Genomic DNA, 52,423 nt, shown 5'->3' on the forward strand with positions numbered 1-52,423 from the left:
AGTGTAAAGCTTCCGGAATGGTCCCTCGATATGTGTTGACTACTGTTCTGCGAATCTGTGATAAACAAACTGCTGTTCTGCGAATCTGTGATAAACAAATTTTTCCTAAATACATTGTTCTGAAATCTAAACAACTTTATTTCTGACTTGGGCATTAGTTCGATAAAACATTTTATAGTGTCAACGGGAGAGTTAAATGTGCAGGTAAACCTAAACATTCAATGACATTTTGCTATGTCCACTTGAAAGGGTATTGTAAGAATTTACCCTCAACAAAATTTAAGTTAACAGGCCGTCGTCACCGTGTCCCAGTTGCGCTGATCGATGCTCAAACTATAGGTCACTGGATTATCTAGTCCAGACTCGACATAACTGGGATAGTGCTGAGTAGGGCGTATAATTAAACTCACCCACATGGCCTAATTCGATTATAGGCAGTCTGTTGCGACATGTCATGGCTGACACTCGTTGACAAAGCAACACGCATCTCAAAGTGTGCTATGAGATGCTTATATACAGTTGTGTAAAGGTCCACATGATTACTAAAACGTACATGACAGTATTTAGGTAACTGGTTGAAAAACATTGAAATGTATCCTATAACAGCCTTTTACGAACGTGTTTATGTAAATTTAGAAGTTAAACAAGAGCATCTTTTCATACAACGTTGTTATGCCCATTTATTACCTTTTGGAATGTACTGTACGTGATTTTTCCATTTCCGTGATTTTTAATATACATATAAGTTCCTCTATTACAGCAATAATAGGAAGGAGACAGGCTGCACATCCAGAATGACTTGCACCAGGTGTGCCGCAGACTTTTTCGGCACTGAGTGGTTGCCCGTGAGAGGAAGAGGGCTTATTGTCTGTATTGCCTTCAGTATTTCACTATTGTCAAGGCTCTGGGCAATTTATAATCTCTTCTGCTTCCCCTTTTCCTCAGAACATGACAAAATATCTGTTAAGCTCTGAATAAAAATGCTTGACAACTGATATTATGTTAAACACCAGAGTTCAGGATGAGCCTTGTTATGTTTGTGGGTAGTTTAATTTTGAAACCGATGAAAAATATCACACTGAAACGCTCTTCACTTTGGGGGAAAGCTGGAAGTAAGCAGAGCGCAGCATGATCGAGGATTTTATTTGTTGTGTAAATTACGACCATTAATAAACCTTGCAGACCTCGACAAAATATTTAGTTCGGACGGTCGGTTTGGTTTGGCTGTTGTTTAAAGCCACACTCGGCAATATTCCAGCTATATGGTGGCTAAATGAGCCTGGATCAGACAACCCAGTGGTCAACATCATGAGCATTGATCTGCTCAGTTGGTATGCGATGACATGTGTCAACCGAGTTATGGAACGAGTCTGAGCACCCGATACGAATCTCCTTGGGTATGGACCGTCCAGTATAAGCCTATCTCTATAGATACAGTATCTATTGTTGTGGCGCCCCGGAACTCTGATCAGTTAGACTATTGTTTTATATAATGATACCAGGAAGACTTTATAGAGCGGAATATCATTTATTCTTTCATTCACGTATGGACTAATTTCTTTTATTCTTATTCTTTCATTCATTCACATATAATTCTTACTATAATTCATTCATTGTGAAATTCCGACTGATACAATAAACTGGCTGAACCTCTGTCACTTGCTTTCTTTACCATTTGTACTAATTAACGCGTGCCTTATCATGCTCCAACGCACACATTGACTTCGCTCGTTCCCAGCGCTACTTCAGTTGCGTTTAACAGAACTTCAGCCGGTTTATTGTATCAGTCGGAATTTTACAATGAATGAATGAATGAATGAATGAATGAATGAACGAACGAACGAACGAACGAACGAATGAATGAATTTTAGTAAGAATTAAGAGCAAGAATTATGTGAATGAATGAAAGGAAGAAACAATAAAAGAAAGAAGTAGGTGAATGAATGATTGAATAAATGATACACAGCGGCCTTCCCTCCCAAAACATGCTAAAGAACGCAAACTATCGCGAGAACATGTGTATTAACTCCAACTGTCCTTTTTTAAAAATCTACTTTGAGACATTTTTGTTTAGATTAATAATTACTTCAGATATCTTATTCTATATGGGTAATGGAATGGACATTAACAAAATGTTAACTGACACTGTCACATATGTAGTCTCCCTGGTTAAACACAGATGAAGTTGCGCTGGGAACGAGCCAAGTCTCAGTGTGCCTTTGAGCATGACGGGGTACATAATTGGTACAAAAAGCAAAAAAGAAAAAAAAAAAAGCAAGCGAGTGACCTATCCATGTTGTAGATTATCCCTGTTAGTACAAATGGTAAAGAAAGCAAGCGAGTGATCTATCCCTGTTGTAAATTATCCCTGATGATACATATATAATGCTGACAGAGAAAAAAAAATGATTCACCGTTCGTGAGAGATATCAGTGCAATCGCGGTTATCTCCACTATGGTGCGTCCACGTTCAGTGTGTGATGTAATTATCTCGCCTTATTGGTATCTTTTGAACTTAAATTCTTCGGGAAAAAATCCTTATTCTCGATGTATGGTAATCAGCAAGCGTCCGCTTGCAGTCCCACGTATTATTATTATTATTACGTATTTTCTATCCAAATATATTTTACCAAAATGGCAACAAATGCTTGAAGACGCAGTCGACCTAGGGACCGTTCATAACTTTTGACTAAATAATAATGGTGATTTTAAAGGGGGTTGGGTGCATCACCCATGCATTTTGTTCTGGGGAGGTAGGACGGATTATCAAATTGAATACAGGAACACATGTATTTGGGGAAAGTGGACAGCAGTTCTGTACATGAAGATATTAAAAATAGCGGGGAGGGGACTTATTGATTTTGTACATGACATGCAGGGGGCTGGGATCACCAACTTTGTAGATCTCTCTCTCTCTCTCTCTCTCTCTCTCTCTCTCTCTCACACACACACACACACACACACGCGCGCGCGCTAAAACTTGACATCGTCGTGTAAGTGTGTCTATGAATAGTAACATAACCAATAAAAATGTTACAAAGATCCAAATATTTAGCTTTGAAGATGCGAACACACGTACGGTTTTCATATCTAACTATCATATCGAACTATGTCGCTTATTTAGAGTAGCCTCCCTTTACCTGCCGCTTGTAGCGCTTCGGTTCCAATGTTTTCAGAATGGAGTGGAGGCGTGGTGGATTTGGATGATGCCTCTGAATATTATCTAGTTTTCTCTGTCGTGTACGTTTTGAAGTAATGAACTTTATGATATATGCTTTACAAGTGACACCAAATGTTCGAATAATTGCAACATGACTTCTCGCGGATCAACTACACTACTCAATTTCTTCATTTTCAACTCTGAATATGGGCCCCGCGAAGGGGAGGTGAGATAATTTTAGTGACATTTATGGTGATAGATCTCCCATAACAAGCAACTTATCTGTGTTAAATGTGTGTAGCAGAGCAGAATAACTTGTATGCAATATGTCCTGCTTAATACATATATCATGATATAAATGATAAACATCCGCCATGACTTGCAGAAATGCTTGCGTATTTGTATACTTGTAAAATGACATTTCGGATTTAAATCCACGTTGAGCAGCGCAGTCTTGGCATTTTTTATGCTGAAACAAATATCTCAGTAGCATTGGATGTGACCGTCTACGTTGCACAGTATGGTGAGGGTGGCACTATCTTCACAGTGTAGAGTTGTGTCCCCTGGGCCTGTGAACATGGGTTTGTGTCCCTTAGTCTCACTGATTACATCGGTCTGGTATGCAGTAGTATGAGTGAAAACATGTTCAATGCAGCATAAAACACAACAACATGTTACTGACTTTAAGAGAAGTTCTCCCCAGAGTGGAATACAAACCCCATTCAGAGGTCTGCCTGTAATCCTCGCTTGAAATATATCCTGTTTATCATGTTTATTAGGATTATTTAGAGGTTTCAGGGTTAGGGTTAGAATGTGGCTTAGGGTTTGGGTGATGGTTAGTGTTAAGGATTTTTGATAAATAAACATTTGTTCTTTATTGTAGAATGATACAATAAAACAATGCTCATGGGCAGAAATCTTTCCCAGCCCCAATTCCAGCCCCTCACTCAGCACTGTTCCAAAGTCCTGCAGTAGTATAGGGAATGATAGTTCTGGACCACTTTTCAAAAAACCCCTCTAAAAAGCCTCATTTAGTAAATGAGGCTTTGGTGGGACTATTAGCTCTTGCTATTATTGCCCCTACTACAAAGCCACGCCATCACGTTTACCGTGACTTGGCAGGCGGTAACACTGTGTCGTACGGTACGATCAATAATTCTTCTCTTACAAATCCCCTACCCGGCCCACCCCTCAAGTAGTACAAATTAGGTTCGTCGGCTTTCATATCCACTTTATCTATGTTGTAAGTTTTGACCGACCATATAGGATCGGTGGCTCGCTTACGGCTATCGCCCTCGTGTTCCCCAGGCTGGTATAAATACCTAACTAAGGCCCTATCCGGTATCTGTTTCTCCTTCCCACGCAATGGAGCGGCCGACTCTGCAACTATTGATTTTAGTTTGATAGCGTCTGCCGGTTTCTTACCGGTGAGACGGGTGACTTCATGGTTGATTGCCGACACCACCTCGGGTAACCTCGCTACCCATTCGGTCGATCGTTTTCCAGTGGTTGTCATTTCCCTAGCATATTGATGACCGAACAAGCGCTCAGCCAAAGTCCTATTAAATCTCTCAACTATGGCTTGGCTGCGATGGGCTCCGGCCGTGCCACGTCTGACCTTTGTATCGTGTTTGGCTAGCAGTTGTGAAACGACACCCATGAACTCCCGTCCGGGATCAACTTGCAGCTCTGTTGGCCACGTCAGCGGGCTGCGTTTGTATATGCGTTCTAATCCTTTGGCTACTTTGGCTGAATCTTTCGTGGTCAAGGGTTCGGCTTCCTTGTAACGACTGGCTACGTCCACTAAGGTTAAGGCATACTTGTACCTCTTATCATGAGGTAGGAACAGTAGGTCTGCCTGGTGAATGCTATTAGGTATGTTAATTCCGAAACTCCTTCTAGGTACGTAGCGTGGCGCCGGCAAATAAATCTGCCACAGGGCTTGTTTTTCAAGCCACGCTTTGGCTTTCTCTGGTGATACTCGTGCCATTTTAGATAGCTTATCTACTGCGCTAGCTCCTTTCCAATATCCACGCGGGCTGTAATAAATAGTCTCAAATTTTTTCATGTCCATACGCGTATGTGTTTATACCATCAATAGCTATCCAACGTTTCGTGTCCATAGGCGATAGGGACGTCTTGTTTATAGTCAGTCCGTATATCTTATGTCCATCACTTCTAAGCGTGTTCATCTTATGCCTAAAGGTACGGGTCTTGAACAGAGCCTCCTTGAATCTGGCGTGTTTGATGTGTTGTTTCACCACATACTTCTTAACCCCCTTAGCCTTCCGGATCTCACTATTGTCGGCTTTCAATATGGAGTACATCTTAGGTCTCAAACCTATGTACTCAGCTATTGGCGTGCCAGCACACTCGTCCTTCATCTTACCTAGGACCTTTTTATTTACCGTGCTGTGCATGGTATGGGTCTTAGGATAGTCGCTGGTGTCGTATAAATCGATGTGTTTTTTCATATCCTCGTATACATCCTTGGTTCGAATCTCCATCAGCAGGGAATCCGTGTCAGTATACAGCACTTCGCACCTGTCGCCGTACTGTTTCTTGAGCTCGTTGTAGTAAAAGTCGTACATCAGGTGTTTGGATAAATCGAGGATACTCATCCCAACGTAAACAGGTCGGTTGAATTTTATGTGACTTTTCTTCATGTGTATGGCAACTAGGTCGTCTGTGAATATTTTATTACGGTTGAATGCCGGACTGGCTATCAATTTCCTGAGCTTGTCTTCCTCACTAGATCTAACCAGTTTCACGGTTACGCGTTTCCTCAGGTTTTCCATAGTCTTACCAAACACCGAGTTGTTCATGAGTTTGTAGAGATTTTTTTCAAAATCACTGGTGGCTTTTTTTCGTAGGTCTGTGTTCATTCTGATGTAGGGCTCCATCCATGGGCTCTGGTCGAACATGAGCACCCTGTGTATTTTGGTCAGCCTCATACCCAATGACAGGTACAGCTGTAGGTTGCGATAGTGAACTATGTACTTGGTCTTATTCATTAAGTTAGGCACGAGTTTCTCAACGTCTGCCACACGACCACCTGACAAGTTATGTTGGTACTCAGACATCCAGTCTGTGTTAACCTTCATACGTTCGGGTGCAAGGGGATAGCTGTTGTGCGATGTGTGTAATTCCTTGGGATACTCTAAGTCAACTTCGAGGATATACCCTTTGTTCGAATCTGGTGCAATACTCATAATATCAATGTTTGGTACCCATTCGAATCCTCCTGTAGGTAGATACTGGCTCATGGCCCAGCCGTACAGGTTATTTGCGTCGAGGTAGAGAATGTGATTGGTTGGTTTGTTAGGATCGTAACCTTTCACGTATTGATTATTTGCTTTAGCGTATCGTTTGGATGCCATGGAAATCCCACCTCGCAAGCCTTTCTCAATGAATAGGTGCATGTCGTAATCTGTGAGCAATTCTAAATTAACTCCTGTTTTTTTAAGCAAGGCGTCCCACGACAGACCTGGGCTGGTGTAATACCATGCGGGGTCGAGTTTATACTGCTTTAAACAGGTCCGCCTGAACGTTTCAAACACGTCGGCTAACAGCAGTACATCTGTCCTCAAGTACAGGTCGTGATAATCGCCAAGGTTCTTACAACCCAGTTTATTCCATACGTTAATCGCGTGCGAGTAATCGTCTCGTGAGACGGACGCCTCATTCAGCTTGCTATAAAAACAGTCGATAGGAGGTAGTCTGGTCTCTGTGAACTTAGCCCAGCTATCCATGTACTCATATGGGTACACGCCCTTCCTCATAAGCAGGGGTCTAGTCTCGGCGTCTGTGTATCGATCTGTGATAGGGAAGGTATTGTTGGCCTTGACCAGACTGTCGAGTGACGACAGGAGGAATTGAAACGAGTCAATGAACCTAAGTCCGTTTAAGCTGAAGGAGATGTATCTCTCCATGTTGTTGGGAATGCATGATATATTACCATCGATTTTCGCGATGGCCTGCATGATCAAGTGAGAGTCGTATCCTCTCAAGTTGTGAAAGACAACGGGGATGTTTATTGTCTTAGGATTGATTTTAAGCTTGAGGTTGCACGCGTTGTGAGCGGCGCCTCTATACTTACCAGTTATGTGGTAGTGATCTCTCACCGAATCACCGTTAAGTGGTGAGTCGCACACGTGACAGTTAGTGCTACTGGCGTGAGCTAGCTTGTCGGCTCTGGTCATACGCATTGGAGCGATTTTATACAATGCATTCCTAATAATTTTTTCTTCCTCCTGCAAGCACTTTAGAAACCTTTCAGCCGCGTCAGGACCCCTATACACTACCGGAGCTTTCGTTTCCCCGTCACAACGGACGACAATGTATCCAAACGAACAGGCTTTATGCTCTTGTGTTTTTTGTGTGAAACTCCCACTAGTGGATGATTCCCCAACCACTAAGGCTTCGAAGTCGGCGTATATAATATAAGGTACAGACATTTGGTTCTTGTGGTTACTGAATTTTAGGATATTTTCACCTTCCTTAGGCATTTCGACTCGTATGGCCGTCTGCCCAACACCTTGGCAATCCTCCAGGTGGGATTCTAATAAATCGGCCCGACTGAAACAGTGTAGGCATCGTACACAAAAGTGTTTTTCCCCAACGTGTTTCGACTGGTCGTGCAACAACCGGCTGAGATGTTTTATCCACGTGTAGTGATACGTTTCACCTTTTTGAATCATGAATAAATTAATAACTTGACAATCCTTCACCGTGCTGACCCTGTGTACTATTATTGTATTACCTTCGTGCCCAAAGACATTTATAGCCAGATTATTCTGTTTTTCTACTTTAGTGATCTGGGATATTGGGGTGGGTTCATCTATACCATCCCAATTAAGCCCATCATCTTGGGGATAGCTAGAAAGCCTATCTGAATGAGTGGCAGCTGGAAATACGGCTGACCTGATAGATATCCTCAGGCAATCGTTTCCTCTATTCTTAACGTTTACTATGGCATGTTTGTTCCTATAGTAGGGAGGCAAGGCTAGGTATGACCCACCTCTGAACGGCACGTATTTAGCTATGTCTAGATAGACGTTATCGATTTTATCTACAGCCCACCCGGACCCTAAGTGTGTGTAGCGTTCTAGGTATTCTCGTATCTGCTGAAAACTTGTATCGATTGATGCGTCAATGGTCTCTGCATGTGTGACGACCTCTTGTTTGCCTCGGAAGTAAGGTTGAAAATACTCAGTGGTACTCCCAACCTGCTTATCGAGCGACATTTTCACTGTGATCTGAAACTTAATACTTCCTAGATTATTTAGTTCCTGGTTGACCTTATCAGCTATCAGAGGCTTAATATCTGTAATGTCTATGTTTCTATCAATGTGCATGCGCCAACCTCTCAAATAATTGCCTACGGCGTGCTCAGTGCGCACAAACTGTAGGTCAATAGCTCTATTCTGTCGTAATAATTCTACAAGCTGTGGTTTTCTCATACGAGAATACCCACCTAAACCCAAATCGTGTGCCTCGGCTTTCAGTTGTTTTACAGTTGGACGTGCTACTGGGGTATGTGATAACAATGCGGTTAACCCGGCTTTCCCCAATTTTGAATAACCTGTGTATCCAAGCTGTTTCGCTTGAGCTTTTAACTGTTTTACCGTAGGAGGGACTTCTAAACCTAGTAATCTCAACAATGCTGGCTTCCGCATTCTAGAATACCCGATAACACCTCTCTGTTTTGCGACCCTCTTGAGCTCGCGCACAGTAGTCATTGTGTTTACACCTAAGAGAACTAATGTCTAATTGGTTCACAGTAAGGGGAGGTAACTCCTCCACTCTTGATAAAAAATATTTTATTTCTTGTAATCACTTATTAACCAAACTCGGTTTGTTGGCCATAATTCTCGTAAGTCTTCCAACAGCTTGTGTGAATCTATGTAGGCATCGATCAGTGTTTGGTTATTTGATAACAATTCAATTAACCCGGCTCTCCCCAGGTTTGAATAACGCCGGCATCCAAGCTGTTTTGCTATAGCTTTTAATTGTTTTATCGTAAGATAGGCTTCCATATTCAAGAATGTACAGTAGACATGTTTACACCTAAGAGAACCAATCTCTAATTGGATTTTATCTTGAGCAGTCGCCTACGTTCTTTTATGTAGTCTTTTTTATTCTCGTATATGAGTTGATGTCTGACTACGTTCGCTCCGTGAGCTTTACATAAACAGTAGTGCCCTTTAACCCCGATACCACACACAGAACACGTGTAGTTAGGACTTCCCATATGGAAACAACAGAACCCCTGATTCCTGCATTTCCTACCACAGGCCTCGGTCTTCCCCATAAGTATATATTCGCATCGGTATGGAGCGGGTCTCATGTTTACTTATATAGGTGTTTTAGTTTAATTGCTTCGCAACCAACGCAGTAGCTGCTATACCCAACACTATGAAGCCCAGTTCACGATTCATTTGTCCCTTGGATGGTGTGTAGTACTGAGCGAGTGTGGGTTTATTGAGCGGTTCCAATTGTTTACCAGTTAGTAGGTAGTATTCTTTCATTCCTTCATCGACATCGTAGAATGTTTTAATGGCATGGTTTTCACGCTTGAGTTGTTCGTTAATAAAATCAATCCTCTGGAGGCGTTTTTTAGCGTACTCGGCCTGTGCTCTTTGTAATTTCTCAGTAGCGAGATCGTGTCGCTTCCTTTCTTCCTGTATTTCAGCCGCGTGATCATCTCGTAGTTTCGAGAAGAGGAAATTACTCCCGGAAAATGCCAGGGCATTCACTAACGCCCCACCGACCATCATAGCTATCGTGGCCATCCCTATATTTATTTCATTATATTATCAGGTATTATTCCTTGTTTTACTAGGATGTCTTTTGTGGCCATCGCCATACCAAGATTCATTATGAGCATACCCATATCCTGCAGGTTGAAATCTAGCTTGATAGTTGGTTGTTTAAGCACCATTTTAGTCAACCGAGCGTACCCTACTGCTAGACTGGCTACCACTGTGGCGTGGTATGCGTCGTTGACGAACGTTTTCCCCTCAGACATTATGTATATGATATAAAATATTTTAAATTATAACATGATATGCGGGTCGACGGTGGGGGTACCCCCCACACCCCCAACAGTGGGGGTTACCACCTCAGGTACCACCTCACGTCCCTCACGTGTATATAACCACGAGATAGCCAAGGCAGCAGTTACACCTACAGCCAACAACAGTCGGGTTGGGTTGGTCACTTTATGTTGGTTACACCACCGTTTTTTACCGGCAGCTACTCTCTTAGGATTCTTCTGTCTGGTTACTGTTGGAGGTACCTCCACTGAAGGGGTCTCCTCCACTGGGGTTTCCACCGTCACTGGTTCCGTCACCTCGGACATCTATACTATTATTATTATTTTTTCTCTCAAATTGGCAATGTTTTGCCGTGATAATCGCCGCCGTCACTGGAGCCAACAACATACCATATTTGTGGTACAGCCCGCAGCTGATAGAGCTCACGGCGTGTTCGATAAAAGGGTCTTTCTCGAGGTCTTCCCACAGGTAAAGTCGGCGCTCTGGTGGAATGGGAAGGAAGTGTGATACAATACCGGTGTATATCTGGGTCATAGCCGATCCTATTGTCTTTGTCATTTCTGCTCCGAGCCGGGCCTCGTATCTAGCGTATAGCTTATCGATTTCTTCGGCTGACATTTTGTTAATTTTATCTGGAGTGTAGTCTCCAAAGTAATGTTTGGCTTTGCCGCCAACAGCCAACGCCACCAGTTTCTCTCGCTTGGGGGAATCCCCAGTTGGGGAACCCTCCACAGACAATTGTTCGAGCAATTCCTCACACTCCATCTTATAATATAACAAGTAAGATTTAGTTTTAACTATATAATGCCCGATACAAACAAAACACAGAGAAATGAAAGTTAAGTTGCACACGACAAATACTTCAAATATCATAGCTATGCTTAGCTTTGCTTAGCTTTGCTTAGCTTTGCTTAGCTTTAGTATACTCTATATGCTACTGGTTGGTCGGTTTTTAGAACGAGCTTAGCGTGTTTAGTTTCAGCGAGCTGTTTCTTCACCCGTTCCCGTTCTAATTTACTCATCACATCGTTCTCTCTCAAACACTCCTCGAACGAATCCCTGTCCTTGCAGTGAAATAAGGCCACCCATCGCGTCTGCTCCCTGAGGTCTTTCAACACCGAGTTGAACTTCTGTGTTAGCACCCAGACGCTGTGATTTGCATGACGGCCGGAGAAGGCCAGGTACGATAGCATGTCTCTCTTTTTTGTTATCTCGCGATTAGCGCTGCAGTCGTCCAGTATAAACAGCGTCGGTTCCCCTTTAAATTTCTCGTGAAGAGCTTTCAACCAGTCCTGCAGGCGTGTTCCAGGGTCGATTTTGTGTACGTCCGGGTCCGTCATCACCCAAGGTCGCGCGTACGTTTTATTCATGCTCAGAGTAGGGCACATGATAACGATGTTATCGAACACATCCTTGTAGTAACTCTCCAACATGTCCAACACGAAAACGGTCTTCCCACAGCCAGTCTGCCCGCACACTATGGCGCAGTGTGGGTCAGTGGGGAGGTGGGGTAGTTTATTGTTGGGGGGTGTGGGGGGGTACCCCCCATCAGTAGATGGCTTGCACGAATCTCCCATTGTCTATATTAAGTTGCGCGTCCATAATAACGTACAGATATAATTTCAACTTACCAGCGGTTTGAGCCTTCTTAGTAATCTGGATGGTTATCCCTTCGCTGCCGTTATCTATACGACGCCCGCTACCATGCAGTTTATCATCATCCGTGGATCGCATGTCCAACCATAGGGCGTACTTGGTGGTCAGGTATTCACCGATCTGCACGGAGCCGAGGTCCAGGTCCTTTGTTATGTAATCCCCCACTGGTAGCTTTTTTATCTCATCCCACTGCTGGTGTGGTCTCATACCATGACTGAACAGCTGGTTTGGCACGCCCTCGATGGTAACTTCCACCTTTTCAATCTCGGGGTTGAAAAACTTCTCGCTGTCCCTCCGGAATGGATCGTAATCCTCCACGGGTACGACCAGGATACCTTTCATCGATCGCGCCGGCACGTTCAGGTTGATATTCCACACAGTGTCGCTCTTATCTCGCACGACTGATCTATGCCTCAGTACGCGATCGTATAGGATAGCCATCTTCCCAGAGTACTGGCTTCGAACCTGCCTGGCCAGCTCCGGGCTAGTGACCATGTCGAACTCCAGAGAGATGTTGTCTATGGCATAACTGGCCTCATCACCGTTCGGCGTACGCACTACTTTGCTATAGTCGTTAAACGTGAGCTCGTATTCGAGCCTATCACCCAGCGCGGCCTGGTAAAACGGCGCGTGTCCCGTGAGCAACTCGAAGTCGAGCGGCACGCAGAATCGATTCCCGTATGCTAGAGCGATAGCCTTTTCACCGTCCGATAGCTTGTCTTGCTGGTCTGTCGTGAAGACGTATCCTATGCGCGCCCGGGTTGATTTGCTGATACCCTGGTACACATCATTGACTCGTTCTCTCTCGCTTTTCCAGAGATCCTTGTAGCAGTGAAACACGTCGCTGTCGTCGATGCTCAGCACCTCGTTACCGCTGATCTTGACGGTCGTTTTCTTGATGATAGCTCGACCCACGTTCCGCACTAGCTCGCGTTTGTCGTTGTCGGAGGTCAACGTGATATTGAACGCCAGTCGAACAGTGCCTGGTACAATGAGGTCATTCTCACCAAGGTTTGGAAATCTAACCAGCAGAGTTTGGTTCTGGTCTATCTTGCTGGGATTGTTTGTGATGGTCACCGACTGTCGCACGGCTCTGGCACCTAATGGCTCTCTCAATCTTCTGAAAGGATCTAATTTTCTACCGTACATTGTTATATATAAATAAAATATATTTAAATACTAATGGATGAAGACATACCTATGGATGATATGCGGGGCGCTAGTGCCCAGGCATTCGATGATGAGCAGGAGACCTCATTTACTAGTTTGCCATTGAGCCAACAACTTTTAGAAACAACGGTAAATGATTATTACGAAAGTTTAAAAAGTGATAAAAACTACGTTGAACCAAATGGTATATACCATAAGAATTTTTTTGTTGATACAAAGGGTGTTCTACGTCTTAAGTCTGCCCCAGGGGTTGACCTCTTTAACAAGATCAATAAAAAACCACTGGCCTTGTCAACTCTAGCCAGCCGCAATGGTGGTGCTGAATTTATCCGTGAACATCTAAACATGCGTGATTACGGTGGTGCAATACCTAAGACCGTTAAAGAAGATCTGCAAGCTACCAGATCCCACCTCACCACTATAGATGAAATGACGCCAGAGCGTGCTACAGAAGCCTCGGACAGCATAGAAAAACTGTTGAGCACCTACTGGGACAAACCGTTACCGGGATTTGACTTTCCGGTAAGGGAACTGCGCGGCTTAGATGAAGCCGTGAAACGCGTGCGTGGAGAACTCGTGAACAACATGGGGAAACTGAACGAAATCGACGAGCACATCGCTAGGGAAAAAACCAAACTCACCGAAACTGACGACGATGATATGAAGCGTCGCATCAATGAACGAATACGTGATTTAGAAGACGAGAGACGTACACGATTGGAAGCCGCTTCCTCGAATCGTGAACATCTTCGATCCCAGATCAGTCGTATTCGGGAAACAATCGATAGAATACTGAACGAAGATACAACTTTAGCCAACAGGATTCGGATATTGTTCCGGGAGCAAGGGATCACCATCGCCAGCATTCTGACTGCATTGGGTTTTATTATATCAACCCTGGTGGTGTCACTGGTGGGGGGTGCCCCCACACCCCAAAGTGCCGGCGGGGGAACTCCAGGCGGTGGTGTTAAAGACTGGATTAAAAAACTCGGGGAAGGCCTAGCTAAACTGGCTGGTAAAGCCGCCGAAGCCCTTCCCGGCATCCTGGGTAGCATCGTCTCGTGGTTGTTGGGCGCTCTGTCTAAAACTGCCATGTGGCTCAGTCAAAACCTGTGGGCAGCCATCGTCGCCGTGGCGGGTCTGGTGTACGTAGCGGCTAAGAAATCTTTAACCAAATAAGTCCCAAAGTTACCCCACCAACCACTAGGGCCGTTTTACTATCAGTATGCTGTTGATAGGTGGTGGAAACCCCCACACCCCCAGGGGGTACCTCCACATGAATTTTAGGCTCCGGAGGTGGCGCCACTATACCCTTTTCACGTGGTGGGATGTGTGGGATATGTGGGGTGTTAATATCGGGGTTGATACCCAACTTTTGGTCCGCCGTGGCTATGACTATTTTGTTGTTATAACCCACCACTTTTTTTATTCTCAGTTGTATATCACTCGGGGCCATGTATAACCCCACGCCGAACACGTAATTGACTTTCGATCTGGCGTATTCTAACACGTTTTGGTAGCGTTCGATGGCCCTCGGGAGATCAACTGGTGAATTGATAGCATCCTCAACGTTGGAAACGAATTGTGTCTGAGCGTCGTAAGCAGTTCCCTTACCGAGGATGTTAGAACGCGTCATCGACTGCGCACCCAACAGCGCCCACACGTACGTTCGAATCGAGTCGTTCAAGCGTATTGTACCAGCACGAGTGAATTCTTTCGATGTTTTTGAGATCATTTTAGTCCAGGCTGTGGCTGCATCAGGACTGGTTTGTTTTATACAGCTGACATGGATCTTTTCATTCGTTGTGGGGCCTGTAAATGTATGACGGTTTGGGTTGTATGAACCATCTTTAGAACCGGCATAATATTTTCCGGACCTGTAGAAGTACACGAGAACTATACCGAGACCATGGTTCACACCAGGAAGGCGAAAGTCTTTATTCGTTGGAATCTCAAACTCCCCACAAATACGTTCATAAGCGCGTCTATCATAGGGGTTATTCGTCATACTCCACGCTTTATCTTGGGGAAGAGGAGCACTTATTTCCTTCAATATTCGTCTCGTTTGATAATAAATATGAAACAAAACAACCGCCTTACTCAGTTCGTCTATACCATAGTCTGGTGTCACACCCGACCCTGTCGTCGCACACCACACAGCAAAGTTGAGTTGGTTCTGCCAAAACTGCATTGGGTTTTGATTCCAGTTTACCACCGCCTGCGCGTTATTAACGGACACGACATACTTTTCAAAGATATCAATAAAGGTTGTTTTAAACCCCGTACCATCTGCATTCACCACGATTTTCAAGTGTGCTAAATCCATATTATATTATATAATTCATATATTATAATATGTACATAACACTTCCAGGAATAACGAGCGGTGAGGCCGTTCAGCTGACGCACGCGATCGATAACACGTCAGGTCAACTCGAAGTCGCACTCTGCGATATCACCTACCTACCGCAATGGACTAACATTAATATCAGCAACAATAAGCTATTCGTCAGTGGAACTCGCAGTCAGATAACTGACGGCTACTACAGCGTGTGCTCTCTAAACGACGAGGTCTTCAAACCCCTGGGAGCCGAACTCAAGATGAACGACTCAAACGGTACAGTGGTGTTAATCAACAACGGAAGAACCTCCTTGAGGCTCGGCCGACCATTAGCGAGGATACTCGGTATGTCTCCTGACGAGATAAAACCAACAACAACCGTCACAGGCACGAAGTTACCCGAACTAGTACCGTACCGAGAGCTATACATTCATCTCGGTCAGGTGAGCACAACGTATAACATTCAAGGAGGCCACCCTTCCACTATACTGAGAGCAGTGCCGGTGAAAACTGAGAAATTCAACGACGGTAGAACCGAGTCATTTTCACCACGGCAGTATAAGAGATTAACCCAGGGCAACATACCTGAGCTGACAATATCGGTGTTAGATATAAATCATAATCCTGTAAATATAGGATACCTCAGCTTAACGCTTCACGTAACATGACCAGCGCACAAGGGCCCGGAGTGAAAAAATGCGTCAATATCGGGATCTCCGACCTCGGAGACACACGCGGTTTCGACGCTCCCGGAGTAGATGGTAAATCGTATGCCTTGCAACTAAAAAACAACATTTACAAACGCGTTGAAGTCTCCTCCGGTGGAACCCTAAGTGATATGATAGATACCACAGGGGCAACAGCCAACACTAAGTACGCCCTCGTCAACACCGGTGATGACAACTGGAGAATATACCCATCATTCGGAGGTAAACTGTTCGACTTAGACGATGTTGAGAGCACTACCGTCGTCAAAAACAAACCATATATGCTCGTCTTCACCGAAGATGACAAGTGGGTGTTGTTACCCGATAACAAATGGTTTCTCAATATTAGACTCGTCTCCCCTTACGTGTTCACGGATAACAAAGACAACCACCTAAACAAAGTCGTGAACAATGGAACCCTGCTCGTGGCTTACGTCCCAACTCAGAGACGTAGCATAGTCGTCAGCCCAGTCAACACTATAGCAGCCCACATGCTATCGAGTAAACCAGCCATACAAAACGTGAAATTGCAGTTGGTGTCTGAATTTGAAGGTGTGGTCAAGATACTAGAGGATCTACCGGCAAACTCAACACTGTTCATCAAAGTCTACTTAGGTGAACCATCGGGGAATGATGTCGAGATCGTGAAGGGGATCAAACTCGGGTGGGTGAAACGACACCAGTTTCAAGTTTGCAACGTTTACGTGCGGGTGGGTGTCGACTCCAAGACCAGTCTGCAGGGGGTCAACGTGATCGTGGAAAACAAGATATCATTAATCAATATATTCCTGCCTGACAACATACACTTCATGGGTATTAAGTTAACCCCTGAATTATTATCAGAAAACCAGTTGGAAATTATATCATAATAGTATAATAATGACCAGTCATCATCCCAACACTACACTTAACGACCTGGGAGATACGGAGGGATTCGATCAGCCTGGTGAGGAAGATGAATTCTACATCCTGCACTTCAAAGACAACGTGTACAGACGGGTGCCGTTACCAGATTTTAAAAAACCTAAATGGCTGATCAACTTAACATTCACCTCACCTTATATCACATTAAATAATGGGGTTGTCTCTAAGATTAGGAACAACGGTATCTGGCCCGGGGATTTCATTCCGGAGAGGGAATTAGTACACAGACAATCTGCTGGTTACGAAAAAAATGGGTTAAGTGCTAATCCAGACAATAAATTAAAATTTAGCAGTGATCTTGATAGAATATCTTCCCCTTCCACCCTCATCATAGAAGTCTTCTTTAATTCTTTCTTTAGAACCCCCCCAATATCACACCAAATTTTACCCGGGGTGTTAATACACTGGGATAAAGAACACATACACCGATATTGTCGTATTGTTATAAAATGGGGTACCACGGGTCTTATAAACCGCTTAATAAACCTCAGGGGGGTTTCTATTACAACAGGAAATTTTATTAGCCTCTCACCTATTACCCTGACTAGTAGTCTAGAACTTGTAGACTTCAAATTCATTGATAGACTTTTAATTGAAACCCAATTAAAAAATCTTTCAAAATATATATTATAGGATGGGTCTGTACCCAGTCGTAGAGGAAGTAGCGAAGACGTTGGAAACCGTAGATGGGTTCCGCTTGAGGCAGTTATGTGATGTGAAACGTCAACTAGAACAAGACCGTGACACGCGGAAAGCACTATGTAAAAAGTATAATAGAGCTTTCAATATCGTGGACGGGGCTGACACTACCCTTATGGCAACCAGCATGGGACTAGGGGCGGCAGGCGTTGGGTTGTTAACCACCATCGTGGCTGCACCTATAGTGCTAGGTATTGAAATAACGGCTGGGGTGGCAGGGTTGGTAGGGTTGGCGCTTAAGTTAGTATCACGCAGACTTAATCGTAAGGCATTGAAACACGACGAGATCAGGGTTCTGGCCGAAGCAAAGCTGAACACAGTGAGTGAGCGAATTTCCACGGCACTCTCTGACAGTAAGATCTCAGAAGAGGAGTTTAGTTCAATCCTCTCTGAACTCAAAAAATATAACGGAATGAAACAAGATATTCGATCCAAGTCTCGTAAGTCTGCTATCAGCGAGGACGAGAAAAAAAAGTACATAGCACAGGGAATACAAAAAGCCCAGCAAGCCTTTATTATGAACACCAAAGAGATCGTAGGCGGTTCACATTAAACTGTTTCATTGATATAAACATAACATAACCGTAAGCGAGCCACCGATCCTATATGGTCAGTCAAAACTTACAACAAATTATTGATCGTACCGTACGACACAGTGTTACCGCCTGCCAAGTCACGGTAAACGTGATGGCGTGGCTTTGTAGTAGGGGCAATAATAGCAAGAGCTAATAGTCCCACCAAAGCCTCATTTACTAAATGAGGCTTTTTAGAGGGGTTTTTTGAAAAGTGGTCCAGAACTATCATTCCCTATACTACTCCTGCTTACAACAGATTAACGTTTTGTTTCTAGAGGTTTGTGGTGACTTGATAGGCAACCAGTTACTGTTGAAGACCTGTCGCAAAACCCTTCTAAAGACTACTGATAACCTGAGTTTTCATTAATTGGGTGAGATTGACTCTAGAATGTTATGATATAAATTTTAACCATGACTTATGATCATTTTATGTGCAAACTAGACACGCACCTTGCCTCGGTGTAACTAGACAGTGGGATACATACATTGTATGTAATGTAACTATATATGAAATCAATACATGCTGCACATATTGCAATGAAAGCCCTAATGAATAATCAATATTGCACAAATAGGTCACCAGTCACGGCATGCTGAAATATTTTTATCTTTGACTTAGTGCCACTTACTTGAAATAGATAATGCATACTTTTTGTGATGTTGGCAACAACATTATTGCGCAATTGGTCCAAAAATACACCAATAGCACTACTATTTATTTTAATATATTGTACGTGAACAGTTACTGAATATGAGGTAGGACATCGGAGGGCACAAGCCTGTTTGGAAATGTGTGTCTACCTTTGATGCCAGCAGTATTGTATTTTGATATAAAAAATGGTTTTCGGACCAAGGCAAGGGAAGCATGTTGCCAGCCTTTGCTAATATTTGAAAAAATGGTCATTCTTCTCTCTGTTGTGCAGCGCTGCAGTTTGACTATGCTTCAACTTAGTTGTTACCTAGTTACTAATAGCTATGTCATGCTTTTTCATCCCTGTATTATGACGTCACTGGTCATGTGTTGTTATTTAGAGGTTTATTTGTGATAATGCAGATCTGGTGAGTGATTTCCCTATATCGTTACCGGACATAACTGTACATTTGTTGAAACTATAATGACTGAAGTTGGTTGTTTACCTCTTGCAGGAAGAAAAGAAAATTATGTTCTATCATCCAAATACAACAGACATTGATACAAAGATCAAGAATATTGGGCTGAGTGAGGCCATAGTAAAATTTACAGAGTAAGCAAAATTCTCTCTTTGTGTATGATTTATGTTGTTGTCTGTGTTTGCTTTATCATTTAATAAGGAATTCTTCGAATAATTCTGATGGATAAGTAAACAAGTGTAAATAATTTTTCCTTATCCTGACTCATGCTTATTATGCTTACCTCTTGCTTCTATGTAAAGATAGTAGAACACTTGAAATCCCTTGAAGTTCCCTTCTAACTGAAGTGGATGTACAATACACTCACCCATTGGGAGCCTCCCTTTTCTGCCATTGCGGTTACTTGAGTAGCCATGCTTGTCACTCTCTCCTTCATCGCCCAACGATGATTGTTGGAGGCACACTTGGGTCCCAATATTTCGTGCTTCAGTTTTGGTCTTGTAATCTAAATTATGTCATATTCGGTTTTTGGATTGTAGTGTTTTGGACATGTTTTTTTACAATTTTAGTCAACTTGGACTTAGTGTAAGTTGATGAAATCATGCACTCAGTGTAAATTATGGCTGTCAGTGGTTCATCAGCATGTAGTATGTGCTTCATGCAAACCTGTTTGTTCTTACACTGTTTGCTGTTTTCTGTGAACTTTGCAAGAAATTATCTGATTCAGAATTTGCATTATATTTATATTCTGTTCAAAGGCATGCGAGGGGCAAACAACGTAGGCTGTCACTAGTCATGTCTAAATCGGTTGATTCTGTGTCTCGTAAACACATGTTGTTAACAGCTGACATTCATCATTTTAGTGATCAGGCAGATGTGCCCCAGGGGCATGGTCGAGATACCAGTGAATCAATGTCTAAATCTCAGAAGAGAACGTCATCAGAATCGAGATCTTCTCAAGAAGTGAAAGTCACCTTCATCAAAGACTAAGTCTTCAACTGCTAGACCTCCGCTGAAACATCACTCCATGGCAACTTAGAAGTCTTTCAGTGATGAGATTGCCCTCTCGTCAAACATCACATCTACGACGAACCTCCACTACTACTTGCCAAGGTACAGATCGTCAGGTTTTTTTTGGCTGTTAGAATTGAATGCAATGTTTTTCAGATGGACTTTGAAAAAAAAGAGAAAGAATCGGCGCCAGGGCGAGTCGCACACAAGTGTTAGCTTGAATGCAAGTGGGTGGAGCATAAGGGACCGTGCCACGAGGTACAGTCATCAACTCCTCTCTGACAAATGCTCTTGATGGGCTTTCTTTCAAGTAATACATGAGATTACAGTGGCGCAAGACCCAAACTTCCATCTGAGGCCATCTGAGATCTGGAAAAGGTCAAGACCGGACTCGACAAAATCACTGCTAGAAATGACTTGCCCCAACACATCAAAGAAACGTCGGACAGCTTCGAAAAAATATTGCAGGTGCACTGGGACAAAGCCTTGTCCAATATGGAATTCACTCTCTGGGAACTTTACGGTCTAGATGAAGCCTTGGAACAAGTGTGCTGAGAACTCGGAGAACAATGTGGGGAAACTGAACAAAATCGACGAGTACCTCACTTGCGAGAAAACAAAACTTGGTCAGCTGCAAGACGGGCCCTTAAAAATCATCATCTAGAAAAGATTGCACGATCTTGAAGATGAGAGAAGGACCTGTTTGGAAGCCACTTCCATGAACCAATAAGCCGATCGGTCTCATGGTGCACGAGGACACCATGTCGGCCGAAGGGACCCACGTTTTGTTCAGGGAGCAAGGCACTATCATTGCCAGCGTTCTGACGGCTCTAGGGTTCATCGTATCGACCCATGGTTATGTCCCTAACGAGAGGAGGAGGAACGCCACCATTGGAAACAAGATGGTGACAGGTAAGACGTGAGTGACATAGCTCCCATGTTGTGTAGCAACTTATCTTAATGCAAAGCTGAAATGGGACAACTACATACATACTATACAGCAAAAAAGTGTGTAAGCATTTTCGTGATCCAAAAATTGTGAGTTTATCGCCAAAATGCCATCCCGTGAGTGAAGAAGAAAGAAGAGTTCAGTAAGCCATGTACATACACCCATAGGCAGCAGTGAAAAGCGAAAGCCCTCCAGTTCGCCACTTGATTCAGTACCTCCAAAAACATCAAAACCCTTGGTACAGTCCACCTTGACTATGGAGTTACCTGATGTCTTCACATTTGTACTCGAATCTCGTCTTTTGCACAGGAAAAGACAAATGACAAGATGGCAGCCGACCAACCAGACAACAAGGCCATCACCTCTAACAAGTCTTTCCCATCAACGCTGTTTGATTTCATCAATGAAGTTTCAATGGATCTGATAACTGCAAAGTTGAGTGCTGTCGTAATGTTACCAGATCTACAGAGAAAATTCAAGGAGTTGTTCATTACTGTTGCCAAGGAAGCGGTAAGCGACGTTATTTAAGAAATTGTGACACCACTGAAAATGAGATCAGCCAGAGAGAATCAGCTGCAGCTCAATACTGATGAACTGGAACACTATAGCCGTTGTAACTCAGTCAGGATCACAGGAATCAAGGAACGACAGGGAGAAGAGAAAGAGAATGTTGAAGATATTGTCATTAATGTTCTTAAGGATGTGTCATCGTGTGGGTCAACCATCTCCAGATCAAAATAGGGTGATTATTGTTAAGGTTTGTCAGTTACTGGGGTTGTAACAAAGTGATTAAAAACAGGAAAAAGTTAAACACATTAGGACATCAGTTTTCATTAACGAGGATCTAACTCGATTATTCAAGATGGAGTGAGATCTGAGATGTCAGGGACGAATCTACTCGGCATGGACTCGTGATGGACGTGTCTACATATGTGAACAATGTGAAGGGAGAATCAGAGTAATCCATGCCGAGTTGCATCTGGACATCTGGTCACTAAAATATGTTGTGACTTGAAATATAATATGTGTCCTTATTAATTGTTTGGATATAAGGATAATTCAACTAGCTTTCGAATTGTTACTTATTGAATGGAAAACATGCAATGTCATTCTTGTTTCAATGAAATTTCAACAATGTAAATGCTGCGTTGATTATCCTATTTCTACTTGAGCTTGTCGGTGATATCGAGTTGAATCCTGGACCCCCCAATGTAAGCCCAGATCAATCACTGTCTATATTTCACTTAAATGTTAGAAGTTTTCGTCACAACCAAAGGTATTTGTCTGAAATGTTGTCAGATTATGATGACGTATGTTTGACTGTAACTCACCTTGATGAATCTGTTTCTGATGAAAATCTAATATGGGATAATTTTCATAACCCCATTAGAAAGGATAGAAATGCTTTCAGGGGCAGTGTTATGATTTGCGTTAGAAACAATGTCAACTTTAAAGACTTGTTGAACTAGAAAATATAAACAATGAATCAATCTGGATGGAGGTATTTCATCCCAAGAAACCATTAATTTCAAACCTTAATGATGAATGCATAGAACCTCCTAAATTTTGTCAAAGAACTGATGCATCAATTGATATGATACGTGTAACAGTGAGAGAAATCTCTGATATCAGTAATACAGTTCCTTCCAAGAATGCAACCAGGCCAGATAAAATCAATCGTTGAAGAAGACTGTCAACTCCATAAGCAGAGTTCTCTGTTTATTATTCAATCTTTTTCCTCAATCGAGTACTTTCCAAACATTTGGAAAAAGGTTCGCTATTTAAGAAAGGTGACAATTCAGTTGTATCTAATTATAGGCAAATATCACTCATCCATTGTAAAATATTTGAAAGGGATGTTTTTAAAGATCTAAATAACTTCTCTCTTGATTACAAATTATTGTACAAATATCAGTCTGGTTTTCAGCACCAAATTACCACAACGTATGTGCATCGCATGATAACAAGGAAAACTACTGTATGGTATTTTGTGATCTTTCTAAAGCTATGAATCGTGTCTGGCGTAGAGGGCTATTATTGCCATTGGATATGTATGGTGTTAAAGGTGACTTACTAACTTGGCTTGCTAGTTACATAAGCAAACGTACCCAATAAGTTTTTGTGAATGGCACATTATGTCATTCGAGAACACTACAAGACGGAGTCCCACAGGGTTCAGTCTTCGGTCCCTTTCTTTTCATTGTGTATTTGAACGAAATAGCCGATTTATTAAATCATTCAACAGGAATGTTTGCTGATGATACAACTCTCAGTGTATCTTCCAGTTACATGCAATCATTACAAATAACTATCAACGAAAACTTAAGTGCGTTAAGTGATTGGGCTAAGAACTGGTTACTCAAATGTAACCCTGATAAAACTGAAGCTGTATTGTTTTCGACAATAGCAAGTGACAAGCTAGACTATTTACATCTTGATGACTGTAACATTAAAACTGTACCTTTTCATAAACATCTTGGTGTAACATTATCTTCAAATGCATGATAAATTCCATGAGAAAGTTAAAGTTTTTGTTAAATAGAACAATGCTTAATAAGATCCATCCTTGATATCTACAGGGTATACATTCTGATAAGTCTCCACTGTTTTCATTTGTCCTCATTTTGAGTATGTCTGTGAGTTGTGGGATGGTTGCACAACTGAACAAACTAACTCTCCAGAACAGTTACAGTTAGGAGCAGCTCATATAGTGACAGGACTTCCAAAACGAACCTGGGACACAAAACGCAGAGTTGCCGGTGGTGTCTGAATTTGGTGACATGGACGTCATCCTGGCAGGCTGGGATTCCACGCCGGTCATCCAAATCTCACTGCGACTCTTCCATCAACAGCGCTCGCCACTCCTATACTATACTATAGCGCGGCAACCCCTGTGGGGACTACATTTGATTCACATTCAGACAGCTGTCCCTTGCTAGTCATCCAGCTTTGTATCATCATTATATATAGCCGAGGCACATACACACTAATACTCATACACAACGCTCACTCGTTGGAGAAACCGCTGAGACAGTAGCAAGGCTGCATTTTATTAACATTCAGACAGCTCTCACATCACGACAAAATACAAGATGGTAGCAAGGCGACTCGAGAAAACTGTCAAGACCTGCGTTTCATTCACCTTCGGGTAGCTGTCACCTTGTTTGTCAAACGACAGTGTATCATAACAGCTGAGCCAATACACACACATGTACTGATACTCGTCACTTGCTTAGAGCAAAACGAGACAGTAGTGACGTGACGACTGCCAAGACCTGTGTTTTCATTCACTTTCAAGCAGCTTGCACCCCACTACAACTACATCCTAATGAGGTGGTAGCAAAACACCTTGGGGAACTGCCGAGAACTGAATTTCATTCAGTTTAAAACACCTATTGCCTCACTCATATATAACAAGCACAACAATACGTTGGATTGTTAGCCAGTGATTACTAGTATTTCTGAAACTATTTGACCGATTTTTGTGAAATTTTGTGTGCGTCTCAGGAGATGACTACACTATAAGGAAATTAAGATTTAATTACGACAAAAGGTTGAACTTTTCCAGACCAACCACTTAAAAGTCATTATTTCAGAAACTATTTGACTGATTTTGCTAAAATTTTGCATGCACCTCTGTAGTTGTATATACGATAGCAGTACAGTTATAGGGACTCACCAAAGGCTTAATTTTTAAAATTATACTACTATTATGCATTTCCCTTTCCAGTACTATAACAGAAAATCATCAGGAAGATAAAACAGATGATGCTTGAGGAACTAAGACAATCCAACACTGCGACTACTAGAGTGGAAGAACCTACTCATCCATCCGCACACCAAACAAGCACACAGCAGTATATATGTCATTCCAATTTCACGCATGGATCGCATCAAAGTCTGCTTGAGGATATTCTACTAAAGTATAGTTATACTACAATAATGTATGCGGTTTGAAACATACGCCATAAAGAAAGGCTTTACTACAGTGAAGGCCACACATCCTCAAATAGCAGACTACTTATGTCATCTACGACATATCAGGCGACTGAAAGGTTCTACACGACTTTAAGCTCTGTTATCACTGTGAAAATTGGGATCAAGCTGACTAAATTACCTGACCTACTTGCCTAACGACACTCGTTAAGCTGGAAGAGCAACAACACAGATTTAAGGCTTCAGCTTGTGACTTTTAATGTCGTACTACAACACCTTACGAGTGATGTCTACAAGCCACTAGACCAGACATCGCTTGAATTATTGACACAGAAAATGCTTTTACTACTCGCCCTAGCTACAGTGGCATGGATGTAACAAATACATGCTCTGGACTTCAATCACTCAAGATTCAACTCCAGTCATCGTGAGATTGTACATCTAGGACTCAGCTGGGCTTTTATCGCTAAAACTCAAGTGCCTGGACAACCGGACAGACAATTCCACATCCCAGCATTATCTACAGTCCTTTGGCTACATGATACACAGGATTTATCATTATGCCCCACCAGAGCGTTGAAAGTACATCTCCAATGTATTAAGACAAGGAGACAATGTTTCAAGTGCCTGGACAACCGGACAGACAATTCCACATCCCAGCATTATCTACAGTCCTTTGGCTACATGATACACAGGATTTATCATTATGCCCCACCAGAGCGTTGAAAGTACATCTCCAATGTATTAAGACAAGGAGACATTGTTTCAAGTGCCTGGACAACCGGACAGACAATTCCACATCACAGCATTATCTACAGTCCTTTGGCTACATGATACACAGGATTTATCATTATGCCCAGTCAGAGCATTGAAAATATATATCCAATGTACTAAGACAAGGAGACAATGTTGCTGTTTATCCCAATATCTACTGAGACACCTACAGAAGCATCCAGCAACACTATTTCAGTATGGATGAGAGCTGTTATACTGAGGGCCTACAAAGCACCAGGACTCGAGCCTCTGCAAGCCTCCAATCCACTTGAAGTGAGAGCATTGGCATCAACACTGGCTCTACTTGATAACTGCTCGTTATCAACTATAATGGAGGGCTGCTCTTGGAAATCAAATACAGTGTTTGCCAATCACTAGGGCACATCATCATGGAGGACATCGCTAGCATTCACCAGTCTGGGCCACTTCTTGTTGCACAACAACTAATGGTTCCACAGAGGCACTGAGTTTCACTCACCATTTCATCACGTGACTTGTTGAGGCCAAGACGCTGTATGAAGTATTTACATATGTATATATATATCATCACATTCACATTTCAAGGGATTTCAGGTGGTTCAGGTCAGAGGAGATAAGCATAATAAGCATGAGTCAGGATAAGAATAAAATGTCAAGTTTATTCATAAAATTGCATACTTTTCATCTCTTTTCAAAATCTCCCTACTCCATCTTGACTAGATACTCTTCCATGACTTACCATTGTACTTTGTGTATTATTTTCTGTGTGTTTTACAACCATTGAACGTTTGTGTGTCTGCAGGACTTTTTCTGATATGCCATGTGAAAGTGTACATACCATGAAAACCAGGCAACTCTTTCTGGAACCAGAGCCCAACTTTTGGATGGTGTTGGTAATTATGCTTGAAACAGCTTCTGCATTCTTTTTAAGTGTGTTAGACTTCAGAAGTGTTACTTATTTCTATAGATAACTTATACCCATAACACTATTGCATGTATTTAGTCAAGTGATGTCTTTATATGTTCTAGTATTTGTTCCTAGATTCATTTCTATGATTATGAGTATCTGTGCTTGATTTCACTGGGGCGGATGCTGTAAAAAGATTTGTTGTGGATGGAACTAATTCTGTTCAGCCTGATCATTGCAGACAACCGTCCCATCCATGTTCCTGTTTTTGTAATGCTGAGGTTACTGTTTGCAGACTGTCTCCATTCCATATTCTGAGAAAACCAAAGACGGCAAATCTTACATAGAATACCGTGAAGATGACATCCAAGACTCTGTGTTTGAGGCAGTTGTGAGGCAGTCCTATCGGATGTTTCAGGTCAGCGCAGTGAAACATTTACTTCCATCACATACAGGAAGTTGCTTCAGGTTCTTCAACTTTTTGATCAGGGGGCCTGTTTCACAAAACTCTCGTAAGCCTAAGATCTCGTAACTTTTCTCGTAGGTCTTGTACCTGGCATACTGTAACATAGGAGGTGCAAATGCTAAGTGGAAAGTTACAAGATCTTAGGCTTACGAGTTTTGTGAAACGAGGCCCAGGCTGCTTGTGCACAATATCAACCATAAAATGAACTTAAACAGTCAAACGAAAAATGAAGGCAGCTGTGTACATGCTGTTGATATTCACTACACTGTTATTTTTAAGTCCCATGGTATCTCTACCCAAAAGTGGATTTTCTTTTGTTTGTGTTGAAATTGTAAAATGGAGGTGGTAGGGCTAAGGAAGGGAATAAGCTGATACATCCTTCATTCTGGTTGGGCAATGGCTTGAGCAGGTTCTGTCAGATCTTCACACTGACAGATGTCTTACAGGAGTAAATGTTAATTGGTAATCACTACTTCTGTCATTGTTGATGTTGATTTTCATGTTATGTGAATCACTTCGAAATGCCATTTATAGTTTTGATGTTTTGGGCCTGTCTCCTCTTCAGTTTTCAGACAATACTTATGTAAGAGGTATTCAGCTTTGTGAAGCAGAGGGTGGTCAAGCTATCTGTGTAGGGAGTATGGGTAGTACATTATACCAGCACACTTGGTCAGAACAACAACAGCTGGGACAGTGTTATTTTTGGTTCATCACATGCTTGCATGTATATAGTGTATTTATGACAATATATGTTACAGTTCTTTAATGGGACCTTTGAAAACATTCTTGACAGAGCAGAACGCAATGTCCAGTCTCTCATACAACGCTTGGATCATTTCTTTTCAAGGGTGAGTGTGTCTGTGCACTAAGGTCATGTTGGCAGACCATGGATTCTGTGGCCCCAAGACCTAAATTGTACCTGTCAGGGATGAACAGTAACAATGAAAATTGGAAATAATGCTGTGTTTGACTAAACATATTCCTATCCCATCATCTTTTGTTCGTCATTCTGTTTTCAGTCTGGAGTCTGTAGGAAAGTGATATATATAATCATATTCTTTTTCAGAAGAAGCCCTCCTTGGGGTACATATATAGCATTAAAATGTCCATTTAAAATGCCTACGACAGTTGTAACAATATTGAATAAATATTTTACAAAACAAAAAACTCATTTTTGTCTTGTGAGACCACCCCTACAGGGCCCCTACCCGGGCCCCTTAACAGCCAAGGGCAGGTAACTCTTGCCGTGTACCTCATTTTTCATGCTGTCGTCACAGAGGACAGTCGTCCATTCAGCAGCTCTCATATTTAGAGGAAGCTTACGAGTTGAAGAGAGAAAATGAGTGAGAAAGCTACAAGAACTGCATGTATGGTTCCTTTTTAACGCACTATTAGGAATTCATATTTCACTCTTTTTCCTGTTGTAACTTTGAGTAGTGGCCGTGGTCTTCAGCCATGTGGCTGACAAGATGGCGGTCGGCACGTACCTGGTGGTTATTTTTTCCAGCCTAATTTTAGGTGTGGTTGTAAATACAAACAGGATATTTGTATGTTTTTACCCCTCTTTTCCATGGTGGCTATTGTCTGTTTTGGTAAATAGCTTCATTATTTAACAGTTAAATATCGCCCGTGCGTAGTATTGTTTCTGTTAAATACTCATGTGTTTGTTGGATTGACAGGCCTTGTTATTAGTCATAGCGCCGTTCTGTTTTTTCCAGTTCAAGGGGTGCGCTACTTGTAGCGCAAAACTTCCCCCACAGGATAGACCTCTTGTGTGCCTTCGTTGTCTGGTGGAAGAGGCTAACGACGAGCAAGGATGTTCAATCTGTCAAGAGTTTTCCCCTAGAGCTAAAAAATCTAGACATGCGGACTTGATCTTTCATAGATCCTTGATCCAGGCGGTGGGGGGGCTGGTATTTGGGCTCAAGAGCCGCCATAAAAAACAGCAAAAATAGATCAAAAGAAGAGTGCATCTTTGGCTTCGGCAGTACCGTAATGCGACTCAATGCCTTAAAGTCACAATACACGCTGCATACACCTCGGTGTTGCAGCGTCAGCTTGTGGACGGTGGCGGTGTTGAGGAGGAGTGTGCTTCTCCTACTCTCGCACAGCAACTTCAGGAGGTGCAGTCTCATTTGGCACAGGATTCGATCAGGTCCTCGGCGTGCCAGATGATGTCGGCAGTTATGGGCCTCCGGAGGTTGTGGCTGTCTGTGGCATGCTATTCGCCGGCCACTCAACAAGCGCTCCTGTCACTGCCCTTCCGGATGGGGTCTACCCTCTTTCTTGGAGTGGCATCGGTTGTCCAGGAGGCCACGGAGGCTGTGTCTACATCCAAGGAATCCAAGCCCTTGTTAGAACAGCCTCACACTTCGCGTGCACTTCCCTCGGCGCTTACCTCCACTTACCCTTCAGCTCCGGCCAAGGAAGGGTAAGGGTAAGGGTAGGGGCAAGGCCAAGGCTGCGGCCCCCCAGCAGCCTTTTCCGAGGAAGGGGAAGTCGGCCCCGGCTTCCCAGTAAGTCATCCTGCAGAGCCCTTGCACGTGAACCCGAATCAAGCAGTCTGAGTACTGCCGACGTCGGGTATTCATTGTCTCCTGCCAAACCTCCCTCTGGGTGGCCGCCTTTCTCACTTCCTGTCGGAATAGGAAAAGGTAACCTCCAACCCCTGGGTCCTATCCACACTCAGGGACGGCCACTTACCGCAGTGGAAGAGAGACCCGCCTCCCTTTTCCAGGATCCGTTGCACTCCTGTGCCGGTAGTTCCAGAGAAAGCTGAGGTTCTCCGTGCAAGGTCCAGTCCTTTTCTCAATCTAAAAGGTCTGAACAGTATGCTGCAGGTACAGTCATTCAAGATAGAGACACTACGGTCGGTGATCTCATCTGTAGAAAGAGGCGACTGGCTTACGGCCATCGACCTCAAGGACGCGTACCTGCATGTCCTGATGCATCCCGAGTTCAGGAAGTACCTGCGGTTTTCCTTCAACGGGGTATGCTATCAGTTTCGGATGCTTGCCTTCAGCATCGCTGCGGCTCCGAGGGTATTCACCAAGCTTATGTTAATCCCAGCGCAAGTGGCCAGGTCACAGGGCAGGCGTTGCCACCCGTACCTGGACGATTGGCTTCTACGAGCACTTGTCGCTCACTTGACGCAACATTCGCGGTAATGTGTATTCTCACCAGGTTGGGCTGGATTATCAATCTCAAGAAGTCGGACCTAGTTCCTACACAGGATCTGATCTTCTTAGACGCACGGTTCGACACAGCAAGAGGCTTTGTCTCCCTGTCACCGGATCAGATGTCCAAAGTTCAGAGAGTTGTTCTGCAATTCCTCGAGTCCCCTCAGCTTCGGCTCAGGTTTGGCTCCAGTTGCTAGGCAACATGGCAGCGACAGTGGACATTGTTTGAGGATGCGACCCATTTCAGTATGCTTTGGCGCGGATGTGGTCCCATGGCCAGAGTTACGAGATGATTCTCCACACTCCGGAGTGGCCACTTCCTCATTTACGGTGGTGGACAGTGATAGGGAATCTATCCAGGGGGTTACCCCTGGACACTCCCTCACCAACTTTCTTGATTCAGACGGACGCCTCCCTCACAGGGTGGGGCTGCGTACTGGGTGCTCAGTCAGTTTCGGGTCTCTGGTTACAGCATGAAACGCGCCTGCACATCAATGTGCTAGAATTGAGAGCTGTCCGGCTAGTGTTCCAACACTTTCGGAAGACAGTTCGCGACTGTGTGCTACGTCTAGAAATGGACAACCAGACGGCAATGACCTATATCCTGAAACAGGGCAGTACGGTTTCTCCATCCCTCCTAGAGGAGGCATGGCACTTTCTACAGTGGTGCCACCGGTTCAATGTTCGGGTGTGTCCCGTGTATCTCCCCGGGGTGGACAACGTTCGAGCAGGCGCTCTCTCTCGACGTGTCCTAGCCCCAGTGTCCTAGTGGATGTTGCATCGGGAGATATTCTGGATTATCTACCGATTGTTCGGGTTGTTACAGGTGGATCTGTTTGCCTCCGGGGGGACGAACCAGATTCCGGTGTTTTACTCTCGGATACCGGATCCGAGAGCCATCGCCCAGGATGCTTTCCAGCTCGATTGGACGGACAGGGTATTGTGGGTGTTCCCACCTCTGCCACAGATTCCCAGGGTCCTCTTGCAGCTTGCCACCCAACCAGCTCGACTGTTAGTGCTTCTTGCTCCTCTTTGGTCGTCTCAGAGCTGGTTTCTGGTGATGATAAATAAGGTTTCTGGCACTGCCTCCTGTCCTTTTACCCTTTCGACCGGACTTACTATCCCAGAATGGAGCGCCGCACCCGAATCCCAGGATTCAGTGGGTGGCCTGGCCACTGTCCGGAATCACCTCCATTCCTGCAGCAGTTGCAGACACAATTCTGGCTTCACGGAGGGATTCGACAAACGTTCAATATGAGGATAGATGGGCCTGTTATGCGCGCTGGTGTGTCGACAGAGGGATTCTCGATCCCTTTTCTTCAAGTTAAGTTGAACTACTGGAATTTTTACAATCCCGGTTAGAGTCAGGTCTAGCCGTGTCTACTATCCAGGGCTATTCCACCGCCATTTCGGCGTTTCATATTCTTGTCGACGGTGCTCTCTTGGGGCAGCGCCCTCTTGTACAGCGCTTTTTAGCGGGTGTGGATAGGATCCGTCCGACTGTCCCGCGTGGGACTTGTCAGTCGTTCTTGACTTGTCCGGTCCTCTTTTTCGCGAGCTATCATCTCTTTCCAGCTGTTAACGTGGAAGGCTGCCTTTCTTGTCCGACAGGCGGGTGGGTGACATTCATGCAATGTCAGCGGATCCTGCCCTGACCGTCTTTCACAATTTCAGTATTAGTATTCTTACTGTCCTAAGATCGCAGGCGCTTTTCATGTTACAGCGCCTATCGAGCTCCCTAAGCTCACGCAGCCTCCCTCCCTCGACGTGCTCACATCTTAGATGTCCGTAAGACCCTCAGGGCTTATATCAAACAAACTGCTGATATCCGAAAAGATAACCAGTTGTTTTGTTGTTATGGCGGAGGGAGAGCTGGTCTGCCGGCGAACAAGCAAACCGTATCTAGGTGGCTTGTCTCTGCCCTTTGTATGGCTTATAATCATAAAGGGTTAACAATCCCTAATGGGTTAAAGGCTCATTCTGTTAGGGCAGTGGCTATGTCACAGGCTTATGCCGCGGCTCTGCCCATTGAGGAGATCTGCTCAGCGGCTATTTGGAGCTGACCGACCACGTTTATCCGTCACTACCAGCTGGACAAACATTCACGTGAACGTGCTCGGTTTGGCCATACGGTTCTCTCCAGAGTTGTGATTCCCCTAGGTGAATGAGCTTATGAGATCTCGACTTTGTTTAACATGAAATGTTCCTGGTGATGGAAACAAAACGAAAACGAAACTATTCTTTTTCATTGGTGATGGGTACCCTCTGGTGGTGGTATTTTAAAAAAAAAAAAAAAAGAGAACTACCTATAGACAGTTTTTCACTTTAGCGTCGACATTCGCTCTTATTCAGCTTTGCACTGTTATTCCCGGCACTACTTCGCTGGTTTGGGGGAATATTGACAGTGTATGGCATGAGGTGTTGTCTTATGTCCATCACCTGTGGGGTTCGTTGTCGATTGGCTCTTTCGACCTTATATTTACCCCCCGCCTGATTGACATCAACGGTTTGGTGATTGGATAAGTGTATTTCTCTGTCTCTTGCAGCTTCGGCAGTGTATGAGAGTGTGTGCAGGGTACACATTAGCAGACAGAATGCCTCTCCCGACGCACGTTTGTTGGGAGTCTGTCTTATGCTATATATGTACCCCAAGGAGGACTTCTTCTGAAAAAGAATTATACAAACCTGTAGAGGTTATGAATTCTTTGAAGAATGTCCTCCTTGGGGTACGGCCACCCGCCTCCCCACATTCTGTCTGACAATCTGAGCATGAAAAGTGAGGTATGAGGTACACAGCAAGAGTTACCTGCCCTTGGCTGTTAAGGGGCCCGGGTAGGGGCCCTGTAGGGGTGGTCTCACAAGACAAAAACGAGTTTTTTTGTTTTGTAAAATATTTATTCAATATTGTTACAACTGTCGTAGGCATTTTAAATGGACATTTTAATGCTATATATGTACCCCAAGGAGGACATTCTTCAAAGAATTCATAACCTCTACAGGTTTGTATAAGTTTATCTTGCAACTTGATCCCTGGCAAATAGATCCTGAATACCCATACAACAAGAGAACATTTGGGTTAACAGAAAATTTAAAGACAATCCTGCTACATTATTTGCAGACACAGACAAGGTCATTATGAAATTAAGCCATGGAATTACCTGCCCTTACATCAATAAACCTCTGAAGTATTGTTTTCTCCTACCATGATGCAGCACTGTTCATGTAAGTAATGTATTCATGGTATTGATGGTAGCCATGGTGCATCAGCCCCCAGAACTTCCGATTCAATGCTGACTGACTTCAGTCTGTACCAATGGTCACCAGATATACAATAAGGAATCAGTCACTGTTGCTAAGAAACACTCATATATGCTATAGTGCTGAACTTCACCCTAACACTATCTGGTTGATGCCCTGCCTGTCTTTCAGATCCCCTTCTTTATATACATCAGTGATAGAGGTAGGACTCATCTACCGTCTCTTAATGGTGTTGCTTGTTCCATTTGTCTGATGGAAAGTATCACTAATGTCGATGCATTTGTTGCAGTATTTGTTAACACTCCGTCTCCACCAAAGTGACATCCTTGATGTGTTCAATGGCATCCACTTCCTCCCGCTGGACAAGAACACATACCTCCGCATCCAGTGTTTCATCAACCATCTGGAAGCCACCTTCCCCTCTGTCAAGTACACCGCCTTCCTCTACAACGACCAGCTCGTCTGGTGAGGCCTCACTCAAGGAACAACCAGCTCCTCAAACAATGCAACCTAAGTGGCAAGAAGGCAATTGTTTAGCCTCTATAATTTTGTGAGAGTAGACATACTGACTCCTGCAGTGCTCAAAACTTGCTGTACTCCACTTGGACTGGTAGTACTGGTTGTGGATTAGGGTCTTGTGTTAGTTTCTAATGGTTGTACCTGTATATCAACAAGGTTAACATTGGTATATGGGGTTACAGTAGTTGCACCGGTCTCATAATGAGCCACAGTTCACTATACAGAGTTACATCCTTTAGTTATGCCAGGATCTAATGACCATGTCATTCAAATCCTAGCAAATTATATTATAAGCCTTGGTGAGCACCATGCTTATGGTAATGGATGGTGCAGTACATGGTGCAGTATCCTTTCTCCATGTGTATTTTGGCTGATGTTGCAGGAGTGGTCTGAACCAGGATGACATGCGGATCATGTATAAGTACCTGACCACCAGCCTCTTCCCCTCTCACATGGAGCAGGAGTTACATGGTGTTGGACAGTCACGGTCCCCATCTGCTGGGCAGACACCGCACTTTGCTCAGTGAGTACTGCTGAAGTTTAATGTTCATCCTACTCCTAATTCGTCACAGTTACAGTGAGTACTGGTGATTTTGAAAGTATGTGTGGAAAGGGTTAAAGTCAGATTCTTTCTAAATGCCCCAAATCTGGTCAAATATGGACAATCTGGTGATAGGTAAATGCAAATGAGCTCGCAGAAGTATTTCTCTGTATACAATTCCACACGGTTTTGCACTCTTCCTTTTGAAAATGATTGATATCTGTTAAATTACATTTATCATATTTAGATGTGAGCATGTTAGATCCAAGTTTTAGAACTGTCAGATTAGCAACACAGTGATGAGGTTCCCTATTGTTGAGCAAAGCCGTATAGATGGAATTCCAAACACAGGATGTAAACTGTTTGACATAACAAAGGTGTTGATTTCTGTTTCAGATTTATAGCAGGCCCACCAAACTTGAAAGATGACAGTAACTTGGGAAAGATCCCCCGAGTCTTCATCAACACAGAGGAAGAGAATGAGGAATGTCAGCTGCTTGTTTACAAAGCCATGAGCTCCAGTATCTGTATGCTGGTCAACAGTGAGTACAGTCATAAGCTCCATTATCTTCATGCTGGTCATCAGTGAGTACAGCCATGAGCTCCAGTGTCTGTATGCTGGTCAACAGTGAGTACAGCCATGAGCTCCAGTATCTTTATGCTGGTCAACAGTGAGTACAGCCATGAGCTCCAGTATCTGTATGCTGGTCAACAGTGAGTACAGCCATGAGCTCCAGTATCTGTATGCTGCTCAAGAGTGAGTATAGCCATGAGCTCCAGTATCTGTATGCTGGCCAACAGTGAGTACAGCCATGAGCTCCAGTATCTTTATGCTGGTCAACAGTGAGTACAGACATGAGCTCCAGTATCTTTATCCTGGTCATCAGTGAGTACAGACATGAGCTCCAGTATCTGTATGCTGCTCAACAGTGAGTACAGCCATGAGCTCCAGTATCTTTATGCTGGTCAACAGTGAGTACAGCCATGAGCTCCAGTATCTTTATGCTGGTCAACAGTGAGTACAGTCATGAGCTCCAGTATCTTTATGCTGGTCATCAGTGAGTACAGACATGAGCTCCAGTATCTGTATGCTGCTCAACAGTGAGTACAGCCATGAGCTCCAGTATCTTTATGCTGGTCAACAGTGAGTACAGCCATGAGCTCCAGTATCTTTATGCTGGTCAACAGTGAGTACAGCCATGAGCTCCAGTATCTTTATGCTGGTCAACAGTGAGTACAGTCATGAGCTCCAGTATCTTTATGCTGGTCATCAGTGAGTACAGACATGAGCTCCAGTATCTTTATGCTGGTCAACAGTGAGTACAGTCATGAGCTCCAGTATCTTTATGCTGGTCATCAGTGAGTACAGCCATGAGCTCCAGTATCTGTATGCTGCTCAACAGTGAGTACAGCCATGAGCTCCAGTATCTGTATGCTGGTCATCAGTGAGTACAGCCATGAGCTCCAGTATGTGTATGCTGGTCAACAGTGAGTACAGCCATGAGCTCCAGTATCTTTATGCTGGTCATCAGTGAGTACAGCCATGAGCTCCAGTATCTGTATGCTGCTCAAGAGTGAGTATAGCCATGAGCTCCAGTATCTGTATGCTGGCCAACAGTGAGTACAGCCATGAGCTCCAGTATCTTTATGCTGGTCAACAGTGAGTACAGACATGAGCTCCAGTATCTTTATCCTGGTCATCAGTGAGTACAGACATGAGCTCCAGTATCTGTATGCTGCTCAACAGTGAGTACAGCCATGAGCTCCAGTATCTTTATGCTGGTCAACAGTGAGTACAGCCATGAGCTCCAGTATCTTTATGCTGGTCAACAGTGAGTACAGTCATGAGCTCCAGTATCTTTATGCTGGTCATCAGTGAGTACAGACATGAGCTCCAGTATCTGTATGCTGCTCAACAGTGAGTACAGCCATGAGCTCCAGTATCTTTATGCTGGTCAACAGTGAGTACAGCCATGAGCTCCAGTATCTTTATGCTGGTCAACAGTGAGTACAGCCATGAGCTCCAGTATCTTTATGCTGGTCAACAGTGAGTACAGTCATGAGCTCCAGTATCTTTATGCTGGTCATCAGTGAGTACAGACATGAGCTCCAGTATCTTTATGCTGGTCAACAGTGAGTACAGTCATGAGCTCCAGTATCTTTATGCTGGTCATCAGTGAGTACAGCCATGAGCTCCAGTATCTGTATGCTGCTCAACAGTGAGTACAGCCATGAGCTCCAGTATCTGTATGCTGGTCATCAGTGAGTACAGCCATGAGCTCCAGTATGTGTATGCTGGTCAACAGTGAGTACAGCCATGAGCTCCAGTATCTTTATGCTGGTCATCAGTGAGTACAGCCATGAGCTCCAGTATCTGTATGCTGGTCAACAGTGAGTACAGTCATGAGCTCCAGTATCTGTATGCTGGTCAACAGTGAGTACAGCCATGAGCTCCAGTATCTGTATGCTGGTCAACAGTGAGTACAGCCATGAGCTCCAGTATCTGTATGCTGCTCAACAGTGAGTACAGCCATGAGCTCCAGTATCTGTATGCTGGTCATCAGTGAGTATTATTTGGTCTGACATGATGATATTGATGTGAACTGAAGTCCTTCAAAGGATTGTAAACAGCTTATGCATTTAATATTGTGTCAACGCTGACTTTAAATTAATGGACCATTTGTTTCAGTGAAGAATACAGTATCATTTGACCTGTGTCGGAAACTGGATGGTTTCCTTGGTCCCCAGATGAGCAAGTTATCGTCTGACATCAGTGAGCAGTACTCCAAGAGACCAGCAGCTCTCAGGTACATGGTGGATCTCACTGCCACAATGTCATCTGGTGGTCCTAATGTGTGAATTGCCTGGTTGTGTTACACTGTGCCCCATTCACGTAGATCTTACATCCTGCTGTGTTCAGCCAGCCTTTAGTATGTAGAGGCTGCTGTGATATACACACAACATTACTGATTGTAGCATAGAACAGCTCCGCCAAAGAAGTAGGGGTACAGATAGCTGTCACTTTCATAGGGTGAGGTACAAATCACACAACCACTGACAGATGACCCAATGACTCACGGACTGTTTTCAAAGCGGTTATAAAACTGATTGACCATGTCCCTAATATGGTAATATAGTGTGATTTGAAGGTAGAGATATTTCCAGACAGTTAACTGTGGTGAGAAGTATGACTGTTTGTTCTCGTTGACTGTTTTATAGCACCACAGATCCCCAGTTTAAGTATATCTACTTCAACCATATGAACCTGGCTCAGAAGACCACCGTCCACATCGAGATCCGGAAACTGACAGGGGTCAACATTCCCCAGGAGACCCTGCGGCTACTGGCAGACATCAATGCTGACCTCACAAGGTTGGTCCCACCAGCATAATTGACACTCTGCCTGATTTGCAACACTATGAAAGTGTTAATAATTTCTGTGTATATTTTCAAGGAAAATAAGATAATGCAGTGTCCTAAAAGCATGCAAACACCCTCATACCTCAGGTGTACAAATGTTTAATCTTTGTGTGAATTTGATTTAATAGTTTTAAAATGTAATACCGTATTGAAAGGTGAAATGCACCATTATTACTTGACATCTTTTGAGGGTATAGAAGACATCTAGATTGGAGGGATTCATTTTGCGTGGTCATCAGGTGTATTGTCATTTAGACTCACGGGCTGTACTTCAGGCTTAACCATTGATGATCCATGTAATATTCTCTTTTGTGATATAATGATCTAATTTTTTAAGAATTGGTTGAATATGGATGGCATTTTTCATTGTTTGGCTTTTTGTTCTTACTAAATGTGCTGATTTAGTACATTTTATCGTATACTTAATAAAATATGTCAACATTTTAGGACTCAGAAGAAAATTGTTCTCAGAAATTTTGCTCCCCAGTATCCTGTCTTATGAAAACATAACATATATTTTGGCTAACAAGTAAGTACCTTGAATTCTTTTTCAGAGGATGTCCTCCTTAGGGTACATATAAGCATATTTATGTCCATTAAAAATCCCACGACAGTTGTAACTGTATTTTGCAATAAAATATTTACTTCATTTTGTCTTGTGAGACCACCCTTACAGGGCCCTGCCTACAGCCAAGAGCAGGTAACTCTTGCCATCAACCTCGTACCTCACTTTTCATGCTTTTGTTCTATTGATGTACATTTACTTCGCCCTTCCATACATTATGCGTGAGAGAGAGTCACAATATGTATGTATGGTTCCTCTTCTTCTGCACAGGCGCTTCATGGAATTTATATGTTGATTTTTTCATTCAACTTGGACGCAGACTTCTTCCCCTGCCATATGGCATGCAAGATAGCTTCCTGTTTGCGTCTTCAGTGTGCTCACTGTGCATACGTTTGTATTTTTTGCACAAGCTAGGTTAGGCTTAACTTACCCCTTTTTGCTCTGAGTGAAAAATTGGTATGTGGGGTTGTCATTTAGCATGTACTCTCGTATCTGCTATATGTTTGGTGCATTATGTAAACACATGCAGGTGGCATTTTATATGCATTCTCATGTTCCATGTCAAGCAGGTTTAATTTGCTTTAGCCTTTTTGGGCAATGAGTTTTCACTCATGCGTTTTCTCTTTTGCTATATGTGTGTTTATGTATGCATATTGTAGCTGTACAACAGTCGCCATTATAGGGTCCTGTTTGTAACAGTTTCATCCTTGCATTGCCTGCAGGGCTAATCTGCCACCTCAGGATACTGAGGCAGTATGTCTGCATTGCTTGGTGGAGGAGCACCATGACGGTCTGACTTGCGAAAAATGTCAAAACTTTTTCGTCAAGCCACAATGCTGCCGCAGGTGGACCTGGCCCCACGGTGTTTCACCTCCCAGGTGAAGCATTTGCTCCATGTAAGAGGTCCAACTGTGCATATTGCCTTTGCTTGTTAGTAAGGTTATGAACCCTCTCTCGTCCAACGCTGCTCGATCTGAGAGAATGTGTTGTTTGATCCCCCAGTGGTAAACAAGTGTGTTTATCTCAATCGCCCAGGGGGTGGGGGTCAGCTGGCAATAACTAGACACTGGCTTGTACGGGTTCCGACCCGCCGCCATTCACCTCAGGTAACCAGGTGTTGAGATGGTGTATCACATTCAACAGCTGTGTGTTGACACACAGTCCTTTCAGCATACCTCTCCATCCTGCAGAGGCAGCTGGTGGACCAGGGGATGAGGACGACGTAATGTCATTGTCCACACTGTCCAGCTAGTTGACAGAGGTGCGCTCTCATTTGGCCGGTGACACCATCAAGTCGTGCACAAGCTAGATGATGAGTGTGGTCATGGGCATCGGTCGTCTTTGGCCAGTGGCCAAGTACTCCCCATCTACACAGCAGGCACCATTGTCTCTGCCCTTCCAGATGGGTTCTACCCTTTTCCCGGGGGATTTGACGGTAGTTCGAGAGGCAGTTAGTCAAGTCAAGGACTCAAAGCCCTTGCTTGAACAGCCCTCCACCTCTGCCAACCTGCCTTCCTTGCAGCTGCATATCCGACTGCTCCACTTCAAGTCTTTGAATGTCATTTAGAAGTGAAAATACATAAGAATGAAGATTTTTATGGATATCAACTTCTTTATGAGAGAACACAACGTTTCGGAGTTAATGCTTACTCCTTCATCAGGTGATGAAGGAGTAAGCATTAACTCCGAAACGTTGTGTTATGGATATCAACTTCTTTATGAGAGAACACAACGTTTCGGAGTTAATGCTTACTCCTTCATCAGGTGATGAAGGAGTAAGCATTAACTCCGAAACGTTGTGTTATGGATATCAACTTCTTTATGAGAGAACACAACGTTTCGGAGTTAATGCTTACTCCGTCATCACCTGATGAAGGAGTAAGCATTAACGTTTCGGAGTTTCGGAGTTAATGCTTACTCCGTCATCACCTGATGAAGGAGTAAGCATTAACTCTGAAACGTTGTGTTCTCTCATAAAGAAGTTGATATCCATAAAAATCTTCATTCTTATGCTCCACTTCAGTCATGCAAAAGCAAGGGTAAGGGTAAGGAAAAGCTACTGCCACTTGCCATAGTGCACATGTCTTAAAGCATATATTAAGAGAACTCTGGGCATCTGTATAGATAAACAGCTTTTTCACTGTTATGGTAGGGGCAAGGCTGGTCATCCTGCCAATACACAAGCCATCTCACGATGGATAGTGTCGGCCATTTGTATGGTCTACATTAATTCGGGATTAATTCGCCCAGAGGGATTAAAGGGTCACTCACTTCGAGCAGTTGCCACATTGAAGGTGTATTCTGCTACTCTGCTCATTGAAGAGATCTGCTCCGTGGCTATTTGGAGCCTGCTGAGCACATTCATCCGTCATTATCAGCTGCACAAAAACTCGCCTGAGCAAGCTTGGTTTGGCCAGTCAGTTCTCTGCAGTTGACAGATAAGTGCCTCTCAAACCGCATGAGCTTTGTAGACGACTAACTGTTTTGCAAATGGTTCTATCCTTCCCCCTTTTATCGGTGGTGGCATCTCGTGGTAGTTTTTAGTCCTGCAATGGTGATCTTTGCGTATCTTTAACTTTCCATTTTCCCTTGCTTAGTAGTTGTGTGTTTTGGACAGTTTCTGGTTTGGTGAGTCCCTTATGTTTCCACTCTCCCAAACATTGGGTTGGGGGCTGGGACTTATTAAGTGGGTATGTTAGTGATCAGTCTATCAACATATAGGTTTGACAGTATGGATCCCCGCCTTGATTGACATCAGCGGTCAGGTAACTCAGTAAGTGTCATTTTCTATTTCCGTAACAGGGTATGAATTCATGGTATGGCCACCCGCCTCTTCTCATTCTGTCTGATTTGTTCAGCATGAAAAGTGAAGTATGAGGTTGACTGCTAGCGTTACCTGCACTTGGCTGTAGGTTGTCCTGGTGGGGTCCTGTAAGGGTGGTCTTGTTACGAGACAAAATGAAGTTTTGGTTTTGCAAATATTTTATTGCAAAATATAGTTAAGCTGTCATGGGATTTTTTATGGACATAAAAATGTTTATATGTACCCCAAGGAGGACTTTCTTCAGGTTTGTTTGCTAACAACAAAATGGTTTTATTGTAGTCATACATTATGAGTGATTGTTGTTGACAGGGGTAATGAGGATGGTGAAACGATTGTGAAGACATTGTCAGACTATTGGGTGGTGGGAAAAAAATCTGACCAGCGGGAGTTCTATGTCGTCATCAATCAGAAGAATGCCAATCTCATAGAAATCAATGGTAAGTATGTCATCTGTGAAAGTGTGGTGGTACTGCTGTTATTTGTTATGCATCTGTATTTGAAAACTAAAGAATAAATATTAGATTCAGTGTTGATTAAAGATATACTGTCTGATAATGACATCAGTTATTTGTTGAGAAATAATCCTTATTTTTATGTTAAGAGAAGATTGTTCTCTGAACTTAAATATTCCTGTGTAAGTATTTTAGAATCCATAGAGGGTATGAGTTGTAAAACAAAATGTTTTCAATGTATTTAACAATCCGTTTTATTCATGATTTTCTTGCTTATTAACCTCTTGACTTTTACCACTCTTTGATTCAAATAAGGGAAGCGGAGTATTTCTGAGACATGAACCCCTCTCTCTTGTTGGAATATTGTTCCATCATCACTCATGTTAAATATATATACCAGTTTATTTTGTTATTAAGATGAAATAAAAGCAAAACCTTTCAACCCCTTGTCATTGAAACAACCTAACATGCATCAAGAGTGATCTCCCCTTATGTGTGTAGCCATCACTGGACACTGTTATTTCTTGTTTTTCTCTGTTACAGAGGAAGTGAAGAAACTATGCTCAATGCACCTCAACAGTATATTCTTCCTGGACTGATGGCCATAACTTGTAAATAATATGCAATCTGTCAGGATGTAGGTATAAACAGCATGCTAGTCATGGGGATGCCTGGCCACAGATGGAGCTTGTTGGTGACACACACATGATGGTACTGTTGTTATGTGTCATGTCTGTATTGACAGTTTAATTTCAAGACAAATATGGTTTGATTGTAACTGATTTGCATGTTAAAGCTAACATCATGGAAAAAGGCTGTGTTTTGAAAATATTTGCTGTGATCTCTATAAAGAATGTAGAACACCGGTAAAATGATAATATATAAGAAATATGATGTTGAAAATCAAATTTCAAGATATCAGGATGTAATAATGTCATGTATACTGGTAAACATTCAAAAAGCATCCTAAAAATGTTTTCCCCAAATGAGCATCTGTGTGACATACTAAGATTTGTCCAGCTTATCCCTTCTTACCAAAACAGCTTTAGCTAAGCCTGAAGTAAGAAGCCATGCATATGTCATATTTCTATTATAATGAAATGATTGACCAGACAAAATCTGTTATTGAATGACATTTTGTCTGTCAGTCTGTCTTACACACACACACATATAGTGATTTTTTGGTAATGTGTTCATGTGTACGCCTGCCATACACATGTAAACAGACATCGAGGCTACTTCGAGCTATGGGCCCTGAGGGACCAGTGAACACTGGATTTATCTTACCAAACACCTCAATGTTAATCATGGTTGTTGCTTTTTTATTTCGAATAACATTAGATGACGCATGATGCATGGATATTACCGAAGTTTTGTGAATGGAAATCAGTGGAAGGGAAATAACTAAATCTGTTTTTCTTGTGTCTGCAAAATCTAATGTTGCTGCGAAAACGTATGACTCTCTTTCCACTTAATAAATTTAGTAGTCAAATGTAGTCCGTGTGAATATTAAGAAGGGGAATAACTTCGCAGCAACTTTACTAAGGCAATACCTGTGGAGGTAAAAACAGCAAGATGCAAGATTCACACAGGATGGCTTAAGTCTACAATCTGATGCCCATGCTTCAAACAGTTCAAAATTAACATTGAGGTGTTCATTAAGATAAATACGTTGTTCACTGGTCCCTCGGGGACCATGGGTTGAGGTACCCTTGTGACCAGTGAACAACTTAGAATATGAATATATATACTGTAAGTACTTTGTTAATGTTATGATCATTGATTTGAAACATTTTCATTAGATTAATGGTAGAAGTTGGGCAAATACATGTTTACCGCAAAGTGTATTTGTTACTGAAAGATACATTCGTTCACACACAGGTTTTATTTTAACAATGATTGATCATGACATCACAACAGAATTTGAGAAAAAATATTTGATGGTCAGTTATTGTGTAATAGATTAATTTCATAGCCATTATTTTTGTCTGTGAAAATCACCCTGCTTCAATTGTGTTGATAATTGTCCCTTGAGATGCGAAAGCTGTTGTGCATGTACCTATAAGTTGAAAGTATAATCCTGACTGTGAGTCAGCTGAGTGTGTCCTTCATATGAGAACTACACAGATACACACTGTACACTGTATATATATTTATATGCCAGTGCATGGACAGTATGTTTATTCTGCGGTACATTAAATATGTCATTATGGTATTTTTTGTAAATAAATTATACTGAAATATTTTTCATTAGTTTAGTTTCATGTTTGTATGCAATGTGTTATTTATAAGACCTTTGTTGATTCAATATCACCAGCATGCAGTGCACAAAACAGTTTATGAAAACTACACATGGCTGCAAAATAGCAGGTCAGGGAGTAGTAGAAGTTCCCTGATAGACTAGCAAGTATAATGTCAGTGAAGTCAGTGAAGTAGATGTGTGCCTTGTGGGCGAATGAATGTCAGTGAAGTACACACATGCCCTCATGGACAACAAATGTCAGTGAAGTACACACATGCCGTGGTTGACAACCAGTGTCAGTGAAGTACACACATGCCCTAGTGACAACAAATATCAGTGAAGTACACACATGCCCTAGTGACAACAAATGTCAGTGAAGTACACACATGCCCTAGTGACAACAAATATCAGTGAAGTACACACATGCCCTAGTGACAACAAATGTCAGTGAAGTACACACATGCCCTGGTGACAACAAATATCAGTGAAGTACACACATGCCATCATGGACAACCAATGTCAGTGAAGTGAGTCAGGCACCTAATTGCCAGCACACAAAGTTAGCTGCCTAGCCCGCTCAGACTTCCACAAAGCTTGGCTGGGCGGGCTAGGAGGCTGACTTTTTGTGCTGGCGATTAGGTGCCTGACTCTGAGGTTGGAATCTCTGATGGGACTCAAACAAAAAAGTACTAGAATTTGTACTTTACTAAGAAACCGAAATCCCAAATATGGTATATGTAGCATTTGACCACTTTCTAAATGGCATTGTGTAATCATTGTTACAATTCGTCCATAGATATTTCAAAAACATCAATTTTGGCTACAAATATCCCAGTTTGTTCGTCTGCATATATATATTTTTCAGATATTTTTTTGCTTGCAATGCTGTATCTCCATCCTCCCAATAGTTGCTAAGTTAGCACTACTAGAAATATTTTCCCTTCTCGCTGTACTAGCATCTGAAGCCTCCCGAATAATTTCTCCAACAACGATGACAATCCTGCCAAGTGTAGATTTTGCTGTACCATCTTCTACAGTAGTATAAGACAGGTGTCCTCTACAATCGACACAATCTTCCCTAGGTAGACAACCGAGGATGAATACTGGTAGCACTTAGGAGGACGTGGTTCCGCGATACATAATTGCACATGTTGCTGAACATCTTTGAGGACACACGTATTCTTAGAACATAACATAATCTGCAAGTCGTCCCTTGTTTTGCAGTTTTATTTGCCTAGTCATGAATCTCTACATATCCAAACTTGCGCTAGACGGTTTTACAACTAGTGTATGTATACTTAGTCTCAGTATTATTCGTTAGACTCAGTAGAGGAGTGTAACGAATAATACTGAGACTAAGCATACTTTGGCCGTTTTACAAGTATCTTATATTTCTACTTCAGATGATAAATCAGTGGAAGGGAATTGTCTGCTTGACCATTACCGAGCGATGAGGACTGAAACGTGATGACATATGAATTCTTTGGCACATTCAGAAAGAGCTCTTTTAAAGAACAGTAAGACAGTTTGGTTCAGTGCTGGTAACTGAAGATGCCTCAACATTTGGAGATACAACTGTTTCATACGATTCCACCGATCAAGAGAACACACAATAAACAGCGCGTGAAGTGGTGGTTGTTTGAAGAACGCTCCTCTGTCATGGCTATTGCACATTGGCAAGGTCTAAAGCTGTATGCTGCCACTGCTTTAAGCTTTGCTGAATTCTTCCCCAAGGAAACAACTCAGCGAACAGGAAGAAGTATCAGAAGATATTGTGAGGCCTTGTGAGAAGCGTGTATGCCCATAATGACCCTAAGAGGTCCAAGCTCATATTCAGTATGATATTGATGCTTGGAGCTGTCAAAAGGGACAGAGACGTACAATTTGGCCAGCTTATCTAACACCACACAGGCAGACCGTCGGTGACCCGTTAACTACAGGTTATTCCATACTTTCCATCTAGTGACTGTGGCACCACGTCCCTACTCGAAGTTCAAATAGATTTGACAAACTTTAAGAGTTCAAGGAGCATAAAACCCAACGCACTGACAAACCAGCTTTGGTTGAATGCAACACTGTTTTGTCGAACACACACGCATGCTACAAAGCGGCAACTATATAAAAGAGTGACTTTAGTTTTACGTTGCCTTTAGCAATATTACCAATGATCGGCGGTGGTGTGTGTGTGTGTGTGTGTGTGTGTGTGTGTGTGTGTGTGTGCGCGCGCGCGCGCGCAGAGGTTACATCCAACCCCCACCGCCTTATTAAATTATTATCATTATTATTATTAAATGACAACTGAAACTCTCGTGAAAAGTGCCTCTCAAGAGGGTACACTCGCCATATCTCAGTAAGCTTTATCCGCAATTTTACAACGTATGAATCCAGAAATGGGCTTGACGGCGCATTGTATCCATGAGGGAAACTGACCCCAGGTCTTTGATGTGATGAGCGAACACTTTACACACCGTTACATAAATATACAGGACATGCTAGCAACATTTACAGGTTCTCAAGACAAAGAAGGGTTTAATCACAATAACCTCTGGTCCATCCAATTCCATTAAAAAAACCTTAATGAGACTTTACAGCGTTCAGCCTCCGACCTTCACTGTAATGCTGAAACGGACATCAAGAATTTAAAATAAGCTAGACAACGTGCCAAAATAGACATGGTGGTCAGCTTCCCTTTTTCATCTCGAGCAAATTTTCACAGTCATTCTGCGCAATCATTTTGTCGTTCATGTTGAATACAATTATCAAATATATATCATTCGACGATAATAAAAGGCAGTAGCTAGCTGGACAACCACGATGATTCAGCCAAGCAGGAAACTGCAGCCCAACAGTTGCACGGCCTGTTCATTCCGTTCATAGAAACAGGAACGTACAAACAAATATTACTCGGAAAGCTCCTAAGGGAATTTATCTGTTGGTACAACGAACTGATTATATGTGATTATATTAATTAAGCTGGGCACCTCGCATGAAACATTCTTTCATATATCCACTAAACGGAACAACGTTGTTTGGCATGTAACCAAGCCAATTGTGCTGAGCCCACAAACCATAGGCAGATCCAGTTGTGAGCGGGGTGCAGGGGTCCTGAAAGTTTGTTAAATGACCATTTAAACTTTAGTGAAAATGGATGACAATAAACTACGTTTCTCAAAAAACTGTATCCGGTCCTGTTATAAACGTCATCTCCATCTGTCATTAGCAGGAGATGAAACAGTATATCATGATAAATGAAGCGGCTGACTTTGTTTCAGGGCATGGGACGTTATCAGTGATCAAAAATCATTTTGTAAGGTTTAGGTGCACACTTAATACAGCATTTGTATATCCACTCTGAAGTAATGATTAATAAGCTCTTTTTTATGTACACTTTATTTTGTGATCGTGGGGCTACGATTAATACGTCAGATGATTTAGCCAATAAACATGTTCACATACCAAGATCATAATCGGATCACAAAGGAAGGAACTGAAGGGAACTGAACTTTATTAACACCCCGGCTGCTGCAGCTTTAGAGTTGTGCGATGACCGGAATCGACCTATGTATGATAACGCGTCCTGGCATGGACCGACTGAACCACTTACATCGGAGGAAACACCGCGTATATTTACTTCGAAACTAATAAGAAACTCACCCGCAGTACAGAACCACATGTTAACTGCGGTATGCATGCGGAATGTGAAACCTGCAGATGTACACAATGCATTATGCATGAGTCTCTATGCGTGCTGAAATGCCACTTACTATAACTCGGTCACAAGAGTAATTACCCGTGGACAAATAGCAAACAAGAATGCAGCAAATATTTCTTCTGGTGTTGATTGATGTGGAAGTATAAGGACATGTAAAATGCCGACAAGAGGATGTTGATCCCTAAAGAACTAACTGTAATCTGATCATTTAGCTTCAATTTTTATTTTGCAGTAACTTCCTCCAGATAAAAGATTTCCTTCTAGCACTGAATGAATGCAGGTTTTGTAGCCTTCTCACAGGAGAATATAGTCTCTCGATAGTTCGTTGTTTGACAGCAAAATTTGTTTCAGATATTTGACGGGGGAATAAATATTCAAGGCTGGATCAAACAATCCATTGATTGTCATTGACATGCAGCTGCGTTATCACATGATCAGCAGATCACTTGATCACAACATTATCACCTCACATCCGACCTACATCTCTATTGTACTGACGCATCCCAGTGTTTACACATCAACATATAACGTCGACCTCGTATATGCACGGACATATAACAATAGACATGGTGTGTGTATATTTACTTTATATGTGCATGATACATCTTCCCCCTCAACCAGGAAGGTTATAACAGTCACACTTTCATGCTCTAAACCGGAACCCGTGGTTTAGCAACTTTAAACTGAATATTTTAACTAGGTAGGACGTTCCCAGAGTGTGGTTAGATATTGTTTCTGATAAGTATATCACACTGTCGTCTTATATACTGCGACAACACCCATCGGTTTAAATACTCGACCAAGAGATGTCCAGTTAAAGTGACATATCTGTTTTCAACCAAAATGAATGAATACCAATTTTCGGTCATTTATCTGCTATATAAGACGGACATGAAAGGAGTAGCGACAATGCACGTACGGCACACTCAGACAGACGCATACGCCCGCACGAACACACACCAGCTGATACAAGGTAATACAGGTATATAGTTAATAGCGGCGCCAATTTCACGCATGTCTAGCTCCAGACATCTTTGTTTTAGTTATAACTTTATAGAATGTCAATCCAGTTTGCCATTATGTCAAAATGGATTCTTATAATTTTAGGGTGAGGTTTTCTACAGCATCAACGGTACGCGCCATTCCCTACTTCCTCAGTGATAGTGACGACGTATGTAAGAAATGTTTCACTTTCACTATATGGCATGGTGTGTTAAAGGTGTCGTATTAAATATTTTTGTTAGGAAATGAAGAGAAGCAATGTGCATTTTTCATTTTTTCTGCCTGTTAATCACCAAAAATATTGTTCAAAACTGACATCTCGATATGATGATATTTTCTTCGAATTTTGTAATTTAGAGGGATTTATTAGTGTTTTTTTAAAACTTAATCCAGGGACGGAGGGGTAGGATAGTCGTTCGCTCGCCACACCCAAGCCCAGGGTTCGACTCCCCATGTGGGTACAATGTGTGAAGCCAGGTTTTGTGGACTCTGCAATGATATTACTAGAATATTGCTGGAAGCGGCGTAAAACCATAGTCATTCCGAAACTCCATCCAACGGACGATCCTATTATTCGCTGCCTAACAGTTTCTACATGCTGACATTCATTGTGGGCGACAACTCAGCACACTCATTAAAACAGGTCGTTTAGACAAGGCCACCAATCTAAGTGACGTGAGAATGTCTAAATAACTGAAAAGAGGTCGTGTTTGAGTACTGAAGATATTTGTGAACACAATTCTTTGCTGACTGAATACCTCTAACTCTAACTTTTGTGGCTAAACATCGGGTTATTTACATAGGTCTCCTGAACTTCCACACAACCGTGTCTGACTGTGATATATGACGGTAATTAATGTTGTACTATTATGGGGCTTGGTTGAAAGCAGGCACGCGTTTCTCGGCGTCTTCTACGTCTGTTTAGCATAAAGCTTTTTGTCCATCTCGGTGGGTATAACGTCTGTCCTCACAGACAGACTGTTATATACCACTAAATTTTACTTCCATGTGCTAATGTGGTTCGTAGTGAGTGACTGAGTACATTTACCTGTAGTTTTTGCGATGAGAATATCACTACTCGATGGCGTTTACTGCTTCTTGAATAATAAGTACTCTGCTGGCATAGTCACTTCCTCTGGTGAACTATTGCTTGATCACCTTTAAGTTGTGAATATGTACCATGTTTGGAGAATACTAAGCTAGTAACCTACGATCCTCTCAGGTATTACGGAGTAACTGCGCCATGTATATGAATGGTGGAAGTCCGGGTTTTTAACAAGAGCGATTTACATATCTGGAACAGAAGATGAGATAATTTGTAATTCCAAGCTTCCATTTCGTTATCCTGTTGATTACACAATCAGTAAACAATGAAGACAGTGATGACGATTAACTATGTGAGTGCATGTAGTAGTTAACCGTTTTTTTTGTTTTTTGTTGGTAACTTACCTCAATAATGTAAATGTTAATTCATAGCCATTTGTAAATCCCTTGAGACTGTCGGGATAGCTCGCAAATGCTGACTACTAGCCAACAGAAGCGCTCCAGTTCTGATACCTGGTGTACAAGCAGGACAGACAATACTGGCCTTGCTTTCAGAAATAGAAAACAAACACTAGAAGGGGTTTAAAGTAATTTTTAATTGCCAACCAAGACTGAATCATTACAGAACGAGTGTGTCGCTTGATGACAATATACCAGCCAAGTAAGAGCACAATAGTTCCGGACTGGCCCATCATGCAGGTTGGTCATGTGGGTACAGATTCCTTGTTGTGTCACATGTTGCAGTTACCATGGTTACTCTCTATGCCAAAGGGTTTCCCATGCACTCGCTGACGCGGTCACTGAATGATAGGAAACAAGTCACCATACACTAACATATAACCGTAATAGATCACTGATCAAATAGGTCGAATGTGGCAAAATGTCCACTATATTTTCATGCAATACCCGTACTAAGGACTACTGGACCATGAGGCGATAATATTTGGTTATTAACGCTGCAAAGCACACGATTAAATACCAAATAAAAGGTTTCATTGAAATGATCTATACAAATGGCAATTTTAGATCAGAAGTGGGGAAAGTGTGTCGGATTAACATGCACATCTTCTCAAACGAGGCTGCTGATTTCTAGTAAAATTTTACTTTCATAAAATGATAGAACTATTGCAACAAAAGTAAACATTCCAATGTTTGTCAAACTCCCGATATTGCGGAGGTTAGAGTAAGGAACGTGATGAAGACCCTACACCGCCACTACAATATGGAGAATATCAGACACTCGCTTCTGTATGACTTTGGCCATTGATAGTGGTGGTTCTTTACAGAAGACTTTTTCCGTCTTGGTTCCAGGAACGTCCATGCCTCGAATACCGATATGTTCTCCTAAACAATAGGGAATTTTGAAGTACAGTTGCTATGATCAGTCCTCTGTAGGAAGAAAAGCTTTAAAAGATGAGTGTAGGCGATATCACAGGTTCGGAACCAAAAATATCGCCCAACTGGATCCGAAACATTGTACATGGACCTAGTCTGTCGTACAGACCCTGAAGTATATGTATCCAAGAAAGCCCACGCAAGTCTAGAAAATATGGCAAGTCTAGCTTGAAAATGAAGAAAGTCTCAGGGTTCCATTTCATTACATTATCTTTTTTCACTATGGACGTTTTTTCAGTAAAATATGTTCATTTCAGAGATTAGCTGTTAGTCTAACATGGACCATGCCGCTCCTCCGTGCAAGTGGACAATAGAAAGTTCACTCTTGATCTGGACAAGTCAGTGAAAGGCCGTCTTCCATTATCCACAGTAATAAGCAGCTCTGTATTCTTGCTTTAGACTCAGTACATTGAACTGGTTGTATTGGAGTTGTCGGTGTGGCTTAAACTTGTAGACCTCTAGGTAGTCAGTGTGTTCAATGTGTCTTAGTGTGAGATTAAGTCACTTTGGAACACTTTCGGAACAATATACTCGCATTACTGATCGATCCAGACAGGTCATTAATCCAAGTCCTGGATCGACTAATTAGCCACCATGAGTTAAGAAACCCAAAAAAGACCAGTCAACGGCTGTTCACGCGCTGCGCGCTCCACCAGACTTGGTAGCTTTTAATCAGGTGATGAATTATCTGCATGCTTCTAACCACCAGATCCGTCGATTTCGTCACAGAGACTTGATAGAAAGTATAATCAAAGTACATATTTTCAATGCAATGTAAAATCCGGCAGGATAGTGCTAAGAGTCATGTGCAGTGCAATGGCAATATTTACTTCGTTTTCGTTTCAGCA

General features: G+C 42.7%; 1 protein-coding gene across 1 annotated transcript; it reads left to right on the forward strand.

The window, feature by feature from the left end:
• Window positions 1-3,149: 3,149 nt before the first annotated feature.
• Window positions 3,150-44,425, forward strand: LOC137284286 (vacuolar fusion protein CCZ1 homolog). The gene is made up of 12 exons (XM_067816040.1): window positions 3,150-3,386; window positions 19,437-19,534; window positions 26,852-26,942; window positions 27,252-27,374; window positions 28,181-28,270; window positions 34,149-34,324; window positions 34,761-34,901; window positions 35,316-35,461; window positions 37,609-37,726; window positions 38,139-38,291; window positions 42,038-42,165; window positions 42,724-44,425. Exons 1-12 carry the CDS (start codon window positions 3,312-3,314, stop codon window positions 42,777-42,779), a joined length of 1,395 nt encoding a protein of 464 aa, XP_067672141.1. The 5' UTR covers window positions 3,150-3,311; the 3' UTR covers window positions 42,780-44,425.
• Window positions 44,426-52,423: the final 7,998 nt, after the last annotated feature.

The sequence above is a fragment of the Haliotis asinina genome, chromosome 5 (genome assembly GCF_037392515.1).
Source record: "Haliotis asinina isolate JCU_RB_2024 chromosome 5, JCU_Hal_asi_v2, whole genome shotgun sequence".
Classification (NCBI taxonomy): Eukaryota; Metazoa; Mollusca; class Gastropoda; order Lepetellida; family Haliotidae; genus Haliotis; species Haliotis asinina.

Excerpts from the sequence above, each read along its gene's own strand:
- LOC137284286 (XM_067816040.1), top strand. The coding sequence starts at position 3,312 with ATGACTTCTCGCGGATCAACTACACTACTCAATTTCTTCATTTTCAAC. Across the intron at positions 34,902-35,315 it reads CAGACACCGCACTTTGCTCA|ATTTATAGCAGGCCCACCAA; the intron begins GTGAGTACTGCT and ends TTTCTGTTTCAG. Across the intron at positions 37,727-38,138 it reads AAGAGACCAGCAGCTCTCAG|CACCACAGATCCCCAGTTTA; the intron begins GTACATGGTGGA and ends ACTGTTTTATAG.